Source organism: Macrosteles quadrilineatus, unplaced genomic scaffold, assembly GCF_028750875.1.
Source record: "Macrosteles quadrilineatus isolate MER2022 unplaced genomic scaffold, UCM_ALF_1.0 Scaffold_6__1_contigs__length_79288215, whole genome shotgun sequence".
Lineage (NCBI taxonomy): Eukaryota > Metazoa > Arthropoda > Insecta > Hemiptera > Cicadellidae > Macrosteles > Macrosteles quadrilineatus.
Genome location: NW_026542599.1, coordinates 56,043,407 through 56,115,495, shown reverse-complemented (window position 1 = coordinate 56,115,495; position 72,089 = coordinate 56,043,407). Strand labels below are relative to the sequence as shown.

Genomic DNA, 72,089 nt, shown 5'->3' with positions numbered 1-72,089 from the left:
ATTTCAAAAAACTAGATACAGTAGTCACCACTCTATGCGACATATTCTAACCAGAAAATTGTAACCGTATGATTCTATAAGCATTGGTAGGATTGCAAAGTACTACACAAACATTATTTCAACAGTTACAATTTCCGCTGACTTTAAAATAGTCAACTTAAATATTATACTAATGGACACACAACTAAATGGAACAACTAATGGAAATACTCACGATGTACATATAACAGTTCGATACATATAAGCATTGAGTATACACGTCAGTAGATAGTGTATACCCAATGATATATGCAACGGTTCTTGCAATTTATTGCTTATTGTTTTTTAGAGTTGTTTTCGGACTTACTCACACTCGTATTAAGGTTGTCCACGTTTGTCATTGATGATGTAGCCATGTTACACCCATTATCACGAATATGTTTAAAAGTTTTCCGTCTGTTTTTGAATAGCGATACATTTTTTCACATACTTAAGAACCACCTGATTTCGTGCATTACATGTTCGTCTCAATTTTATTTGCTTTAGTAGGCATTCTTTTGGTTGATGAGGACTTCAATCGGCCCTTTCAATGATTGCTCATGAAATACAGTACTTTGTCCATTAATTTTTATTGTTTGGTAAAATGGATTAAATTATCACAATTTCCGCTGACTTTAAAAGAGTCAACTAAACTATTATACTAATGGACACACAACTAAATGGAACAACTAATGGAAATTCTCACGATGTACATTCGTTCGATATAAGCATTGAGTATACACGTCAGTTGTATACCCAATGATATAAGCAACGGTTCTTGCAATTTATTGCTTATTGTTTTTTAGAGTTGTTTTCGGACTTACTCTGTTTTCGGACTTACTCACACTCGTATAAGGTTTTCCACGTTTGTCATTGATAATGTAGCCATGTTGCTTTGAAATGGCGACCATACAAATGTATGCATTTTAAGCCAAGTATGAATGGAGATGAGTGTGGGATGAGTGGAGCGATCTTGTTGTCCTGTTTGTGACTAAGGCCGACATAATCCTTTGACACAGCTGTTAATTAATAGTGCATACAGTCAATTAATAGCAGCAGAGGTCAAGTTTGGTATCAAATTAAAGGTTTTATTCATAAAAATACATTGCCGCAAACCCAAACTCAAACGATGATGATGATAATAACGTTAATGATGTTGCTAAAACGTATCGTTTGAAATTTAACAGCTGAAAATAAGTGAAATAGAAAAGGTTTTGGTTAAATCCATGAAATTGTAATTGGACACTAGTAAATACTAGTGCACTTGTTGCTACCTCCCCCATTCGGTTTCATGTATTCCTCTCAATCAGTTCAAACCTAGGAGGATTAAACATTAATGTTACCTAATTAATGTTAAATCCTCCTAGATTCAAACCTGAAACACCCAGATCGAAACTCGCCTGTCGTTATTTTACCATCGCCTTTTTTTAAATATATTTTTCAAAAAAGAAAGATTATATTGATTTACTTTGGATTTTAAAAATGTTAACGTTTTATTTTGTTAAAGATTTATGGTGATACGTAGATATTGTGGTGTAGTAAAGTATATTATATTGTAGTTAAGTGTTAAATTTTGAAATTTTAGGGTGAATCGAGATGAATCTTTTTTTATAACATGGGTCTCTTCTATTTTAACATACATACCAAGTTTCATAAACATCGGTTGGAAAAGTGCAAAGATAAATATTTGTATGTAAAAAATACAAAATGGTGGATATCTGGTTAACGAAACGATTTTGGAAAAAATGTTATCCTTGATTTTCTGTTTATTTTGACCCAAGGAATTACTAGGTAAAGTATCTCCTCGCTTATTTTTATAACACCCTGTTTATGATGTATTCTTTTAAGTGAAAAATGTAAGCTGGTAATACAGAAAGATGTTTTATAAATAATATGAATGTACTGGTGATCTGTATATTCATCTTTTTCTTGTTCTTAGAACTGTAAATTAAAAGTCCAATCAGCAGTCGCATCGTCCGATGTAGTTCTTTCCATGCGTTGCGAAATGCTAAATTTGCCGTCCTCTTCAACCCAAGTTATCTATTGAACCACTAATTGTAAAAAAATCAAAAAAATATATTTTACGCAACACACTTTTGGCTACAAATTTGCCACAGACAAATCCTCTCTAACCCAAAAACAAACAAAAAATCTCGCATGCTAACTTTTTCATGTTAGAAATCACGATTTCAAAACTATTTCACCATACATATCAATTTGTATTAATTAGATCGGTAAATAGTTTAAAGTTTCAACAAAATAGTCATCGAGTAGGACTAACCAAGAAGCTCTGTGCCAATTTTCAAAATTTTAGCACAACTTTAAGTACACCAAAACGCGAAATTATTGAAGTCATGCGTCGAGAGGACTATCGTTGTTTTTAACAGATTATACTTTTGACCTTCCGGCACTGTTGACTCAGCGAAACTGAACTTATATTTTATCTTATTTCGTTATATTAAAACTGCTGTTGCATTAGGTCAAATTCCCAATAAGTCAATTGCTTTAACATATACCACGTTTTTAGCTCGGACTGTACTATTTGACTTACTGGGATTTTTGATCTACAGACACTGCAAACATTGTAGTTTTTGACCTAGTGGCACAGGTATAAATTATTTGACCTTCCGGGACTGTTGACTTTCTGCAACACGTCCATGGAAACATGTCCACGACACAGGAAATGGTGAAAGAATTAGTGGCTAGCAGTGCAGAGTGTCTGGGAATGGATTCATATCTGCAATACTAAGACTGCTTTTAGAGTAAACTAATGATTTTCCCCGAGCGGTCTCCAACAAATATTCTTCACATTTTAAGTAATTCAATCAGCTGATTTATTTATAAGGATTCTTCTAAACAAACTGGAAGTGTGGAGAATCTTCTTTTGTAAAGTAGCTCATGAGTAATATTTATAAAATTTATATATTACTATTCCATATTATTCTATAGACTATAGCATTTCAGTATTGCAAATACATTATTCTAACTGCTACAAACTGTTTCCAGTTCCCACACTCCACGCTGCTCACCTTTTCTACATAGCATTTTAGGATTGCAGATACCTTAATATAATCGTCATAAACGGTTCCCACACTCCGGACTGCTCACCTAGACTACTTCCTTCACCACTTCCTACGTCGCGGACCTGTTTCCCTCCCTTACCATAGCATTTGAGGATTGAAGATACCTTAATCTAATCGTCATAAACAGTTCCCACACTCCGGACTGCTCGCCTTTACTATTTCCTTCACCACTTCCTAGTCGCTGACCTGTTTCCCTCCCTTTCCATAGCATTTAATGATTGCAGATTCCGCAATCTAATCGTCATAAACAGATCTCACACTCCACACTGCTACCCTTGACTACAATGTACCGTATAATCTTTGCTTAATAGTAACAACTGATGTTTTTCCTTTTTTACTGTATTTTGTAATTGCTAGTACTGTGGATAGACTACTTACAAGTCTTTTGTTTACTTTTTCCTTGTTATTTAATTCAGCCAAGATGGTTACTAAGCAACCCATAAGACTAATGTTAAAAAAATGTGACTTTCAGTTTCATTTTTCTACGTAGTTAGATTTTTGTTGGCAGTTCTAACTGCAGTAAACTCGTTTTTAGGCCAGTAATAAACTATTTACAACATTTGAAGAAAATCGTCGGAGCCGTTTTTGAGATCTTGGTGCAAGCATACATGCATACATACATACAAGCAAACATTGTTCATTAGGATAGGATATTGGTAAGAAACCTTGTACCATTCTCTTATTTTAGTTTTATTTTAGCTGTAGTTGTACTGACGTTTTCCAGTAATATAACTGCATTTTCAAAATGCCATTTTGTGGAAATAAAAGTTCTTGATTCTTGATTGCGGTTATAGACGAATCTAAACAGTCAATCAGTTTTGCTGGAAGGACAGAAAATTTTTGGAGTTTAAAGGAGAAATATTGAAAACAGGAGGAGGAGACAATTAATAGGAAATATTATACATATTAGATGAGTAGAGGAGATGCCTGGTCTCACAGTAAGTAAATCCAGGTACACAATCATACTTCGGGAGATGAATCATTTTTGCCAGATATATTAAGCAACTTAAAAAAAACCATGAAGAATATACACATCATGTTGTCACAGTGGTAACAATCTGTCATCAAGGTAATCTTTAGTAAACCTACCTAAAGTCAGATCAAATAAATACGCGCAAGAAATGTTTAATGGTAACGTAACAGCTTTAATAATTCGGGAAACATTTGTGGAAAACACAAAAAAATAAGGCCGGGTCCAAAAAATGCTAAAATATTTTTACAAGAAGCGCTTATTCAGGAAACTTATAGATCTGTGAATTTACGAAACCGTTATGACATAGCAATCCCCAGACCAAATTTAACTCATTTTAAAAAGTTTTACTTGTACTTAGCCCCGAAATTTTTTAATAGTTTGCCTACAAGACTTAAAAAATGTGAAAACAAAAACAAGCTTATTGGTGATTTATGGAATTATCTTTTAGAAATAGAAAATATTGATTATTTCTTTTACTCTGTTGTGTAGGACCTAATAGAATAAATAGTTTTAATAATATGTAGATAGAAATATTTATAAATCTTGGAAATGTTTACAATAGTGTTTATGTTTAAAAAATCAGATAATGTGCAGAAGTTTTCATGTTTTTTTTTGTGTGTTTATAAATAAATAGAATAATATTTGACCGTGTGCCGCCCACCATTACTCTTTGAGTTTATTGTATCAAAGTAGATTGTGCAAATCCACCAAATCAGGTTGATTAACCTTGGTGGTTATTGTTTCGTGTACTGTAATATTTCTGAATTGTACAGTTCTATGTAATATTGAAACAATAAAGATTTTTCTAATAATTATTATTTCAAAGCACTGTTAAATATCGTGAGTCAAAGGTAATAGAGTAGGCCTAAACAAACAAACAATAAATCTTCATAAATAAAATTAGAGTTTAGTCTGTACATTGCTCAGAATTATATATTTTTGATTATTTTTACATTTTATACATTAGAGAAGCCGAAACAACTCAAACAAGCCTTATCTCAATTGCTGTCTATCTCTCCAGCACTATACAATGCCCGAACGGAAATACCATTGATATCATAAAAGCTCACCCAACTATGTGAGCGTGAGCCTCCCAACGGCGTACTGGTACTTTTCTGTACTATTCACTCTCAGTATATTATGTATATTCAGTACTGTACTATTCAAATTGTCTAGGTCTAGTAAGGACCGTTTCCCGACTGTACGCAGGATATGAGCATGTACCCAGACAGCACACTTTCTCCTCAGGACTTCCCACGGATATTGCGACAGGATATGCAAGATATCCCATAGTGGTCCTATGGTCAACCTGGGATATCCCAAGATATCCACAGGAATGCGTAATGTCCCCGCCCGGGGATGTCCTACGGATAAGCTCACAGCATATCCGTGGGACATCCGAGGTCCTCCCAGGGTAGTCCTCAGGACATTCTCAGGACATATGGGACTACTATGGGGAGCGAGCTGGCGTAGTGGTTAGAGCGCGGGACTTCAGTCCCTGAGGTCCCGGGTTCGATCCCCGCCAAGTCACCAATGGATTTTATCTAAGTGATAATGCCGCAACCCCTAGGTCTAGCCTGAAGTAATGTGAAAAACAATCCCAGGCTCGTGCCTAGCGTCCTTAGGACAAAAAAAAAAAAAAAAAAAACTATGGGATGTCCCTGGGATAAAGTGTGGTCTGGGCCTGAACATAAAAAAACACAAAATAATATAGATTTAGTATGAAAAGCTTAATTATAAGTTTAGTAAATTGATTAAATAGTTAATAAACACAAATTTTGAAGAAAAAAACGAGAAAAAAGTTTTTGGCCCAGACGGGTCTCGAACCTGGTTAATAATCTTCGCCTTATGAGCCTCTTACCTTTCCTCCTGAGCTATCTGCGCTCGATGATTATGGGTGTTTTCAAGTGGTGAAAGAGTAGCCGACAGTTGCAATGGTCGCAATACTTGTATTTTTGATACTACAGTATATAATATGATTCTGTTAATCTGTTTAGGCCTCAAGTAGTTGAATTGTTTTTCTGGTAGTTGGAGAGGATACTGGTATTTGAATATAGATTATTTAATTACCATTAGATTAGCACTGTTATAATTGATTTTTTATATGATTAAAATTAGTTTTTGATTGTTTTATTAATTTAAAGTTAGAATTAAATTCACATTTCACACAACTATGATAGAACTCTAGTTTTCATGAACTCAGTGGTAGTAATATGTCAGTAAAGTTAAGTCAACCCTTGCTAGCCACAGTATTAACAAGACATATTTTCAATCTGGGAAACCTTAAACTTTTAAAACAAATTATAAAACCTCAACATCTTAATGCGTGGGAATCTTATTTTTAGAAAAAAAAAAACAGACAAGGTAATTATACCACAATATTATAGTCAATATAGTCTTAACATACGTATTTATAAATTTAAATAATTTTATCGTTGACATATATATAAATGACTGGCGGGTCATTTTCTGTCAAACATGGTAAAACTATGCAGTAGTCTAGGTGGTAGAAAGAAAAAAAAATGTTGTTACACAAAATGTAATACTGTACTATGCAGCAAAATGCGCTTAACCGGTATTACAACTTTTGCAACACTTGCTGCAATGAACATAATATATGGATCCATATCAAATGGGGCCTAACATCAGGGATGGATTTGTACAACTACTGTAGGTATGTACTTTCATGTCCAAGAATTGGTAAACGTTTCTGGTTAACGTTCTAATCTAACGTAATCTCTTATATTTCTAAAACACTTTTGAATGAAACTTAATGTTTCATGCATATTTGTTAGGCTTATTATGGGTTAAACCAATCAAATAATCAAATCTATAATTTATTCGAGTATTTATAATAGAGCGTTAATGGAGTTGTGAAACTTGTAGCATTAATAAAATCGTACTATTTTAGCTTGTAGCATATGTTCCCTATTTCCGATTTTGCCAGCTCTATACTTCCTTGCACTTTCTTAATTTTATTTTTATTTTTATTTAAATTTGCTAGTTATTTTTCATAGTGTTAACGTTATCCGCTGTGGCTTCCTGGTAAAATTATTTTTCTCCTCCTTTTGTAAATGCAACTTGTCTATGTAACAATGTTTCGACTATAGAATATGGATGGACTGATGTACTCGTTCCTAACGCACAGGCTTTGCCTATGTGGGGATCTTCCATTATTTTTAAAAATTATTGTAATTTCTGTAACCATTTAATTTTTATGGATTAAATGATATTTGATTTGATTTTATTTTGATTTGTAATACAAGGAGGCAAGCTTTGATAAATTGAAGACTGTTCTGAGCAAACGGATTCACTAATTATTATTAAATAAACTACTTAGCCATGAGAAATACCACTAAATATCAATGGATATATTTTGATAAACACATTAGCTATGTAAATGAATTTAATAGAGTTTTCCATTTTACCATACCATACCCTTTGCCAAAAATGGCTGCTCTGAGTTCTCAATGTGGTTTCTTTAAAAGATATTGTAAAACACATTTTGGTGACTGTTCCATATAGGTAATACGCTATTACCATATGCGAAAAATCTCTCATGGTCTCATGGCAAAAATAATCCGATCTTGATGAAATTTGTACAAACGTGTCGTGAAAACCTACAACGAATGAGTCCGCGAACCAACACATTTGGAATACGTGAATGTGAACGGGAGTTTATGGAGGTAATAAGAATAAGAGATAAAGATTTTTACATGAGCATAATGAGTGAATTTCCAAACAAAATGTAAAATGTTAACCAAATGTAAATAGCTTATGGCATGCAGGATAAGGAATTTTGTATATATTAGCGAATTTCCCTATAGGGAAGTAGCTATTACCTTAGGTCTCATGGTAAGACCTAGGCCCGGGACCGATCTACTTTTTCATTTTGATTACCCCAGAGGCCAAAAACACCATTATTATACTGTATTATAGTGTACCTATTACTGTATTACTATATACCTATAGACTGGGACGGGTGGCAACTACGCACTATCCGCAGTACTATCCTGATAATTAGACCAATTCGTATATACCAAGGAAAAAAGTGGTTCGGATTCCACTATAAATCTGTAGGTCCCTTAGTCGCCATTAGCTGTTTAGGCTATTAATTAACAGCTGTGTCTAAGGAATATGTCGACCTTAGTCACTAACAAGACTACAAGATCGCGCCACTCATCATACACTCATCTCCGATCTCCATTCATACTTGGCTTAAAATACCTTCGTTGTATGGTCGCCATTTCAAAGAAAAGTATAAAGAAAGTATATGTAAAAGTGGTTTATTCAAAGTTTCAATATTATATTTAATAAGCTTCGATGGAATGCATCCCATCCGGCAGCTTAATTGCCTCTTTATAGTTCTCACAACATCGCAGAGTTCTCGCTGACGTGTCTCAGGGAGAAAACCTTATCTGTGGCGTAAATGGCGTCACGACCTCGGCTGGCCCGTCCGTCTTAATTGTACTCGCAAGTTGCGCGCCAACTGAGGCAAAGTAGTTATTGAAATTTTTGCTGACAATTTTTATTGTGTCAGGTCACAGAAAACAGCTGTAGCAGAGTCACCGTGCGCGCAGAAACCCTCAACTGGGACATTTTCCTTTCTACTTGGGCGGCCCGCGACCTCATTCACAATGTTCCAGAACTTTCTTGAGTCACCGTTAGCTTAATCAATTTTAGTGTTATATAACCTGTATTTAGCTTTCTTTATCAATTATATTAATATGTTCCGGTATCTAGTAAACCTTGTCCGCAATGCGTGCTGAAAGGATGATGTCGGAGCTGCTTACTTAACTTATCTCGATAGCGTACCGGTATTGACTTTAGGAGCCCATTTTTAGTTATCCATGGTTTTAGTTTAGAGGCTTTGGCTGATTTATTTTCAATAATTGTATATTTATCTAAAATTTGCCCTAAAATCTTATTAAACATTTCTGAAACTTCGTCCACGTCTACCGAATTTAATTCCTATTGTTCCAATTGGATGAATTTAGTTCCACGCCAATGCTTTGCCAATTGATTGTCTTTGAAGTACAATTTTTTATTTCTATATTTTTCGACCTGGTGCTTTGCAATTCCAGATAGGTTTTTAAATGATCTGTTATTTCTGTCTCCAACACAGCCGAGGAAGCTGTGAAAGATGGTGGCAAAGTTATGAAAAAATGGTCAATGCATGTCTTACTAGCAGGACGTGTTACTTTATCAATGCAAGCAATGAATCCTAAGTCGGACAGGATATCGAGGTACCGCTCTTCTTGTGAGTTAAAATTAGTTTGAATGATATCGCAATTCAAATCCCCTGCGTAGACATTTATCTGAGAACTTATTGTGTTAAGTTCTAAAAATTATTTCAAGTTGTCGTTAAAAATCTGTAAAGATGTATTCGGACTACGGTATACACAAAGCAGGTTACATGTAGCTCCGGCCCAGTCGAAGGTCAAGGACAAGCTCGTAGCCACGCCAGCGAGCAGCAGCTGATTGCAGGACACTGATAACGAACGAGTCATCGATGTAGACAACGATACCGTCACTTTGATTCAGATTGTTATAGCTTCTGAAAGTATTATAACCATGCATAAGATCACCCTGATGATTCAACCATGCTTCCGTTAGAATAATACAATTAAATCTACATTTAATACCTTGTAATAAAACTAGAAATTCGTCAAAGTTTTTACCATAACTTCTTATGTTTTGGTGTAATATTTTAAAATCATATATAGCATTACAGTTGTTTGGTTTAAATTATAAGAGTTGAAACAATCAACGTTAGTAATTACATTGCAATGTATGAAGGGGTTGGTTGCTTCGTCCATCAAAGCTAATTTATTTACTAAATTTAATGGGTTATTGCCGTCCGACTAGCTTAAATTGTGTATTTAGTGTCAAAACATCAGCGTTAAGAGGAATTTAAACAATCTGTGTTTAGAGCGACATATAAGAGAGTGTGCCATGAGACATTAATCATCAATTATAACATAGTAAAAAATGAGAATCGAAAAAGTATTCTATGAGCTAGATTATTAGCTAAAATTTAAAAATTCATTGTTGTTTATTGTCTAACTTAGCTTAGGCACTAAACAAACTTTGGTAAACGCAATCACATGATTATTACAATAAGTGTAAAAGTTAATAGGTAAACGGTTCAAATAAGACATTACGGCAATAACAGCCTGTTTATGAATATGTACAAATGTTTCATACAACAGTTGATCTTTAGATTTTTAAATAAAATAATCGAAATAGATTAACACTTTTAATTAATTTACATTTCCTAACAGGAACTCATATAGCCTATTCTAAGTCATTTGACAAACACTTTTTATTTTTCTTTAAACCGTATATCATTCAATTAGTCACTTAAACGAGATTATTGAAGTCATAATAGCTGTAAATGATTAAATTAGGAAGTTTTCCAGTTACTCTCAGTTACCAATGACAAAGGGACAGGATGAATGGTCTAAGATGAACTGACACAATTAAAAATAGTAGATCAATTTGTAATTAATCCTACTACATCGTTGAGCAAATGCAATGTGTTTTATTAGACAACTAGTTATAATTTTACCATAGAAGATTGTGTTTTTCTACTGCAATTTTTACGGTAAGAGATAGAAACGGTAAGAGATAGAAAGAAAACTTAAATACGTAAAATGTTTGTTTAAAAAGGACATTTCACATTATATTTAACTACCTGGCCCGACAGACGTCGTCCTGTCCTAATGTGGTTTTATGTCAAATGCTCGTTCATTTTCAAGATGAGCTCGTTCGCTGCGCTCACTTGCCTTCAGTTACATTTTTTTATCAGAATTTATTTTTCATCACTCCTTAACGAAAGTAACTATTTTCGATAACAGCTGATATCAATGAAAGTAGTCGTTTCCCAAGCTCTAATTTAGGGCGAGGGAAAATCGATCAGCTGATTTTCCCTCGCTTAAATTTACTTTCCCTCGCTCTCAATTAGTTCTCCATTTATTCACTACGCGCGCCAGTGTTTTGTTACGGTTTAATTTAATGATTTTAATCAGCTGTATGTATTTTTAAAAGTTGTGTTATTCTTTTATTTTGATGTTTAAACAAAATTTATTGAGAAATATACGTAGGTTTCTTTTTAGAAGATTTTATTTTATTTTGATGTTCAATCAAATTAATTGAGAAATCAAATTGTTTTAATATACTGAGGTCTGCTATTCTGTGTTTGTGTATTTTTGCGTCGTGATGAAAAGTATCGTTCATAACTCGTACCGAAAGTTATTATCCGGCACTTGCTCCATTATTCCCGTCCTGAAAATAGCTCTCATTTACTCGGCTTCGCCTCGCACGTGAAATTAGGGTTCCCTGTGTGTAGCCTCACACAAAAACTTGGGCGCGCGACGGAAAATGCCACTTTCGGTCCTAGTAATGAAATATACTATTACAATCTGGTCAAACAAATATGAGAACAATAAGTAAAACATTTATCAAAACAATGTCACGAAGCAAGCACCTGTTCATCAACAAGTCTTGCCAAAAATTGGATCAATCATAAATATTTACAGAAATCTGTAGCTTAGGTCCAGCACATGCATAACACTTTTTAATCTGGTAATGCACTGACTATTGTCCAGCAGATTAACAGCAAGACTGTTCGGATGATATTCTAATTTTTCTTGATACTTTTTGCTAAGGTCTGTAATTTCTTCTTTCACTGATTTAATTTTGAATTCATTCCTAATTGTAGTGTTGGATACGAACCAAGGTGCGCCAATTCTTCTCAGCGTCTTAGCCTGAAATCGTTCAAGAATTTCGATGTTGGATTTGCTCGAGGTCCCCCAAAGTTGAATTCCGTATGTCCAAATTGGTTTGATCATAATTTTATACAGTAAAATTTTCTTAGCCAATGATAATTTTGAATTCGTACCTAGTTAGTAGCCAATTGAGTTTACAAATTTTTAATTCCATTTGCTGTCTCTTGCACCAGATATGAGATTTCCAATTTAATTTTTTGTCAAGAGTTAGACCTAAACATTTTACACTGTCTGCCTCCGTTAAGGCTACATATTATTAATGGTTACCTTCCATAAGATTAACATGTAAACTGCAAAGGGCCTTAGGACGCTACCCTTAAGGGTTTTTGAAACGGAAACAGGCTATTATGTTATTCTAGTACCTAAGGAATATCCCTGTAAATTTTCATGCCAATTGGTCCAGTAGTTTTCTAGTTATAAACGCTGTAACTAACACAACTTTCTTTTATATATTTCTAGTTGGCCCGACAGACGTCGTCCTGTCCTAATGTGGTTTTATGTCAAATGTTCGTTCATTTTCAAGATGAGCATGTTCGCATGGCTCAATCACGTCTTGGTTGAAGTTCGTTCGCTACGCTCACTCACCTTTTGGTTGCAAATTAGCTGTTGTCATAAATTGAAAAAAAAAATAATAGTGCTGCACCCTGTTGGTAAACCTATTAATTTCTTAATGCTATTGAACATCATAGAATTAAATTCTTTAGTTGAACCAGCTGTTAAGAATCTTCCATTTAAATATGAGTACTCATAAGGTTAACATGGGAAACTCCAGAGCCACTGGGGCGGAGCCCTTTTGACGGATCTACACCAAACTTCACACAAACCATCCTTGAATAATGCTTAATAATAACTGAAAGTTTCATTACAATCTGTCGATCGGTTTCGGAGTCCACAAAGGACAAACAAACATACATACATACAAACAAACATACATTGGATATTATATATATAGAAGATTTGTTATAGGCCTAGCTTGCTATTTAACAGTTTTGAGTTTTCAGCTTTCTTTTATTCTTCAAATTCGAGATTTTTTTTATAATTAGAAAATAACATGGAAAATGCCCTTACTACAAGTTATCTTAAAGAGTAACTCATGAATAAGATTGGAAAGAAATTTGGCGCTGTTCCGTTCAGTAGTTAGAGTATTACGGTAGTTAACTTCATAGTCCTTTTGTAAAACGTTTTGATCCACCCTGTAAATACGGTTAAAGATAATTAAATTTGTTTGCACAAAAATGATCGGGGTGATTAGACCTTTAAATTGATGTATCACACAACCCATGTTTATATTTGAAAATTTCTCAAAAAGCACCCCTACCCCCCAAATTGGGCCCTTTTGGGGCATTTTTCAAAATTAAAAATTATTTTATTGGATTTTGCATGTCCAAATTAGGGGGAAATGAGAACAAACAAGTGTTAAACGCCTTACCTTTGCACACAAGAGATATGGAAAGTTTTCAAATGAACACCTGTATATTTCAAATAAATTTATGATTGAAAACACTTTAGATGGATACCATATTCATCCTCAAGCTAAGTTTGGCCTAGGTAGCAAGTTTTAACTAGGTACCTTCTTACACGAAAAAAAAACAGTATAACGAATCATAATACAAGTGTAACAAATGTCAAATTATTGTAAAGCCTTCAAACGGCAGAACACATATTATATACACAAGATAGTTGATATAGCATTGACAAATTTGAAGGAGACTGCAAGCGTCGTGAATAGAAGTCGTTCGGAGTTAAAAAAAGAACGACTCTCATTATACTCAACTGATCTGTTCAGCAAGAGCTGTTCACCTTCAATTTGAATCTCCCGCTCTTTTTCGATCTGTTTTGCTTGTCGACATTTTGCGTGTCGATAAAGTGGGAAAATTTACACAACCGTCCCACATAACAGACATCCCACATAACCGACATCCCACTTTACAGACATCCCATATTACCGACACTGTCGACATTTTGAGTTGTCGACAAAGTGGGACTATTTCAGTGTCGATCTTTTGGGATGTCGATAAACTGGGACCCCACGACAGCCAACACTGCACGAAACAAGCGAAGGGCTGGAGTTGGTCGGTGGAATGGAATGGCGGATCTAGATTACTGTATGTTTCTTAGTAGCCCTGTGCCCTGTGTCAATGTCGAATGTTTGTTTTCGTTTTGATTTTTTTTACCGGTGATTCCTGTGATGTTTTTTGGTTAGTAAGTAACTTGGTGTAACCTTTTCACCAAGGCATGGTGGCCATGTTAATAATCTTGTTTTGTACCACATAGACAGTTTTTAATCACGGCTACCTTTAATTCCAGGCCGGAGGCCGCGGCCTTCGAAGTGGCATCGTTGCAAGAATAGTGTTGTAAAAGGTGTTTGTTTGGAGAACGCTAAACTAATGTTATTTATGTATTTTTTTTAAGAATACGAAAGCTTGGTTACGGAGCTATGGAAATGTTGACTCCACATTGAATGTACAGAAATAGATTTTCAATTTATATTGTTTTGGTTTTCGATTCTATATTATGTTTTATTTCCATGTTAACTTATGGGACGTCTGGCGCTAAACAATACTACGGTACTTGCAACGTTGCCAATTCTCAGGCCGCGGCCTGCCTGGAGTTAAAGATGGCCGCGGTTTTAGTGGTGCAAAAATGTTTTTTTTTAAGTATTACTTTATAAATAATTTTGGATATTGAAGAATAATATCACCAGTTACCATATTTTAGGTGGCTATACATGATATCCATTGGTATTGCTGCAAAAATAATAAGTTATCTAGATTTGATGGAGAGGGATAATTGGAGGGATTATTAGAACACGGACTAGGGATAACTAGGGACTTTTTGACGTTGGCCCAGGGATATTTTTTTCTTGCGGATGGAAACACTGATGTGAACTTGTGCTCTCCCTGAGGTGACGACTGACGACATTGTCAGAATCAGATTGTCATTGTCAATGTCAATTTTTGTTCTTTTGTTGACTAATGAATGGTAACTTATTCTGATTTTGCTTTAGGAAAACTAAACTTTAACTTTAATAATCATTACTTACAATCAACAACAGAAGTATTTTAATTGTTCACAAATGATATATCAAACTGTTCTTCAGTTAGGTGGACTGGATAATGTTTAACATGGTTTAACTTTGTCTTTACCTACTCATGTACTCAGGTAGGTAACCTATAAACTTACCGGACCTTAAGTGTATCTTCAAAAAGAACATTTTCAAGGTAAACTTTACAGATTTATTAAGTTCTGTAATCTTAGTAATACTTTGTCTAAGTCAACATGCCACTTCCAGCTGCTCTTGCAGCTAAACTAGCTAAGCGTGGCTTAGTCACTCCAAATACTCCACAAGAGAAATCTGATGAAAACTCTAAAACTGATCAGAATTCAAAATCTGTGTTGAAATCAGATAACACCAGATTGGAAGAGGAAGAAGAGGTGATTGCTGAAAACTATGATGACCAGGTAGAAAACCAAGAGCCCAATAAAATGGCTCACAAAATCCTTACAAATTTCAGCGATGACAGTAATGATTCGTTTTTGGATAGTTCGGCCAGGAAGTTTAAAGGATATATATATTGCCCAAATAAAAACAACATATTCCATGACTGCACAAAGTTTTGTGAAGATAGTTGGGAAAAGCGAGAACCAAATCCTAAATATATGAGGAGAAGAAAAAAGATGTTAGCTAAATATCCACTACCGAGCCATTGGAAGGAGGTCTATGATGCAGGAATTGGACATTATTATTACTGGGAAGTTGATAGTGATTCAGTTTCATGGCTGCCGCCATCCCATCCTAAAGCTGTAATCACAGAACCAGCTGCAATTTGTCGCCAGCAGAGAGATTTGGTATCTGACTCGGAAGACAATGACTCCGATGAGAAAAGTGATAAAAGCGAATCAACTGATGAAGAAAGTGATGATGAGGCTGAACGTAAGAGAGAGGTAAAAAGGAGGAAGCTGGAAGAATTGGAAAAATCAAGAGCTAAAGGGAGAAATAAACTGAAAGTAAACAACATCGACCCAATGGACCCAGCTGCTTACTCAGATTGTCCGAGGGGAGGATGGTCTGACGGTCTTAACAAAGGGAATGAAGCTAAAACTGGTGTTGACACAACCGCTGCAGGATCACTTTACCAGATGCGCCCTTATCCAAGCCCAGGCTCAGTGTTGCGAGCCAATAAGTCGTCAAATCCAGAAACTCCGCTAAAGTCTGATAAACCAGCTGTAAACAAACCAGAAAAACCTAAGAAACCGTAATCTTCTAAGAGCCTCCTTTTGAGCTAACAGAGTTTGTATTTGCATCTAATTTAGTTGGTATTAAAAAAAGGAAGATTATTTAGCCTGCCTTGCACTCTAACTTCTAGGCCTAATTTGAGAAATTTAAGTACCTTTCTGTTACTAAATTCTAGGCCTATTTAGGCTTAAGTAAGTAAGAGGCCAACACATTTTAAACTCTATGTACTGTACAGCACATATTTTGAGCCTTAATCGTAAATTGTTTAAACTATTGCCAATTCAGTTTGATTTGTCTGTTTATTTAACCTTTTTGTACACATTTTTGTCTCAATATTTTACTCATTGTTATGCTATTATTTTAACTATGGGTTATCCCAAAACATTTTAATAATTCTTAAACTGTCAGTTGTATTAAAGTACCAAAAATGATAAGTCAAATGCACATTAAATACACCCTTAAAAATATTTGCTTAAAAGTTGTTCAAAAACTATATAAAGAATTTATACAGTTTCCAGTTCAATTTAAAGAAGAAAGTAGTAGTGAAAGAATCTGCAAGTTTTTTTCCGTTTTTCATATATAGCCTATTTAAAACTGAAAATAAAGCACATATTTACCATTCAACTTTTATTAATTTTTTACATTGTCTCTCCTATTTAGTTTTAGCCTACAAGATTTAAAGCATCTGGCAATGATTACAATGATGGCTCATTGTTTCCTTATTAGGCCTACAGTGTTCATTAAAGCCAAAGAATCTTTTTAAGATTTATTGATTTTAGATTTCCTTGATCGTTGCAAATGTTTATTTCAGAAGTAACTTAGGCCCACCTTATGAATATCAACATTATTCTGCCAATAATTTTTTGGTCTACAGATAGGCTACTTTTTCAAAAATTTTTTAATTTTGTTTGAACAAAACTGAATCAATTATTTTGGATTTGTTTCAGAAATAAAAGTTCTACTGAAAGACACTAGTGCTAGGAATTTCAAAAGTTCAGTGCAAATGAGGTACCTACATACAGGGTGATTGATATAAGTGTGCCAGCTGTTTTATTCGAAAACTATTTGGAGATATCAAAATACAGTGTTAGCAAAACGGGAGTGCCGATGAAGACCTTTGGGGGTGCATGCGCGTGAAGGGAGTAGACCTGGGTCTCCATCGGCCCTCCCGTTTTGCTAACACTAAGTTAAATGGCAAGTGCCTTGGATTTTTTATTTTAAAAATTGTAGTCAAGTCGAAAAAAACATTTTTTGCCGTCATTGTTCCAATATGGCTGCCAACTTTGATTTTTCTTATGGAACATCCTGTATTTTATTATGTATTCTGGTAGAAAATGTAATTTTAAGACAATTTTATTCCTGTGTTTTTTTTTCATAAACCTAACCGTTTCAAAGATAATAATGGTTAAAGCTTTGAAATTTCGGTATGAGAAAGAGTTTCGATAAAAGGCCTAAGCAAGCATATCAGCTGTTTTATTCAAAAACTATTTGAAATTTTACAGCTTTAACCATTATTATCTTTGAAACGGTTATGAAAAAAACAAAAACACAAGAGTAAAATTGTCTTAAAATTACATTTTCTACCAGAATACATCATAAAATACAGGGTGTTCCATAAGAAAAATCAAAGTTGGCGACCATATTGGAAAAATGGCGACTAAAATATTTTTTTAACTTGACTACAATTTTTAAAATAAAAATCCAAGGCACTTACCATTTAACTTTTTTTTATATCTCTTATAGTTTTCGAATAAACCAGCTGGCACACTTATATCAATCACCCTGTAAATTTATTGAAATTCCTAGTTTTACTGACTAACGTTAATTTGTTAAAGGAATTTGTCATAATTAATTTAAACACTGATTACAGAGAGCCATTAATTTGAATGTTTACCTTTTGGAAAAAGTATATTTGTTATAGCCTACCAACAATGTTAAAGATTAAAAAGGGCGTGGGGATGAAGCTGATTATGTCTTTCTCTAGTTAATTTTACCATAGATAAAACATGTTTTATCTATGGTTTCACTAATAAAATAGTTGATGATTCCTACATGTTTTTAGCAGATTAGTTCAGAAATTTGAGGAAAGTTATGGCTTCATCAACTGATCGATCGTTTAAAGTGGTAAGTTTCATACTTAAATGCACTATTATTTTAAATTTTGTGTGTATATTATTGCTGTTATGGGTGATGAATAGAATTGAAGCTGTATCGAAATAAATCAATTTGTCAAATACTGTGTCTCATACAATTTTGAAAAAAATGCAAAGCAAGATAATCAAGTCATGGTCATATTCTGACCATATCGATATAACTTAGAGTATTTTAACATTCATTTCCTGAAAATCTAATCTAATAATCTTTTTACAAATGTGTACTGTATGGCCTACATCAGAATCCTTATAAAATGTCAGTTAGGAAATGAAATTATATTGTGGTCCAAACAATGAATTTGTTTAACAGGAGTGTAGGGGTCCTGGCTACTGGTCGTAAATTCTGGGACCATATTTATATAATCTAACCTAACCAAACTTCTATAAGTGGATTAGGGCCAGAGGTGGCCAGTTCTCCGTTTCCCGTTTAACAGAGGAGCAATAAATTTGCCTCAGAAAAGCAATTATCAGTGTGGGCAGGGAACAGGGAGGTTGTAGTCCTTACCATCATATCTAATTGCTTTAAATTGATCTTAGGGAGTGTATTGATACTAGACCACGATTCATTCACCATTGGTGTATCATATCATATGCTAACCAAGGTCTAGGTTAAATAGTAACAAGACCAAAGTTTGAATTATTTCCTTAGAAAACATTGACCACTTACATCTGTCAAATAACAATGGAAACTGACAAAATTTTCTGTTAAAAGACCATCAAATCATACAAATTGTACTAATATATTCAATACCTTAAGAGAATAAATAAAGTCAATCCTACTTTTTAAAGGACATCTTGGAATAATTCATGAAGAGTTTGATATCTTCTAAATTCAAACAAGAAAGATTGATAATCATGTCCTGACTTGCTAGTTTGTGCGACATGTAGAAGTGTAGCCCTGTTAGCAATCAGTTAAATTTCAGGGTATGGGAAATATACTGTGTTACAGTTACAGTATAACTCCCATTATTCGTCTAAACTTAAGGAGAATACAATAAATAAAATTAGTTCATACAATGTAGATCATTTCAGTTTGCGGTAATCTGTAACCTATTTCAATCTGAGCAAATTGGGTCCATCATGCGAGAAGTCTATTGTACTGTCCTATTGAACATTGGCTGGAGTGTCATTTGCCTAGGGCCAATTCCTTTCTTAAAAATCCTGTTTTCCCAAATTCCAATCATTCAGAGTTTTGGTTTTGATAATCTGGATGGGGTCCTGTTAATTGAGCCGTGCAATTAAGTTCTACTGCACTTTACCTGTTGTTGGTAGGAGACAACTAAGGCTATATTAAAGCACTTTTTCCGTGGAGATAAAACAAAACTGATGGAAGAAGCAGGTCAGCTGGTTGCAGAAGTTGCAAGCCTGGCTGTAGTGGAGGCAACACTACGAGCGGGAAAACAAGCCAAGACCGAAGGATCCACAGTGATACAGGCCGAACATGTTGAAAAAGTTCTTCCCCAGCTGGTGAGGAAATATTTTGTGTATACAATCATCCACTTTTTGATACTAGTAGACATCCCATAAGGATAAGCTGTAGTCATTTTTTTTTCAAAAAGAAAATTGACAACATTGAACAAAGAACACCCAGAGTGTGCTACAGTATAAAATTCTCTTTTATCTCTTAGGGCGGATCCGTTTATTTGGCATTAGCCAAGCACTAAATATTTTACTAGTGACGAGCTACTTGTGTTGGTATTTTCACATTCAGAACATTCATAAAAAATTACAAGCCCTGACTTTTGCCAAAAGTAATCTTTAACACATTTCGCTGAAATAGATATTTCCTGCAGACGTGATTAACATAATTTTATCAACCTCTTCAGTGGTTTATGGACTTCGATTTACCTTTATGAAGGAGGGATCTTTTTAGCAAATTTACCTATAGGGAAGTAGTTATTAGCGTAGGTCTCATAGTAAGACCTAGGCCCGGGACCGATTTACTTTTTTATTTTGATGTCCCCAGAGGCCAAAAACACCATTCGTTCAAATTTTTATATATGTATATACTTATATACGTGTCCGTGAGCGTGATAACTTTAGTAATTTTTCTCCGATTTTGATTAAATTTGGCTTGAAGGTGTTAGGCGGGATAAACTTGAATGAATTCGTGAACCAGCATGATCGGACCATGGGAACGGGGTTTTACAGAGAGTCTTATGAGGGAAAAATTAGTTTTTATCATTTTTAATCCTCAAAACACAAAATTTCACAATTTCTCTCTAGACAATGTTGAAGAGCTTTAAAAAATTAATGATTTAGTATATCAAAGTGTTTTTGTACAGTTATTGGTAACGGAGAAAATTAAAAAAAAAAAATACCCCGCCGCAGCAAACCTGCAGACTTAGCGAATTTCCATTTGCCTGATTGGATTTAAACTAAAATGTCTCCTTAAAAATATCACACTTATTCCCTATTTAAACAGAATTAGTTTAGTGAGTACTTAGGTTTGCTGCAACAGGGAGGGTAAAAATTTTTTTTAATGTAAAATGTTAAAAAGTACTGTGGTTTAGTACAAAATGTATTTTCCAAATTTGATCAAAATATGTTCATAAACAAGCAAACTACAACAGTTGACTTATTCTCCATAAGAATAACATGGGAATTTAAAATTACAATTTTTTTGAATTTTCTCCGTAACAAATAGGCGCATTATAACGCTTCAATATACTACATTATTTGTTTTTTTAAGCTCTACAAAATGGTTTAAAAAGAAATTGTGAAATTTTGTGTTTTTATGGTCAAAAATGGGAAAAACCTATTTTTACCCCATAAAACCCCCCATAAACACCCGTTCCCATAGTCCGATCATGCTGGTTCGCGAACTCATTCAAGTTTATCCCGCCTTACACCTTTAAACCAAATTTTATGAAAATCGGACAAAAATTACTCAAGTTATCGTGCGGATGGACACGTATATATATATATATATATATATATATATCTATATATAGATATATAAAAATTTGAACGAATGGTGTTTTTGGCCTCTGGGGACATCAAAATGAAAAAGTAAATCGGTCCCGGGCTTAGGTCTTACCATGAGACCTACGGTAATAGCTACTTCCCTATAGGGAAATTCGCTAATAATTTAAAATTCCCACGTTATAGGCTACTTATGCAGAATATTGTAAAATGTAGTATCCTTGTTTATGGATATATTTTATCAAACTTGGTAAATTAATTTATTTTATAGTACTCAGCTATTAATATTTTACAAAAAAAAAAAAAAAAAAAAAACACACGTTATTTCCTCCACGTAGTTTCCCTGTAGCAGCAAACCAAGGTACTCTTTAACCTAATGTTAATCAAAAATCAATTCAGGCAGATGGAAATTCGCTTCGAGGTTTGCTGCGGCGGATGTATTGTTATTTTAGATTTCATAGTACTGGAGGTATTTTACTTTATTTACCACTTGAATTGTCTTTGGTGGCTATGGCTAGTACAAATACTATAAATTTATAGTGGAAATTATTAGCACTTGCCTATATGATAACACTATATAAGACCGCCATTGTGTATAATTAATAATAACCATAGAAATAACCCTGAGTTTGAATTTAAATAATTTGTATGCCTTTGCAGTTGGCTTGTAATGCAAACAATTTGACTACTTTCAGTGGGTAAATAAGCAATTTACATAGCTGTAAACAACTTTAAACTTTATGTTTCAGATTACAGACCTTTAAATGGATTTCTTCATTAATTGGGTCCTAATTTCATCCAAACAAAGTTGTTGTCTCAATCCAGTTATGTAAATATTATTTGAATAAAGCTTTTATATAAAAAAAAATCATATTAGCTTTATTTATCTGATTTCCCATTCAATAATGTTTATCAGTAGTAGTAACAGTAAGTTAGGACTTTTACACATTGTAAAGCCATAAATAGCCTAATAAATGTTGTTCCATAAGAAAGTGTGAATCTGTAACAACCATGAAATTAAATTGTTTCCAGATACCAAGGTAATAATCTCATCTGATTGCAATTTAATTTGGTTAAAGAAAATAAAAACTACTTCAGCTTGAAATGATTATGTTAGTTGATTATATTAAAGTGTTTTGCTTCAGCTTGAAATAAACAAAAATATCTCTATAGCCATTTACTTAACACTTTTTCAACAGAGATTTATAAATCTGTCTTAACCCTTTTGAGGGTGGTATTAAAATGCATCTTTGTTGTGGAGACCTTACAGTAAATCTCTGGTAGGTCCACAACCAAGAGAAGATGAAAAGACCAATCCCTTATACAAAATATAAAAATGCTACTGGCTTTGGTACAGATTCAGAAATATGGTATTTAACTCTTCTTCCCTGCACATTGAGAGGGGTAGATGTGAAGATAAGGTAGTTTACAATAAAATTATTAAGTCACAACCTAAAATCAAATCAGTCAGGTGATTGTATAGCAGCTATTATTAGCTAAAAGTACACCACGTTAAATTCTAAAAATTGTTTTCTCGTCCTTTATCTCTTTATGGAAGGGATGCTATACTTGAAAAAATATGTGTATTCTAATTAATTGTTGTCCCACTTGTTTGTTAATAAAATTGTTTATTATATTTTTAAATTTGAACATATGTATGTATACATTGTGTTTAAAGAAAGCTAAAAGTTATTTTACTAGATGCACGCTCATTCTTAAATGAAGATAGTGAATAAGGCGAGGGCTATTATGATTATTTTTTACAATCCTGGTGAGATGTATCATCTAATACATTAGTACAGGCTAACCAGACCGACTGTCATTGACCAATTGTTTTATTGTGCTGTGTAGAAGTTTGTAAAAAGGAAGATGTTGAAAAATAAATGCACTTTTGGGATAAAGAAAACCAGTAAGCCCACTTTTTATCTGGACTGCATTTCAAACTATTTATAGTAGATGGTTAACAAATTTCTTGATCAGCATTGTATGTGTTATTGAATTACCTTAAAGTACAAAGATACGTCAAATAACACATATTGTTTACTCACCAATGGTAAATACATATAAAAGATGGTAAGTGGTGATCGATTGGGCACTTCCACCATCATTAGACCCAATAGGTGAATGACAATATGAATGTAAAAATAGAAAAGCTAACTAATGAACAAGTGATATTTGACTCCAGTTGTACCTATAGAAACCTCTTGGCCGGTACTTCCGGTAGCAAATAGTATAGAAGGGACGCCATTAAGATTCTTGTCATTCGCTATTGGGTCTGATGATGATTGGAGTGTCCAAATTAAATCAATCAAAACTTACCATCTTTTATCTGTATTTACCGTCTTATGATTAAACAGTAAGCCTATTGTATAAGTGAACATATATGATTAAAAATGCTATTTGACATGTTTTTGTACTTTCAGGTAATAGATGGTTTATATATTTTATCTGTATTCCTTCAATATTTTTGTAAAAGTTATCTTGCCTGTGGGAACGCTTGTAGGTGGCTATGACTGGTTCATAAATATGATAGTCCAGTCAATGAATGATCCAAAAGTGGGTGTAGAGTGCGTGAGCAGGTAACTAAGCGATTCCTTCAGAAACTTGTTCAGGGGGCTTATGGTGTTAACATACCAAAAGTCCTGACTCATAGGTGGTGAGTCAGGGGGGTGGAGGAAAGAAAGGGGGGGGGGGGTAAACGTACGCATTTTGGCTTTTTTGATTATATCTCAAAAACTATCAACTTTTTGTATACTGTACTAAATTATAAAATTGAAGAAGATTAAATTTCCTACAAGAAAATTATATAATATGTTTATTTTGGTTAAACAGATTACGAGTTATTACTTATTTAATTAATATCTTATTAAAATACTCCTTCCATAAGAAATACATGTAAATTAGTATGCGAAATGGGGCAAATCCTATCCGCCCAAAGGAAATATAACCGATATTCTGGAAATGTTGACAAAATTTCCAGTAATTTGACGTTTTAATCATAATAATTGTTCCAAAATTAAGGCAAGGGCGAGGTAAAAAAATTTTCGTGTTTCGTTGTTTTTTATTAAGAATTATGAAAAAACCCTCAAATCATCCCGTTTTTAAACGCTTACCCTCGCTTTAATTTTTGACAAAATTGTATGATTAAAGTGTCAAATTGCTGGAAATTTTACCAAGATTTCCAGAATATCGGTTATATTTCCTTAGGGCGGATAGGATTCACCCCATTTCACATACTAATTTACATGTATTTCTTATGGAAGGAGTATTTTAATAAGATATTAATTAAATAAGTAATAACTCGTAATCTGTTTAACCAAAATAAACATATTATATAATTTTCTTGTAGGAAATTTAATCTTCTTCAATTTTATAATTTAGTAGGTATAGTATACAAAAAGTTGATAGTTTTCGAGATATATTCGAAAAACCCAAAATGTGTACCTTTAACCCCCCCCTTTCCCCCCTCCACCAACCTGGCTCAACACCTAGGAGTCAGGACTTTTGGTATGTTAACACCATAAGCCCCCTGAACAAGTTTCTGAAGGAATCGCTTAGTTACCTGCTCACGCACTCTACACCTCATTCCTTGACTGGACTAATGCCTACTTCTGTGTATCCAAAAGTCAGTACTATACCTACCTACATACAGGGAAATTCACCAACATAAGTTAAAAACAAGCAAATCACTTCGCAATTTGTATAATTAAAAAAATAATGAGTCGAACGGTAATGTATAAATACATTAGAAAAATATTACAGTATATACAGTGAGGTTGATATTACAAGTCAAAACACATCCATATCGTCCACATCTATATCTAGATAGTCGTCGTCATCGTCTTCGTAAGTGATGATTGTTCGACCATGATTCTCCCTCCTTGCTATTTCAGTCTCATCTTCGCTGCTTGCGAGCGCACGTGATGGTGGTGTGTCTTGGTCGGTCGCTGGCGAAGGCGGAGGATTGGTTACGTTCAGTTCTACCTCCCCCTCTTCCAGATTATTGCTCTCGGCAACCTCAGCAGGTGATTGTTTCGCCCCCGAACTTTCCACACCAACCATGGTGTTCAAATTTAAAAGTTTTTCTGGAACAATTAAAACTTTTGTTAAAAAATTGTAAGAAAACTCAGAGGTTTTAATATTTTCCACCCAATGAAAGCAAATAGGCTAAGTTATACCTTGGCAATTATAGTTTTAGTTAAAAATAATGATATAGAAAGTGATTTCATGGGATACTAATTTAAATATGTATTAACTAGATCCATCTATAGGATTTTGTTTAACAAATATACATGACATCACAGATATGGGTTAAAACTGCATATATTACATTTACAAAATTTAATTGTTAATTTATGGACTCAGTAGTAGATATGTCAATATCCTTGATGACAAATATCATCAAGGGAAAAATCAACCACAGTTGCTAAGGTGAGGAATTAAATCTATTTGTTTATTTAAAATTGGAATTGACGTTAATTTTTTTAAGTAGTTTGGCAAGTCATAGTTTTTAACCGTTTTAAACATAGAGCTTTAGGCACGATTTCACCGAATTCTCGCTAACGATGGTTTAGTTAAACTTCGGTTAAAACTAACCGATGATTTAAACCACAGTTAAGGAAATCTGATTTCACCAACATAAACGAGTCAAAACTAACGCTGGTTTTATAAACGAGAGTTTAGAGTAAAATCCAGGTGGCGGTGGCAGTGAGCTGTCATAATACCGGGCTGTTACGGGAGCAAGTAAACATAACCTAGAAAATAAATCAGTGTTTATGAGGTAGTGAAAACAAAACTGGAGACAGCAAGCTTACAGGAATACAATAGATTCTGAGCAAAATAACAACAGAAAGCAAGAATAAACACCAAAACAATTAACATAATTAAATAAAGGCAAAGCAATGTTGATCAAACATATTCGAGGAACAAATTGGTTGAGTTTTGCGGTCGAGTCAAGACTCAAAATCCAACTTTTTACAGGGATGTTAAATATTCTGTTCACTAACCAGTTTGGTACCTTTGAAGTAATGAAAAAAACTGGAGTCAAAAGAATTACAAGAACGAGACACAATAAAGATAACACCAAAATAATTATTTTCTATAAAATACTAGCACAATAATGACAATTTAGGTTTAGATTTTGTATTACTTACGTCTGACCGAACGCAAAACAATTGTTTGGACGTTGGGTTAGGGTTGCCCAAAGCCGGGAGAAGGAAAGGGGAGCCTATTCTTTCGAACAATGAAATAATAAATTTGATCTACAGGGTGGCCGAAAAGTCCCTCAACACAAAATTGCAGTACGTATTAAAATGTAACAAACACGACTGATCAGCAAATATTCGTTCGTAAGGAGTAAGATCGGTGAGAGAAGTGAAGAAGTGGGGAAGAGAATAAAGCCTTACTCTCCCTTCCCAACCACTGCCACATCCCTAGGACGCGGCGACACCCAGTAGAGAGTAAGGGCGGCCTTTGCTTGAGTTACCCCAGAAATGCTGAAACGAATGAGCCAACGAACTCTGAGTCGAGTGAAGGTTTGCCGAGACAATGGACGTATACATGCCGATGTTTTGGTCTAAAAATGTTGTTCACTTGGTGTACTCCACAGAAAATTTATGATTAAATAGATTTCTATGGATGTTATCAACACCAATCGAATTTACTTTTAGTGTAATGTAAAGGGACTTGTCGGCCACTCTGTACTATTTGTCTTAAAGTTAAAGATATCATCAAATTAATATTTTATTTATTTATGTGTTGTGTGTTAAGTGTCATACATGTAAACCAACAACGAAGCTATACAAGCGGATTTTTAATGTGCATTCCTGGACTGTATGCTTGACAATGGCAGCTCGCCGAAACATGTAGCTTCTACGAAAGTTACAATTTGGAACTGATGACAGGTAATGCCAGAGCCATCTTGATTGTTTTCTTTTTCTTTTGACGATTGTCATGAACTTTGTACTTAGTTTTAACGACAATAAAGCATTTCATTTCAATATAACCAATATTAGTCATTATTACAGTTCTGGGGCTACTACAATGAATTTTAAGAAAGTATGTGTCGGATTGCTGAAAATGTTCATGTTATAGAGTGATATAGTTAAATCAATCTTTATTACCATATAAAAACAAATACGTATAATTAGTGCGTATTCATAATAAAATAGGAGGCGATGCATTCTGTAAAAGACATGTAAAAACTAAATAACCTTAAATAGGCTTATTAAGGATTTGATTTACAGAGAGTTATCACAGATAATTGTAGAAAATATGAATGAGTTATCCTGGTTAAGTAGGAACCCATTAGCAGAGAACTATTCATAAGCACCGTTCAGTTAAACTAAACCTGAGAAAAGAGTTCAGGGGCTTAACTCCAATATTCTGATCCAACAAATCACTTATAATTAGAAAGTATATTCTTTAGAAAATTATTTTCAATCATTTCTCATCATTCTATTATTAAAAGCAAAGTCCCTAGTCTGACTAAATGGGTAAGCCGCATTTTCACATTTTTTGTTTAAGCCGCCAGACTAAATTTCCTAGGTAATCTACCTGAATTTTATTCCTTTCCAGGAAACTCCCTTATCTAGATTTTGTGTGATAAGATTTACCTCTAATCAAGGTCTCTTTGAGATCTTGTAGTTTCGCCTTCTTTTTCCTCCTATAAGCTCTTTTCCTAAGATTTTTTACAACAGTGAGGTCATCTGCAAATATTTTCTTCATATCTTTAGATTGTATGGTGTCATCTCGTTTGAGCATCAGCAGATACACTCCACCTGATGTGCGTCTCCTTTCTTCGTTCTGTGGACATCAAATCAAGCTTTATTGTCACAAAAACGTTTAAGTACCATAGCTACTGTAAGAAAGGGGATTAACCCCGTACCCACGGTGCTCATCTAAGCAGACACTCTGTTCACATTACACTTAGTCGACCAGTTGGTGTGAACAGAGTTGAACAGTAGCATGCGCATCGATTTACAAATTCCTTTCCCAGCTGATGTGAGCTAGGCGATGACCGGTAGGGCTGACTTCCAAGAAACATCGTTAACCTATAAGCCACACACCCTATCGGTAATCAGCCAATGAGAAGGGCTAATGAAGAAGATGGAGGGGTGACGAGTCTTGGAGCTGGAGGACCTGGAGAGGACAATCGAGGAGATCACCACGGGCCACCGGAGAAAGAAGATCAAGAGTTTGGGAGTGCGTGTATCGGTGCGTGTGCTTCTGGGACAATTAACAGTATGTAAAAAGAATAAAATATATAACTAAAGTTTTGTCAAACATACAAGTCATGTAATTTGTCAGTAACTAATTCTTTTAAATTTTCAATTGATTTTCTTTTCTTGTAAATTTAACATTGTAAATTAATTTATCTTATTATTGTTGTTTTTTGTCTTTTCAAAGTTTTCTTTTGTTGTTGTTACACTTTGTAACTTTTGTTGTTTTTCTAAATTTAAATTGTTGTTCATTACACGTTGAGTAACACCCTTAAGCAGTATTATGTCTCATTAACCTAACACCTCTTGACTAAGCTAAGCGAGTGAATCATTTTAGGAAACTTAAACTTAAAGTGAGGCATGGGACTCGCATGGTGGAGGCAGCCGCACGGCGAAGGCTGTCTTTGCATTTTAACTAAACAGTAACGATCATACATTTATTTTAATAAATTATCTTGAAACAAATTATATGACTTGTGAATTATTTTAGTTTATTTATAGTCAATTATAGTCACTTAAGTTAATACAGGGAGCGGCAGAAATATCTGACGGTTTTCAAGCGAGTACCGTCCGGCAGCCAAGTGGAGGAGGGTGGTGGGGAGCGGCTCATTCTCAAGGCCAAGTGAGACAATTTTAGTCGCCATAGAGCAGTGGACCGGTATACATCGCGCGTTTGTCGTTGAGGCGTATTTTAAAAATGGCGATTTTGTTGTTGATAGCAACGTAAGTTTCGTAGGCATTTTAATGTGGCTCGTGGGGAACCTATCCCATCCCGAAACGCCATCAAATTGTGGGTGGATACCTTTAGATCCACAGGATCAACTGCAAAACGTAGGCCTACAGGCCGTCCAAGGTCAGTGAGGACGCCGGAGAACGTGGAGCGAGTGCGACAAACTGTGCTAACGAGCCCGCATCGCCCGGCGCGTGGACAAGCTGCTGCTCATGGCATGTCTGAGCGCTCTATTCGACAAATTTTGCTGACGTTTTTGGACGATTGCTATTTTATATGGGTGAAAGTGAAGGTCTGAGTGCAAAATTCGTCGAGTAGAGCGGTCAGACATGCCATGAGCAGCAGCTTGTCCACGCGCCGGGCGATGCGGGCTCGTTAGCACAGTTTGTCGCACTCGCTCCACGTTCTCCGGCGTCCTCACTGACCTTGGACGGCCTGTAGGCCTACGTTTTGCAGTTGATCCTGTGGATCTAAAGGTATCCGATTGTGTTTCGGGATGGGATAGGTTCCCCACGAGCCACATTAAAATGCCTACGAAACTTACGTTGCGTATCAACAACAAAATTGCCATTTTTAAAATACGCCTCAACTACAAACGAGCGATGTATACCGGTCCACTGCTCTATGGCGACTAAAATTGTCTCACTTGGCCTTGAGAATGAGCCGCTCCCCACCACCCTCCTCCACTTGGCTGCCAGACGGTACTCGCTTGAAAACCGTCAGATATTTCTGCCGCTCCCTGTATCAGACTCACGAATCGTAAAATGTATAGGGTGTTAGTTTAAGATAAAACTTAAAGATTATGAACAAAACAATATAGGCCACTAACTCAAATAAAAACACATATCTTAGCTAGGCTCATAACTCTTATAAAACCACCAAATGTAACAATAGCTTATGTAGGTTTGTCACATTACTAAAACTTAAAAGATAATTTATGGATTTAGATTTTGAAATTGTTAACATTGACATATATAGCTTAAACAAAACTGAGGCTTTACAACTAGCTTGTCAATATAAAATACAACTCCCACCCATCCCTGAAACCGAAACCCTAGCCAATCTAAGAACAAAATTAGCTTTCACTAAAGATGTTTTCAAGACTGCATTTAGACATCCTAGTTTTGCTGAGGCATTAACAGACTTGTTCTTTAACAACATACTAGAAGACAAAACAAAAGAACAGTTTAGAGATTTGCTAAAATTCAAGAAAATACTTCAAGAACCAACATATGACACTATAAACACTTCTGACGACCAAACACAACCTGAACCTGAACATTCACAAAACCTTTATGAAAACAGGTCAATAATAGAACACGAACAATTGTTACATAGCTTTAATTCGTTAAACTTAAATCAAGAAACCCATCAAAATCACAACCAACCAGAAACCCCTAACACATCAACACAAATCGTATCTCAACCTAAATCATATATAACCAACAAAAACATGGCTGATGAGTCAAAAGAGAAACTTCCCCTAATAAAAGCAGGCACATACTCAGGTCTTCCTTCAGAAGATGTACATGAATTTATTCAAAAATTCAATATTGCATCAAGGTGCAACCATTGGTCCGAAAAAACTAAAATTGAACTTTTCCCCACACACTTAACGTCTACCCCGTATAAATGGTTTGCACTCTACAAACATGAAAACAATGAAACTAGTTGGGCAAACCTAGAGTCTGAATTTATTAAAGCATTCAGCCCAGTTGCATTAATTGATGACTTACAGACGGTCCTTGAAAATCGAACACAAGGAGAAAATGAATCTCCAATGCAATTCCTATACGAAATCATTCACTTTTCCCACAGAATAGATCCCAATATGAATGATGAAAAAATAATAAAATTCGTAATTCAGGGAATAAAACCGGAGATTTGTAATGACCTAGTTAGAATGGAAAACAACTCACTTAAACAGCTAAACGAAAATCTGCTAAAAATTGAATCTCAAAGAGCTATTAGGAATAAAAATCAGAGAAAATACCAAACCTCAGCTGAACGCGTTACCCTAATAAAACCTCAAACAAAGTCGGTAACATATGAAAATGACGAATTAGACAACTTAAAATCTGAACTTAGGGACATAAAAGATACATTGTTAAGCCTCAAGGTCAAACCTGATGAAACAAACTACCCTAGGGACAATACACACAAAGAAACTTATCATCGTTCAAGATCCACACAAAACATCTCAAAACATCAAAACATCTTTTGTCTAGACTATGGAATAAGAGAATGTCCGATAAGCCATGCAAATTTAATCCAAAAACAATTCAAGGTTTTCCATTCATAATTTCAGCTGGGCATTGGGCACCCTGAAAAATGATCTGTCCCTTTAGTTCCAAGCTCACCTTAACTATAAGGTTTACTTTATCTTGAAAACCAAACAAGTGGTATCTATATGTTTTAGATTTAACCATTGACTATTGGATACTGAAGTAGACATCCCATCTACATGAACCAGCTGTCGCCAATTTTCTATTAAAAATAACCTAGTTATGTGAGCCAGTCACAGAATAACAGTAGTGTCAAAAATTCTTTTTTCTACCTTATTTTTTTACTGACATAGTTGATGGGTCCTAACAGTTGCTTACAATAGTTCGTTCCATCAATTTGACTTGGTAAACAAGTTTGTGTATAGACTGAAATTAGTAATATATATTATCACAATCTTGCGGTGGCTCACATCAACTATGAGGATTTTGATCCTAAATCTGGCGACAACTTTAACATGGGTACGGAATGTCTAGTTGTATCAATAGCCAAAAATTTAACCCTTCATCGATGGTACCACGGAGCTTTCCTCCAGGCACATTTTTTTATGGATAAATATGTGATTTCACCATAAGGCAGCTTTAGAAGTAACAGTACCTCACTAGCATCTTTCTAGAAAATGACAAAACATTTTTGATCTCACACTTCCCCCGTAAAACCCCTATTAATCAGTTGAGGCCTGAAGAGTCAAGTAGCATGGTGCCCGGCTCCGTGAGTCACCAATGGTGTTGTTATTTTTATTTGCTATATATTAAAAAAAATATGTAATTGTTGATTTTATGTACACTTTTATAGAATCTTATAAATTATTTATTTATAAACAATTTACAATAGCTAAATAAACCCAAAACAGCTATAATGAAAAATATTAATATAAAGTGATGAACGAAAAAAATACAAAATGTGCTTATAAATAGGCAATATAAAACCAGTGATGATAATAGTAGAGTGAATACAAGTTAATAAAAATGGACAATGTTGTTGAAAATTTTACTTATTTTGTTGTGCACATACATGGTTTTAATACGTTTTTGTAATAATATATATAATTTTATAAATAATTGTTGATTTCATGTACACTTTTATTGATTATGGTTTTGATACGTTTTTGTAATAATATTTGTATGAAAAAAATGGTTTGTCGATGTTTCAAAACCCGGAAAAAAACTCTGTGTGGCCTCGATTGTGTTGTTTTTGTTAGCTGTATATTTTATAAGTAGGCTTATGTTCAGTAAGTGTTTTAATAAATTTCATGAACAGTTTTATTGATTATGTAAGGTTTTGGTTTTAATATGTTTTTATACTGATTGTCCATCCAATGTTTCAACACCCGAAAAAAAAACTCAGTGTTTCACCGATCAGGTTTTAAAATCAAAGACACCGACGAAGGGTTAACTAAACAACCTTAGCTGCAGAAAGTGCCGCTGCTTAAAGGGTTAAACTATATATAATCTAAACAATCAGTTTACAAAATTTTCCTAACTGATCTATTTTTACGTTTTGAAGTATATTCAAGTATATTTTCAAACCAAAATATACAAAATAAATAAATATATACATACCATTAAATATATGCCACCGTTATCTTCAATTTCTTTGGTTATATTATAGAGTTCGATAGCTTTTTCTTTTCCAAGCACCAAAACAATATTTACTGCAAAATAGATTACACAACTTCAGCGTTTAATGACCAATAAATAAGTGCATTTTTTAAAATTGTATTTATTTAGAAATAGTTACAAAATTGTACCTGTTGAACAGTTAACATAGGTCCAAACCAGAAATGTCAAATAATGAACATTTAAAAAAAGTATCAGACAATAACAAAGCTGTGTTGAGCTAACAATATCATTATACAATTTTTACAAACTAACTGTCAATGTTGCAATTAATTGAATAATGAAAGAGAAATTGGATTTGGATAGTGAAATATTAAAATTTAATTTTTATAGTGTAAAATATGTTTCTTGTGCCAGATTGGACTCTTTCTTTCTAAGTTATGCCCGTTATTCTCACAAAAATCAAACTTGACCTCAAAACAGTAATTTTACTTTGTATTGTAAAACACAAGAAATTGCCTTCATTACTTAGCTATTTGTCTCACACTTGCCCTAATATTCTTTCTAGGGTAATTCCATACCAATCAACTAATTTTACCAATTTAATTGAACCTCGACATTTCAGATTTGGCTGACAGGTTTGTCAGGTGTTCTACCCACCAACAACTAGTTTAAATGTGAAATTTAACATTTTTCTGACCTTTGATTTTTCAATTTAACAGGTTTAAAAATCTCAAAAAATTACGGTTTTACGATTGTTTCAAAATTATGTAACTTAAAAACCATTCCACCTAGAGAGCTCAAACATGCACCATTTTGTTAATTTTGAAATCCCTTTTATAGCTTCACATACAACATGAATGCTACAGAAATCTCAAAACTGAGAAAAAATCCTATAAAATTATTTTATCCTCAAAATATGAATGTACCTTTGAACTTTGTTGTAATAACTATATGTGTTACGAGGGCCATTCAATATACTTATTGAATTTACTTATACAAGACATTGTTATTATTGCTCAAAAACGGTATATTGAATCAGTACAAAACTTTGGTTACTTTTTAACATAGTCCCAAGCAACTTTTTTACACTTGTCCCATTTTTCTGATATAAAAATAAAATTCTTAAGGTTGATCTTGAAGCTACTTTTGCACTTGTCTTTTATCTCTTCATTGGATTGATTTAATATCCCTCGTAGACCATCTTTCAGGGGTCCAAACAGATGGAAGGCTGATGGGGCGAGGTCGGCTCTGTAGCGGGGATGTGGAAGGATCTCTCTTCCCAGTTTCTGAAGTTCTTCTTTTGTCAGCTTTCAGTATGCTGTATGTAGACTAGGGGTGTGCGATGCAGCATATTTTTTTCGATTCGATGCATCAATGCGATTCAAAGAATTTTGATTCGAATCGATGCGATTCGATGCTGCACGGCATGATTTTCTTTAAAAATTAAATACAACATGTGTTTCTGTAATGGATCCTTTACCTTAAAAAAAGTTGAAGTAAAAATGTACTAAAATAAAACTATGAACAAGAGGATAGTTGCTGACCTAACCTCACTAATGGACACTGCTAATTTTATGGTTGGCCTAAGGAAATTCACCCTTCACTAACAATTAGAATAAGCCTATATATCAATAAAGCAATCGTTAAGTTTATTATTATTGACATGTATTAAATAAAATAGAGTTTATTTTATGATGTAGTAAATGTGAAAATTGTAACTTAATTTTAACATTTATATTTGTTGGCTTTCTTTACTTCTGGATCATTCTTAAATCAGGATGAACAAAAAAAGTTGATAACCAGTGTTTACTGTCTATTTGATACATTATTGCATGCTATGAATAAATAGATGTGAAATTAAAAATAAAGATTGAAATTAATAGAAGTGTGTGTAAACTAAAAAGTTCAAAGAGATCAGTGAGGCCTACCAAAAAGATTATTGTTATTAATTAGAACTTAAATAATATATAATGTCATTTTCTCACTATTTATATCTTCAACATGAGTTAAACTATGAAAATAAATAAGTCACTAAGTCTAGCTGAAAACACATTAATAAACTACAATATCTTTTAAATACAGAATAATAAAATAAACCACATTTTAAAAACATTTTATTTCCTAACTTTTTGCCTTGAACATGGGTGAGGAGGCCAACATTTTTTTACTGATTATCAACAAAAATTATAAATTATGATTTCACGAAAACCGCTGATGAGTGAGCTGTGAAGAGCAGACAGTAATAGAATGACATCACTACCACAACAACTCAACTCTACTGCGAGCGTTTAGTGTAAAGTGAAGCACCCCCTCCCCCTCTCCTGTCTAACGGGACAAGGGGTAGGAAAAGAGAAAGTTTATCAGAATGGCAGACTTGCCCTTTGTAAAGTCTGGTTGACATGCCCTCCCTCACCCTCAGTCGCTTGCATAATTCTACTAAACAAAAGTTTCTGAGTGTTAATTTAAAAATAAATGTTTGAATTCAATGACTAAAGCATAGATCTGATGGAACTTTACTCTAATTTATAAATGGGCTTATCAGAATTTATCAGCCATTTGTCAGTTTTTTCCTTTACTTTTATATGTAAAGATATCTTTTAATTTAGCCTACAAGAAAAGAAAGAATATGTTTTGTTTGGGACTTAAATCTCCTTAATAAAAGAGAAAAGACTGCACGTTTGATACAATTAATTTCAATAAGTTAATGTGCAACTATGCGACAATTTTTTCTAAAAAAATCACAGCCTACAGTGTAAAAGAATCGTGTGCACTGTGCAGCAAAATATGTTTCTTCAGGTGCTTTTAACAAACATTCCATAGTTTTAAATAATAACAAAAGTGTTTATGTTCATGATGATACCAAGAGCAAGGCTGGGCAGAGTGGATTCACTGTGAACCAGCCGGGTAGACGTAACTACAACCATAGATAAAACATGCTCCCTTGTGTCACAGAAAACATTTTACTATAACCCAGAATGCCAACTGCATGGTAAAAAGCATTAAGTGTTTTGAGAGAGCTTTGCCTGTCAATCGTAGGCAGCGCCACCAGCGTTGCTATGCTGAGTGCATGGCAACGCTGGTGGCGCTGCCTACGATTGACAGGCAAAGCTCTCTCAAAACACTTAATGCTTTTTACCATGCGGTTGGCATTCTGGGTTATAGTAATATGTTTTCTGTGCTTGTGTTGGTTAGTCTATGCTACAACTTAAACTTCCTTCCGTGCGTGAAGGGGTGGCAACGATCGATTGGAACAATCAATGTTTTGACCCAAAAATATTCATATTGATATATAATCGGAAAAATTGATGTTTTATTAAAATATTATGTAAAGCCATATGTCAAGATTTAGTTAACTGACATAATTGAACGTCAAATCTAGGTCTTTGTAAGACAATAGAAATCACACCGCTTTAAACTTGTAACCTAATTTACTCTTTATATACTCTTTATAAACAAACACATCCTACCTATCGGTTCTCGATATTTATCAATGTATCTCTAAACCCTTCCCACAATAAAACACGTCATCAAAGCAATCGTCATTTGCTCCATTGAAACACGAACGTCGATTGGCTGACATGACAGTGCAGCGTGGCCTCTCGACGGGACCGCGCCGAACTTGGACAACGACACACGCGGACAACGTTAAAGTTGGACAGATTAAGTTTCCAGGGTTGTCGTTTGCGTGCAACATGGTGCAACGTTACCCTTGGACACTTTTGAATGTGTCCAGATTCGTCGTGTCGTGCAACGCCACCCCTGGACAACTTAAGAACTTGTCCAGGTTCGTCGTTTGCATGCAACGTTAAACTTGGACACATTTGAATGTGTCCAGTTTCGTCGTGTCGTGCAGCGCCACACCTGGACAACTTAAAAACCTGTCCAGGTTCGTCGTTTGCATGCAACGTTAAACTTGGACACATTTGAATGTGTCCATATTCGTCGTGTCGTGCAGCGCCACCCCTGGACAACTTAAAAACCTGTCCAGGTTCGTCGTTTGCGTGCAACGTTAAGCTTGGACACATTTGAATGTGTCCAGTCTCGTCGTGTCGTGCAACGACGAATATGGACATTTGTCTCAAGTCTCTTGTTTTGGGACCTGACTGTACATTCTACCTGTCAAAGTCCATTGTTTGGGATTTTGACCAAGGCCCCACTAGAAAAACACGCCATGCTGAAGGTTCATGACGTCACACTAGTGGATAGATTCACTGCAATATCCAATATGTAAGATAAGTTTCTCTCAGTTAGTTACTGTTTTTTGGCTAGGATTGAAAGTTTATATTTGGAATCTCTGATATTTCTCATAATTAATTTTACTTATTTAAGGTGTTCATTTTTGTGTTTGAATGCAAGCAAGACACTTCTCTCGCTACAATAGAAAGCCTAGTGGTAAATAATTATTAATTCTTCCAAATACATTTATGAGCTATTTAAATGTATGATCAATTGGCCAGAAGTCAAACAGCATCTTAAAGTTTTAGTCTCAAATGCAACAGCTGTTATGATCTGGAACTAAGTTTATATTTTCCACTACAATTTACTTACAAATTCTAATAACCAAAAAGCTTTTAGTATTTTGTTAGCCATTTCGTGACTGACACTTTTGTATGCTGAGGTGGCCACTTGGCAATGGTAGGTTTAAACTACTAGGTGGCGTTTGCAGAAGCATCCACAAAATTGAGCGGAATCATCAAGGGTTCATAATAATATTGTTTTTGTCATACTACATAAACACAGTCGTTTTTAATGCATGCGTTGCGGGTCACTCTTTAGGGAGTAAGAATCATTTTTAGCCTCTATGGAGTAAAAATCAGCTGTTGTCAACTCAGTTGTAAATTTCTATTGTAAACAATTGTATACATCGAAAATATGTATCGATTAATGCTTCGTAACCATTTTAACCTACAGTCTACAGTCTCTTCCCATAGCATTTTAGCATTGCAGATACATTAATCAATTCCCACACTCAACACTGCTCACCTTTATTACTTTCTTCACCACCCCCTACGTCCGTGCTATATCCGTCCTTTGCAACGAGAGAGAATAATTATTATGTTCCATAGATATACTGGATGAAAAGAAACAACGAATAAATAAACACTATTTCAATAGATCAGCAGCCTGATCATTTTCAAATTACTTTTCGTATAAATTTATACGATATAATGAAATAAATTACGTTATACATTTGAAAATTCCAATATTAAGCGTATTCATAAGAATAACGTAGAAACGTTAAAGGCAGGCAGGGCAGAGCCCTATAGGAGAGTACTCTTATGGAGAATAAGTGAACTGTTGTTGTTTGCTTGTTTATAAACAAAATTTGATCAAATTTGGAAAATGTATTTATTTATACTATACTGTCAACATTGAACTATACAAACACCTCACAGACTTCCCTGTAGCAGCATACATAAAAACTCGTTAAACTAATGTTATAGTAATAGGGAATAAATATTTCATTTTTAAGGAGATATTTTATTGACAACTCAGTCAGACTAAAGTAAAGTAGCTTTTAGCATAGATAAAACATACTCCCTTAGGCCTTTTAGTTATAGTTATAGTTCCGTAACGGTTTTGCAAAGTATTACCCGTAGTGGATTCACTAACGATCTCAAATACACGCCTGATATGTTGTCATTGTGTATCACCGCTATTTTGCTGCTTTGTTCAAATAATCCTCAAACTAATGAGTTTTATTATTTCAACCTATGTAGGTACGATATGTGATCGTAGGATACGATACACTGCACATTGTGAAACAGGTTTAGTCGAGCAGGATCCATTTACACATACCGTAATTAAATAATCCATAACAATTTGACTGCTCTATTGCAGTTGTTTCGCCACGAAAACGTTAAAATATAAGGCATCTGTTTGCTTCATTTTGTTAGTTTATCCATGTTAGAGGTTGACGACTGATACGTTCAATCATTGAAAAACCAAGGACAAACTCCCAGACAAAAACACTCCACATATTTCGTTTCTATAAACCATTAACAAATTTTGATTTCAGCCGCAGCTCCATATTGCAAATGTATGTTTTGAAGATTCAAATGTGCCAAAAACAATGGACAGCTAATTACTATTGAAGGGTACTAAAAATCACTTAAATATGGCAGTTTTAAAATGAGCCTTAATTAACTTTTATACGACAACTAGCTGTACCCGTGGGCTTTGCCCCGTTTAACTTCTTAATTTTCAAGATAAGCTCGTTCGCATAGTTCAATCACGTCCTGGTTGAAGTTCGTTCGCTACGCTCACTCACTTTTAGGTTGGAGCTCGTTCGCTGCGCTCACTTTCCTTCGGGTTAGCTTGTTCGCTACGCTAACTCGCCTCCAGGTTGAAGTTCGTTCGCTACGCTCACCCACCTTTTGGTTGCAAATTAGCTGTCATAAATTAAAAAAATAATAGTGCTGCACCCTGTTGGTAATTCTTGTAACTTTAATGCTATTGCACATCATAGAACAGAACCAACTTGTTTAATTGAAACAGCTGTTAAGATTAATTAATTCCATTTAAATATGAGTACTCATAAGGTTAACATGGGAAACCCCAGAGCCACTGGGGCGGAGCCCGAGAGTCCGACCAGAATAAAAACTACTTAGTTTTCCTATTTAATGCCTAAAGAATCAGTGTACCAAATTTCAGCCTCCTAGGTAAATGGGAAGTGGGAGAATTAGTGATGAGTGAGTGAGTGAGTCAGTCAGTCAGTCAGTCAGTCACGGTCAGTCAATGAGGGCTTTGCCTTTTATATATATAGATTATCAATACGTATATTGAACAAAAGCTGTAGATTTGAACCATCCATTTGGGACACGGTGTATCCAGGTCCCATAGGTTTTATTTTTTTATTAATATCCAGCAAACATTTACAACGACCAAATAAACCTGCAATTAAATTTCCGAATTTATAATGTCCAATGTGTTTCGCGGACTATGAGTCACTACAACACAGTGTATTAGTAACAGTGTGTTAGAAAGAAGCCTTGTAACAATAAGGCGTATCACGGCATTTCTGTTTTAGGAAGCTCATTCAGAGTTTACCAACCGAGCGAGACTGAGAATTTGATGAGCCTGGTGTACAGTCTGTTCAAAAACTAAGAGTGTCCAGGTTCGTCGTTTGCGTGCAACGTTACCCTTGGACACTTTTGAATGTGTCCAGTTTCGTCGTGTGGTGCAACACCACCCCTGGACAACTTAAAAACTTGTCCAGGTTCGTCGTTTGCATGCAACGTTAAACTTGGACACTTTTGAATGTGTCCAGTTTCGTCGTGTGGTGCAACGCCACCCCTGGACAACTTAAAAACTTGTCCAGGTTCGTCGTTTGCATGCAACGTTAAACTTGGACACATTTGAATGTGTCCACTTTCGTCGTGTCGTGCAACGCCACCCCTGGACAACTTAAAAACTTGTCCAGGTTCGTCGTTTGCATGCAAAGTTAAACTTGGACACATTTGAATGTGTCCATATTCGTCGTGTCGTGCAACGCCACCCCTGGACAACTTATAAATGTGTCCAGGTTCGTCGTTTGCGTGCAACGTTAAGCTTGGACACATTTGAATGTGTCCATTTTCGTCGTTGTCTGCTTTTATCGTTGTCTGATTGAGGCGGTGTCTGCTTTTAACGTAGTCCACGTTTAACGTTGTCCAACTTCGACATCGTCCCCCTCTCGACCAATGAGAACTCTTGTTACATACTTTGATTTATCTTAGATAGTCAACATTCACCATTCATTATAATATTTCAAAATCGACATGGACTATGCGTATGATGTTTATCAATCAATAATTATGTTATAGTAGCACTTAAAACTTCACTTAAACTTTTAAACTAGGTAGATAGTACAGATATAATAATATGGATCTACTTTTTCGTGCAATAGGCAAGTACAAGCCTAACCCTCTGATTTCGACGATGTGTAGTTGAATCTTGAATCTAATTTTTCTAATGATGCGTAATGCAGGGATGAAACTGAACATTTAGACAAGTTTAGGTTATTTATTTTGTTCTAAAAATAAAAATAATACATTTAAAGGTCTGACTTATTGATACAGACATTTTTTAGTATAATTTTGTGTTGAGCACACTCGCGCACCGGTTGTCTGAGACTGAATTCTGACATCTTGAAATGTAGATTGTATTGTGTTGTGCAATATCATCTGCCTGCAGAGAGAACAGCTGAAGCTAAGCAAGGACACTTAACACATTGGGTGCGGCGGTATCCATATGGATACCTGGAGTCCATCACGTAGAGGCGGCGGTATCCATATGGATACTTGGGTCCTCCTGAACTTCAATATTTTCCTGTGGCTCAGCCGTTTGATATTTCGAACTAATACTTTGTAGCCACCTGCGTTGACACAGTTGAATGACCGTGGTGACCTTGGTTTCTATTTTTGTCGCGTTATCAGTAGGGGGGGCGGGATGGGGGTGGGCGAGCGCGCCACGTGCGTTTGTTTACGACCCTTTGCAGAATGTTTCCACGTTAGCGTGTAGTGGGTGACTTGCTTTTTGTTGTGTTGTAGGTTGGTAGTAAAATTTCGCCATAAAATCCCCGTCTGGCAAACTTAAAAATCAACTTTTTGTCCCGTCTTTCTCCCTCCAATTGTTAATACGATGGGACCGGCTACGTTCCAAGCAGTGCTGCTATATGTGAGTGTTTAGCGAACTACGTCGACTCTTGTTATAAAACAGGACATCACCGCACGTTATTTGCTATTCGTCATACCGAAATATGAGAGCCAATCACCTGGCAATCGGGTTTGTTCGACGCTGCGGGCTGCGCCGCACTGGGGCTACGCCTGCTGTTTGATGGCCCGCAGCGAACGTGTTAAGCTGTTTTGAACTAAATAGTGTTCTAAGTTGGCTACTAAAGTTGTTAGCGTGATTACAAAACTAATAGCTATCAAATATTTAAATGTAAAAATAAAATATCTATCCATCCCTGCCGGGTGGCGGAATCGGGCGAAATCGATGTTTGTCAATCGATTCTTGATACCGATATTCCTAGTATCGGCAATGTCCGATTATCGGTGGTATCGATATTCGACACATCCCTATCTAGAACTCATTTTGGAGTCCTAAATTAGTTTTAAATGTGCATCGGGATGTAATCGTAGCATCGTGACTTAATCACTGCATCAGTCTTTTTCGATGCATCGAGGCCAAATCGATGCATCGTGATTTCGATGCATGCTGCATCGAATTGAAATTTTGATGCATTTTCGATGCATCGCACACCCCTAATGTAGACAGGTGTTGTCATGAAGCATAATCACGCCTTTAGTCAAGAGCCCACAGCATTTTGTTTGAATTGCAGGTCTTATTCCAGACTGGGACGATGGTGTCGTCCTGTAATCCAGCTACTAGGAGGTCACGAATTGTGAAAATTTACAGGCATGCACTGTGGATGCGATACTCCCTGGTGTGGATTAACGTCCGCACTAGTGAATACTACAACTATCCGCATCTCTATCCTGATAGTTAGACCAATTCGTTAATTACAAGGAAAAATTTTGTTCGGATTCCACTATAAACTGTAGGTAACAGCTGTGGATAAGAAGAAGCATGTCGGCCTTAGTCACTAACAAGACTACAAGATCGCGCCACTCATCCTACAGTCATCCTTCACTCATATTTGGGTTAAAATAATCACCTAGTGGCGCCCCATCTCAAAGTAATTGATAATTCATTTTCATTAATTATCAATTCATTCAGTGCGTTACCATTCTTTTGAAAAAAAACCTTCTCCTTCAGTCGAATATAGATTTTTCAACTGTTGACTGATTTGAAGCCAGGGTTCTTTGTGAGCGTCCATGTGTTGCCTGTGCACCCATCTCGCACAGGTTTTCTTGTCCTGCAGCTTGTTATGAATAATGTTATGGATAGTTCCAACAATCGAGTTCATTTTTTCAGTTTCAGTTCAATGGTGTTACGGCTATCGTCCCGAATTAACACGTCAATCCAAGATTTGAGAGAGGAAGTCCCAGCTTCGATCGGTTGCCAATGCGTTGTTTGTCAGAAACTTTTGTACGGCCACTGTTAAAAATATTAAAGACAGACAAGACAAAAATTAATAGGACTTGACAAAAGATGTATATTTATATAGATACTGTTTAGAAATCATAATAAATAATAAAACATATGTTAGTTCAACTGTAAGAAAGAAGGCAGGCATAGATTAGGCATAGATTATTACATTCTCTCCCCCCCCCAAGAACTAACCATTCAAAAATTAGTTTCTTTTTCCTTTTCATTAGTTTTTTCTTTGGAGCAATAGTAATTTTTGGCCGAGGCTTACAAAGGCTAACTTTGGCACTCACCAGTTCTTTAGTGATTTTCACTTTGAGCATACGTTTCCTTCTTTGATGTTTGATTTCTTTGAATATTTCAGAATATTTCTTATTCCTCTGGTTATCACTGCTGGACTTGTTGTGGTACTGTGAGATGTCAAAGCTCTCGTCACTGACCAGGTTAATTTAATTGTCCACTAGTGACATTCTCCTCACAGTGTCGTCTCTGGAGATTACCACAGGTGAGAAGTTGGGTATGTCCTTCACGCTGTCTCCTAGCGGCTCCGCCACCGGCTTCTCAAGACACAATTGTGGCATTGCAGGTTCCTCTAAGCAACTACAGTTGTGTTCAAACAAGGCCATCAGGCATGGGAACACACAGCCACACTGAGCACACTTGTTTGTTTGCTTGTCATTGTTATTCTTGTGCTCTTTCCAGTTAACATATTTCTTCTTGTGTCTGTAAAAATGGGGTATTGTCAAACTGTATGTCACATCCGTTACAAATTATCAACTCTGAGTCGTTCTCCGTTTTCTTCACATTCCATAGAGGTTTGGCTTTAATTTGTTTTTCTTTTGTTTTCACTTTCTTCCTTTTGTCAGTTATCGCAAAGATCTTGTTCTTGATTTTGACACTAGATTCTAGCATGGCTGCCTTCAAGACTTCAAGTATTTTGGAATCTTCTATCGGCTCATCGTCAACTAGACCTATCTCATTTTCTTTATCACGCTCTTCTGTTTTCTCTCCAACCACTCTGACTGTCTGGACACTGGTGAGAATGTCAGAATGTTTCTCAGAGTCTTGAATCATATTCTTAGCCTCCAGGGGTTGGCATTCCTTCTCTAACACTTTTTCTTTTATTGGATCCCTGTTTAAATGTGCTGTTTTGATTTTCATATCTTCGTTTCCTCCTTTCCTTTGTTTTGTTTCCTTTGTTTGAGTCCTTTCCTCTTGGGAGATGTTTTCTGCACCATATTTGTCAATCTCAAATGAGTCCTCTGCTGTTTTGTACAATTTATCATATTTAAAACATGTCAGAGTAAAGTTATCATTGATACGTCCGGTATTTTTTGAGGCACTGTCAGTATGCAGAAGGCGATGGTGGGATAGTTTGCACCCATTGATTCCACAAGGTTTCTTTAAATTGCAAAATTTGATGTGGTGACGACGGAAGCAAAAGAAACACAGTTTTTTCTCAATTATTATCTTCCACCGCTACGCGACTTCTGCTTTTCTGAAAAGCTTACATTTATCGGTTTCATGACTCTCCGAGCAAAAAATGCAAACGTTTTCGTTGGGTGAATTAGTCAAAACTGGTTTAGGGTCACTTCTCTTCCGCGCTGTCTCCTCAGGTGGACGAAAATAAATACTCATAATGGAACACTGGTTTTCAAGCCAGTTACAGAATACTTTCAGGTCAGTAGGTTTTTCTAAATGCATGCTATTTACATGTTCAGCCCACCTGTACTTCAGAGTATAGGGGAGCTTACTTAAAAGTTCATTCAACAAGAGAGGATTTATTAAGTACATTTCCAAATCCAACGACTATGAGGTAGAGGTCAGGTTTAAAAGAGTTGTTGAAAACTCAATAAGGCTGACAGCGTCATCCTCCTTTACTGGTTGGAGCATGCGCGCCTTCTTCAACATTGACTCGACTATAAACTCTGAACGTCCAAAACGCATTTGTAAAGTTTTCATTACTGTACTCAAATTTTTACCTGATATAAATAGAGGTTTTACCATTTTAAAGGCATCTCCCTCCAGACAATTTCTTATTCTGTCAAGGTTTTCATCGTCATTAAAAAGGTACCTTGTCAGGGTCTTCATTATCTTCCAAATGACGACTGCCCAAGACTGAGGCGGACTGACTACTTCCCAAGACCGAAGCAGACTCAAGTTCGGTCCTTACTCTCAGCAGACGCTTCTGTCGTTCTAATTCTCTTGCTTCAGCTTGACGTAGTCGTTCCATTTCCCTCTCCTCTGTTTGCCTCTGTCGTTCTAGTTCCCTTGCTTTAAATTCTCTTTGGCGTTGCATTTCTTTTTCTTCCTGCATTTTTTCTAGTTTGTTCATTTCTTCTAGTAGCAGTTTAAGTAACCGGCGCTTGCTGGAAGTTGAAGATGTGGTTTTTGTCTTAGTAGGGGGTTTTGGAGGTTGACTATCTCTTTCTATGAGTTCATCATTCTTGTCATTTACATTTTCTGGGGAAGATCTATTTGGAGGGTGTTTCTCTCTCCCTGACTTTCGGATTGACATATTTCTTGACATGATTTATAAGTCGGGTTTCGGCACCAATGTAAAAAATATTAAAGACAAACAAGACAAAAATTAATAGGACTTGACAAAAGATGTATATTTATATAGATACTTTTTACAAATCATAATAATTAATAAAACATACGTTAGTTCAACTGTAAGAAAGAAGGCAGGCATAGATTAGGCATAGATTATTACATCCACTTTAAAACTGTTATACCTTTTAGTAAATGTTTGAACGATTCAAACAATTGCTTCAACACACTTTTTTTATTCTTTTGTCTACCTATCTTTCTCACCTTCCATGACTAAAAATGTTATCACGGCACGTTGTTCTGCCACAGTGCAATTCTCAAGCGGATTTTCCATCATTAACTGATTAAATGTGAGGTTATGTTTGCAAAATCCTTATATATAATACGTGAAGGCAATTTCTACGAAACATTACTTCTCCATTAATAATGGACGGATTTGTACAAACAATGTGTCAAAATGAAGTATTGTTTGTGTAGATGCCCCTTTCACCAATTCCTGTAATAAAAGTCCTCGGGCTTTGCCCCAGAGGCCATCAAAATCCCAATGTATTCGGATTTTCCATCGTTAACTGATTAAATGTGAGGTTATGTTTGCAAAATCCTTATATATAATACGTGAATGCAATTTCTACGAAACATTACTTCTCCATTAATAATAGACGGATTTGTACAAACAATGTGTCAAAATTAAGTATTGTTTGTGTAGATGACCCTTTCACCAATTCCTGTAATCAAAGTCCTCGGGCTTTGCCCCAGAGGCCATCAAAATCCCAATGTATTCAGATTTTCCATCCTTAACTGATTAAATGTGAGGTTATGTTTGCAAAATCCTTATATATAATACGTGAAGGCAATTTCTACGAAACATTACTTCTCCATTAATAATGGACGGATTTGTACAAACAATGTGTCAAAATGAAGTATTGTTTGTGTAGATGCCCCTTTCACCAATTCCTGTAATAAAAGTCCTCGGGCTTAGCCCCACAGGCCATCAAAATCCCAATGTGTTTCTAATGGATAAAAGATTTTGTTTACTTAAACGGACAAATAATTTGTATTAATTACAGGTGTTCATAGTAAACACATGATACACACAAGAGCATTCGTTTTCAGTTTTGATAACTGGAGTGGAGTGATTGATTACATTATCTATGAGTTGACTCTTTTAAGTCATCAGAAATTATGACTGTTATTCGTTTTGAAATAACGTCCATAATACTTTGCAATTGCTCGAATTCGAGCAACTAGTATGCACTAGTATGTTTGAATAGCTGATCAACTGTCATTGCAAGGTTGCCAACTTTACGTCCTGAAAGTTTTGTACTGATTCAATAAACCGTTTATGAGCAATTTGTCTCATTACTTATTGAATGACCCTCGTATCTAGTCTAACTGACACAGGGCCGGATCTACAAAATATGGGCCCCCCTGCAAAAGTCCTCCAAGGGCCCCTACAGCTGCGTACGGGGCTCCGGGGGGTTTGGGGGGTGTGGAGCATCCCCCAAGAGAAGAGGGGGGGTCCGGGGGTCCTCCCCCGGAAAAATTTCACATTTTTATAGCCGTTTGGTGACTTTCTAAAGCAATTTTTAACGCCTAAAACTGTGTCCAATAATAGTCCCATTTCACCTGTTGTTTGTCACGAGCAAGTAGACATAAGTAGAGTAGAGTAAAGTACATTTTTTAATAGTTTTTACCAATTTATTTAATAGATCAGATTTATTATCCTAATAGAACTAGGCCTATATTAAAATATGAATAGATATTGCAAAACATCCTCTATTGTGGTTTCTACTTCATAATTTAACTTGCACTTTTTAAACCTAGTTTTAATTTTTAGTTTAATCTAATTTCTAGAAAATCCTTTTCTACTCTTGCATGACTTTTGAGATTGGGTTATAAACTAAATCAGGTTTTGGCGGGCCTAGCTAGCAGCTTTAACTCAACTCTCTGTTCAAAACTTACAACCTCACCACTGGCATACTTCGTAAAAATGTTTTTCACCTAATTCGTTGTTCATTAATTCGCACTTAACTACACTTATAACGAAAAGAGACAGAGGTACAGGTACATTTACAACTGTGTGTATTAATTAATTATTTAGTTTAACAACTATAGAATACCGGCGGCATGGCACGATAAACATAACCTCACAAAACTACAGTAGTATTCACTATTTTGACTGATCTCTAAATAATTGCGTTGACAGATTGAGATCGCTCGCTGAACCCAGCGCTTGTCGTGGCAATTGTTTAAACTACTGTTTGGACGGAGTCCCAAACGCCTTCGATTCGAATTAGGTCATAATAAGATATAAGATAATATCATTTATAAGATATTTTTAGATAACGCTACAAAGATTAGTACAAGTCCCTCCTGTACCACGACAGACTTATTACTTATTGTTCAGCTCCCAGATGTGAGAGTGAGTGCTAGTGCTAGTTGACACTTCGTCGTCCACGTCGCTCGGTCCGATCGGACTGTAGTGGATCTGTGAAGCTCGCCCATATAGCTCAGTGAGCTCACCATGCAGCTGACGTGCTGACTGGACTGAGCTGACTGAGTATGGACTGACTGAAAGTGGCGAGATTGAACTGTCTAGCTAGGGCGAGGTCCCGAGTTGTCGACGAGTAAAATCACAAGTCTAAATTTACTTAATAATTCTAACTTTAGCTTTGATGTTGACAATATTTATTTGTCTGTCAAAACTAAACTTGCCGTCCTATTCGATTATGTTTATATGCATTAAAATAATTTTAATTTTTACGACCTCTTTGGGCCCCCTAAGTGCTTGGGCCCCCCCGCATTGCGGGGTTTCGCGGTTCCTAGATCCGGCCCTGAACTGACATCATGCATGTAAAATTTCAGGATGGGATCTCAATGGGTTTTTGTTTAAAAAATGGGCAAGGTTCAAACTGGTTTTTGATTTGGCATGGGATGACCCCCTACTGAAGATCTTTTTGGTACATAAATAAGGATTCTTACAAATCAAGTTGGCTTTGCTTTCCCTCAACTTGGTTGCAATGTCTTCTGCTACATCTTCCACTGTATCTTCGGCAGTGACTGCAAGACTTGGTAACTTCCAACGTAACTTATCACCTCGCTTTCCCAGCCGCGACTTGATGTCACCATGCCGCCGCTTACTGCCAACTTTGTACTTTTTTTCTTCATCACTACAAAACATAACTGAAGTTAAGAAATTCAGTAACGAGAAGACTAACAACAAGAGTACCGGTAACCAAGTTGATAAGAATAAAAATGCATTACCATAAATTTTAGTTTATTTTTACAGAAGATAAATGATTATTAGAGGTATTATTCTACAAAGTTATTTTTTTATGTAAAAACAGCCACTTTAGTACTTCCAATAACAATTCTACTTTTACAGATACATAATTACAAAGCTGTAAAAATTATCGTGTATGTTTGAGTTTGATTTGATTCACAATGGGTCAATGATTTAAAGCATTTCCGCCCTCAGTGCTACAAATCATTATAACTTAGCCTAACTAGCCGATTACCTACGTAAATTGAACCACCTAAACGTAAAAATACAATTTACAGTTCCAGTTTTCATTATCTACAGTATCTGTATATGTTTTACTGTTCAATCCCGGAAAAAGAAATATAAAATAAAAATAAAAATTAAAAAATTCAGAAATATTGGCGAAGTTATTATTTAAAATTAGTATAATTCCAATATTAACAGTTCTTCTTGAAGCAAAGAAATATGTTTAGAAAAAGAAGTAAACTTTAGATTTTAACCTAAAAACATATTCATTAGGCTACATTGTTTTTACAATTTAATAAACAACTCATAAAATAGAACCACCATGGGAAAACATAATCAAATCAAATATACTAGGTAATACTACGGTAATAGCTTATTCCCCATGTGGGAAATTCGCTAAAACCCATCAAAATTGACGGTTACTGTTGAAATAATACTGTATTTCACATACATACTCATACGTAGGCTGAAACGACTTGTCTCCAAGGATTTTCTTGTTACAGTCTACTTGTCATTGTTCCATAGCCATCATCTATGGTCTTGAGCTGTGGGGCCATGCCTCAACCTGCACTAAAATCCTAGTCCTACAGAAGAAAGCTCTCCGAATAACGGACTCCGCCAGTGATGAAGAGCACTGCAAGCCCATATTCAAGAAATTGGGCATATTTACAATCTTCAACCACTATATTTTAGTCAGTCTTCTTCACATTCATCAATATTTACCAATGTACCAATACGAGCAGACCAGCATAGTTATAATACCATAAGGAAAAAACACATTGACCTACCATTTTGTAGACTTACTAAAAAGAAAGACTGCTACCCTGTCCTGGCTATGAAATTTTTCAGCCTACTCCCGGCTGCCGTCAAAGAACTAGAACCAAGGACGTTTGAAAATAAAATTGGGACTTGGCTTAAAAACAACCCCTTCTACACACTTAATGAATATCTAGAAGCCGACTACTCCTCAATAAAATGAAGTGACCTGCCGCCAAATTTAAATCAAGATCTAAGAATTTAATTTCTAAAGTTTTTTTGCTGTAAATATATGTTTTGTTTTGTAATAGTATTGACGCCATCTATCCAGTTATACTGGTCAACGATGAAGAGAAAAGTATGAAGTAGGCCTAAGTATGAAGTATTTGACTTCGTCTATTGCCATATGCTTAGCGACAATAAAACTCTTGAGGTTTCAAGCAAAATCATTTAACTATCAGTCGAGGATGGATAACTCTGTTTTTGAACAATTTGGGTTGTTCGTGATTCAGCAGCATTGCTTTAGGTACGTCCGATCTAAATAATCAATAACTCATATGAAATCTGGTATTTCACTGAAGGTTCTTGGATCAAAACAAACGGGATGAGATAACATATGGGAGTTGAGTAAATATATCTAAAATTAAATTCCATAGGGGAAGGTGTTAGTTGTACCTTGGACCTCTATATGTACCTCGGACCTATGCTCATTCTCAGTTTTCCAGTAGCATTATTAGTGAAGGAATTAGATTACCTGCTTCCCGCCGATCAAGTACGTGGTCTGTTACTAGTGAGGCTATTTTTCAATATAATTAGTGAAGTTCTGTTTTAAATATCTTATAAACTATCTTTATGAATTATTTATGTGTTATTATTTGTCTGCAATCATAATTTTGTGTGTGATCGCCGTGGAAACAGGTTTATATTTTAACTAATTTGACATAACCTTGTTTTGAGGTTATAAGCACATTTTGACATTTTTCTTACTTTTGGACTTATTACTTCTGCTATCTGACGTACCACTACCAACCTAGTGGAAGAAAATCATGATGACTCGCAGTCGTGGTATCCGTAAGGATGAAAATCCCGTTGTTCCCCCAGACGAGATGGAACAATATCCTTGTGGTAAATGTAAAGATCCTGTCTGCAATGAAATGGCGATGGGTTGTGATGGTTTTTGTCAGTTATGGTACCATCCCGAGTGTGTCTATATTGACAATGAATTATATGCTGTGATTAATGACATTGCCGAAAAGGTAAAGTGGTTCTGTGCTGATTGTGAAGCAAAACTTGACATTCTCTTTCGAAAGTCAGTAAAAATTGACGATGGCTGTGATTGGCCTAGCGTAGTAAATATAGTTTTAACTGAGTTGGAAAGCCAGAGTAAGAACAACGTTGCACTGTGTGGTAGGATGGACGACTTGTCCTCCAACTATCAAAAACTAAGTTCAGAACTTATGGAAGTTAAAGCAAGTCATGCGGCTTTAAGTAATATGATTAGCAAGGATCGGGGTCTCAAAGTTATGGACAGTCAAATGCCGGTACATACACCCAACATTTCCTCCGACTATCCTCCTCTGATAAATAACCAAAGTAGTGATCAGTGTACAACCAACCCATCACTTCGTACTCTGTGTCAGCAACCAACTACAACCAGTGCTACAACTACATCTTCTGCTCTTCTTGATCAAAACAAAAACAACAATAGCCTAACCTATTCTAGAGTTATTCGGAACAGTAAACTTAACAGAAACAGTGAAGAAAATGCTAACGTTGTTGTTAACAATAGCGATAATGACAACAACTTTGAGGTGTATGTGTCAAAAAGAAGACGGTCTGCCACGAATCGGGTAAATCGGTTACCGGTTAGAAACAGCTCTAACAACCAAACCCGAAATGAAACATTGGCTCCTAGACCAATCTTTGGGAAAAAGACTGGGGGTGATTCGAAGATTAAAGCTGCAGGTAAGAGATCATGGGTGTTTATTTCTCGGTTAGACACTAGTGTGACCAAGGAAGATATTGAATCCTACTTGAAAGACTCAAAAGTTGAAGACTTTCTGTGCTACGAACTTGAAACTAAATATGACACTTACAAATCCTACAAAATTGGTGTTAATGACTCTGCAGTAGATCAAATCATGGATCCAGAATTTTGGGATGAAGGAATATTAGTTAAGGAATACATCCCACTACGTAAGCAAAATCGTGGACATTTTTTAGGCAATCGCAGGGGTTAGAGCTCTCTAACTCTAGCCTCTCAAACATAGATAGGCCTACAGGATTTTTGTTCCTCAACATTCAGGGTTTGAGAAATAAATGTAATATTTTAGAAGACTATATATCAGACAAAAAAATTGTTCCTGTGGATATCTCATTCATCTGTGTGACTGAACACTGGTTGTGTCAGGATGAACTTGTTAACTCACAACCGGATGGTTTTTATTGTGCGGCTCACTACTGTAGAACTAGTCACATCAGGGGCGGTGTTGGGATCTTCATTGCCAATAGTCTTGAAGCAAGAGTACTGGATGTCAGCTCATTTTCATCGGAGTTACATTTCGAAGTTGCGGCTGCTTTTGTGGACAAGCTCAAAATCATTGTGGTTTGCATCTACCATTCTCCAGCATCTGATCATGTGAAATTCCTCAGCTCATTAGAGACTCTACTGACCTACCTATCCAAATGGGAGAACTACACAATCATAGCCGGCGGTGACCTCAACGCAGATTTCGATGTTACTTCTACCAGGGCTACTGCCGGTGAGTTTCTCAATCTTCTTCGACAGTTTAACTGCTACTGTTTGAACTCTAATCCCACTAGAGGTAATAATTGCCTTGATAATGTTTTTGTTAATTGTAGTCGTGAAAAGGTAGTGTGTAATGTTAAGGATTTTCCTTTTTCGGATCATGCTGCTTTGGTCGTTGGTCTACAGACAATAGATCGATCCAACAGATTAGAAGAACAACCTATTTCTTCTGTCAGACAGTCATCTTTTAAATTAGTGATGCCCAAACAAAGCATTTGTAATCTGATTGAAAAATTGAATCTTGTCAACTGGTGTATGCTCTCACCTCAATATTTTTGCAATTCATCAACAATGTTTACATGTTTCTTTTCAATTTTAGTTAGTATATTTCAGTATTTTCAATGTTTAAAACCTTGTAGGCCTACTCCTAGGTTTAGATCTGCTAACACAAAATGTGTTTGGTACACACAAGAACTAGCTGCTATTAAGGAACAGCTCCTTTCTCTTGACTTTCTATTTAAAAGCACTAGCAGCCCTAATGTCAAAGGTCAGTTATTGGGTCTGAAAAAAGTATATAGAAATAAGATTTTGGATGCTAAAGTATCTTACAATAGTAAATTAATAGACTCCAGTAAAAACAAATGCAAGACAGCTTGGGCTATAGTTAAGAAAACCTGTAACTTATCATCGAGTGAAAATAAACCGTTGTGTTGAAGTTGTCGAACAAACAAAAAGAGATATTGTACCACCTTTAGCTACAGCAGTAGAACTTGTTAAAAATGTGAGTTCAGGGCTTAGGCCTAATGGTAAATTGTTTGAGTGGAAACCTGTCACAAATAAAGATGTCCTAAAGGCAGTAGAGCATCTCAGTAACTCGAGCAGTAATGATTATTATAACATGTCAAATAATTTTTTAAAGCAAATAATTCCAAGTATTGTTACCCCTTTTGTAGTTTGCATCAATAGTATTTTACTAGATGGTCACTTTCCAGATGAACTTAAAATTTCTAGGGTTTGTCCTGTTTATAAGAAGGGGCCTAAAGATAAGCCAGAAAGCTATCGTCCTGTGTCTCTTGTGCCTGTGCTGTCAAAAATTATAGAAATAATAGTTTACAATCAGGTCATCTTGTTTTTAGAGGAAAATGAAATTTTGTACAGTTCTCAGTTTGGCTTTAGAAGGGGCAGGGCTACCCAGGATGCCATGGACGATCTCATTTCCCAAATCTTGCAGGCTTTTGAGGCGAGGTCCTATGCTCAAGTTACCTTCTGTGACTTGAGTAAAGCCTTCGATTGTGTTGATCACTCAGACCTTCTTTCAAAATTGCACTTCTATGGCATCCAGGGGGTTGCCTTGCAACTTTTCGAATCTTATCTAAAGGATAGGAGACAAGTTGTGTATATTGATGGTGTTCAGTCTCAAGAGGTTTATTTGAAATATGGTGTTCCCCAAGGATCAGTTTTGGGCCCTCTGTTATTTTTAATTAGTATTAATGATTTACCTCATAATGTGCAATGTAGAACCCTTCTTTACGCTGATGACACGACATTTGTTAACACTTCCAGTAACTTGCTGCATTTAAGTAATTTGGTAAATAACTCTATAGAAGAAGCTTCATCTTGGTTTAGAGCTAATGGCTATCTCTTAAATAAAAATAAAACTGAAAATATAGTATTCTCTTTGAGGCCTTATGACCATGAATCTTTAGCTATAGAAACAGCTGTCAGTACCAAGTTTTTAGGTGTATGTGTTGACCAACAGCTTACTTGGAATACTCATATTGATTGTGTTACTACTAGACTTTCTAGAGTTGTTTTCTTGTTGGGGCGTTTGAAATACTGTGTAACTCCAGAATATATCCGGATGGCTTATTTTGCTTTTTTTCAATCAATAATTAAGTACTGCTTGCTTGTCTGGGGCAATTGTTCAAGAATTGAAGAAGTATTAATATTACAAAAAAAAGCTGTTAGAATTATTGATGGTTCAGCTGATCTTGAACATTGTAGGCCTATTTTTATTAAATTAAAGATTTTTACTGTTATTAACCTTTATATTTTAGAACTTGTTATTTATTCTTTAAAAAAACTACCAGTCATGGTCCTGAATGAAGATGTACATCCCTACAATACTCGTGGTAGACATCAAATAAGTTACCAGCACCTCCGTTTGAGCAAATCTTTAAATAGCCATGTTGTTATGTGTAAGAAAGCTTATAATAAGGTAGTTATTAATGTAAATAAGTATCCACAAAAAATATTTTTAAAAAAATTCAGTGACTGGCTCTTAAGAAATCCTTTTTACAGTATTGAAGAGTTCCTAGAACAACCTGTGATAAGTCTGTAACTTTGTATCCAAATCTGTTAATTATTTCTATATAGTCTATTTTTGTTTTCTTCAACTTTGTTAATTGTTCATTTGTTAAATTGTTTTTAGTCTATTGTGATTGTTAACCCTGTAGTTAAAAGGAATTTGTACAACATAGACTCATACCCAAGTTACCTCTGATTATTTAGACAATGAACATTGAAATTTTATGTTCTGCTCCACTGACAATGTCAATGCATGTAAATGTCCATGATAATAAATGATTTGATTTGATTTGATTCTGGCACTATCTGTTGAGTAAAGGGAGAACTTGTACCCTTAGTTTATGCTTTAGCCACCAGAGGTCTATCCTAATGTGTTCAAGTTGGAATTGAATGTGTCCTTTTGACAAGAAAAATAAAACAAGTTTTTACAAGGAAAAAGTAAGTTATATTAAACTTTTAGTTTTCTTTTATTATGTTCGATTTAATGATTGTTTATCTTAGCTGGCAATTTGATGATATAAATCAACAACTCAGCTACAGTTTCATATGATTCACACCATGTTAATCCTAATATAGAATAGTCTAGAACCAAGTTTTTACATAATGGCCAGGTATTATACCTTGGACCATAGTAGCTTAGGCTACTAAAAGCAGACTTTAATAATTCTGTCAAAAAGGTTTATTATAGGCATTTGTAATTTAATTTGCTAAAAACGAACAGGACAGAGCCCCCAAGACAGTTAAACGAATATTTTACGTAGACCTTAACTAGCTATAGGCCTAAGTGAACTTGAGTGAATTTCTTACAAAATATGATTAAAATATGTAGCCTATTGTAAGGGCCAGTTTTGTTATATTTTTAAAATAAAAACTAATTATTAATTTGATAACATTTAAATGTGTTTCTACATTTATTTCCTCTAGGGTAGAAGGGGGGAATTGGGTATTAGGGGTAATTGGGTATGAACTTTTTTGAATTTTTTTAATAAGTACATGCCTTTTATTAGAAAGAATCAAAAAATCTGTAGTGATAGCTAGTTATGTTTTATAAACCTCAAATTTATTTTAGGTAATTATCTTGAAATTGAAACGAGTTAAAAAATAGTTTGTTCACCCCTTACGTTTTTCAATTTTTAAAGTGCCTATCAAACTTGGCCCGAGTAACCTTGGAGACACTATAAAAATTTCAGTTACTGCAAAATATTTACTTTTATCTCATAAGAGCAAAGTATACATACTAATAGTAATTTACTGAAGTTTAGGAATTTTTAAATTGACTTTTAAGTGTATTTTTTAGGGGTTGAAAATGTTAGTACCCAATTGCCCCCTCATGGGAAAATGGGTACTATATTTTTTTTCCCCTGATAACAATACATCTGTTTTTTTTTAGTTAGAATATGCTTTTAGGGGGTAGTTAAGAATTGCTTTAGGTTGGTATGACTTCTGTGCATTGAATATTAAAGAAATTATGGCTTAGTACCCAATTCCCCCGTCACATCGGCTTAGAGGCAGAAGACCATAAGAGTTTTTCAAAGTTTTGTCTTCTTATAACTTTTTTTTGTAATAAGTTAGAATAATCTAACTTGTTTTATGTTTAAATATGTCTAAGAAGCTACAATTAATACAATTTTTACAACCCTAAGTTATAAGGATTTATTACAAAGAAATATCTTTGAAAAACTGTAAAGTTTTCAAAAATTAACTTTAACGCTCTATAAAATTGTCAAAAATAATGATAAGAGACTAAAACTTGTCTTAATATGCTTATTTGTGTTTTCTTAATAACACCCATTTTCCCAGAATTTTTAATAGGTCATTTTAATGTATAATAGGTATAGTACCCAATTCCCCCCTTTGGGGTAATTGGGTATGAAATATATATATATATTTTTTTAATAGAACAAAACTACTTGCAGGTCTGAAAATAAGTGAAAAGATGTCTATTGGAAGCCTTTAAATGAAGGCGTAAAAGTTGTAAAGTGATTCAATTTGTTTTAGCATACAAGAGGTCTATCCTAATGTGTTCAAGTTGGAATTGAATGTGTCCTTTTGACAAGAAAAATAAAACAAGTTTTTACAAGGAAAAAGTAAGTTATATTAAACTTTTAGTTTTCTTTTATTATGTTCGATTTAATGATTGTTTATCTTAGCTGGCAATTTGATGATATAAATCAACAACTCAGCTACAGTTTCATATGATTCACACCATGTTAATCCTAATATAGAATAGTCTAGAACCAAGTTTTTACATAATGGCCAGGTATTATACCTTGGACCATAGTAGCTTAGGCTACTAAAAGCAGACTTTAATAATTCTGTCAAAAAGGTTTATTATAGGCATTTGTAATTTAATTTGCTAAAAACGAACAGGACAGAGCCCCCAAGACAGTTAAACGAATATTTTACGTAGACCTTACCTAGCTATAGGCCTAAGTGAACTTGAGTGAATTTCTTACAAAATATGATTAAAATATGTAGCCTATTGTAAGGGCCAGTTTTGTTATATTTTTAAAATAAAAACTAATTATTAATTTGATAACATTTAAATGTGTTTCTACATTTATTTCCTCTACTTAAAAATCAGTGGTCCAAGGTAGAACATATGTAGGTCCGAGGTACAACATAGGTATTATACCTTGGTCCTAATGTCAAAATTTTTAAAAAATTGAATAACTTTTTTTGGGTGAAAATAAAGGGTTAAATAAAATATATGTGTATTGTCTTAAAGAACAATGATTATTTTTCACTAGGTAACATTTATTGGGTTTTAATGTGTCATATCAAAATAAAAAAATAAAAAGGTAAAATAGGTCCTAGGTACAACACCTTCCCCTATCTGAGAAATAATCAAATTTTTCTTGTTGATTGAGTAGTAAGTTAGGGTACAGTAGCCTATCTGATTCAAACAATCAACATCATGAATGAAAGACTTTATTTCTAGGATTATTTTAAGACCAAGAATAAAAAAAACTGGAATAAAAATGGAGTTACCTATTATTGGTTTCAGATATTTTTTTAAATAATAATTTTGAGGACTTGTAATTTAGCAGCGTGCTTCAGGTGCGTCCAATCTTAATAATCAATAGCTCAAATGAAAGCTATTATCATTGAAAGTTCTTAGACCAGAACCTTAAGGATAATGCAATTAGAACTGGTGAAATACACCTTTAATTGAAGTAAGAATCGGGAAAAAATCTAATTTATGTTTTTAGTCGAGTAACACAGTGGATAAAATGGACGATGATGCTTGATGGCATATCTGTGCGTGCATACCTTTGATTTAAGACCAAAGGGTAGAAGATCCAAAATAACTCAGAAAAGAAAAACCAAATTTAACTCTCATAAGAAATATACAGGGTTTCACTAACCATCTGACAATCTCTTCATCTGATAGCTGGTATTCCAGATGTTCTTCTTTGTATTTGCTGTTCTCCTGGTGTAGTTTGTAGTTGTAAGACTCTACACTACGTGATCTGTCATTCGCCTCAACATCACACTTGTGCAGGTTTTCCATCAGTGTTTCTTCCTGAAGAGCAATGCTCCAAACCTTATACTTGTTGGGTACTTCAGCTCTCTTCGCAGTAGGCGGAGGTAAGGGTTTAACTTTCTTTGGTTTAGAACCAGCGTCGCTGTCATCGTCTGAGTTATCAGAGTTATCACTGCTTTCATCGCTGCAAATTCTCTGCGGCTCCCTAGTCGCCCTACTGATGGAAAACTGATCTGGCTCGGCCAACATGTCTTCAGCTTCTGGAATCTGAACCGTTAACAATTATAGTATAGCCTACCAAAAAACATTATACTTAATAGGTAATCTAAGGCTATAATTGAATGGTAACAAGATAATATTTACACATTACCTGAAAGAGACATTTTATTATAATGGAATACTTTGTATTCTGTGCCTTTGACTGTTAAATGTGTGGTCTTCTCCTCTTCAGCAAGGTACACAAATTAGCCTCCTCACATGATTTGTCAGTAACTTAATATAAAATGTGTAACTTACTTTTCACGGACGACAAAAACCCCCATACCTCCCACTTCTACACACTTTCCCACAGACCTACAAGCAAACGGCCATAGTCTTATTAAATCAACACTACTAGATCAATGACAACAGGCCTGTACAAATTTTGGTAATTATATCCATCACAGACGACACGCTAAAATATTTTTTTCACTATTAATATGCTAAATAACATCCTAAATTCAAAAATGATTGTAATTTTCTCCTGTAAAAGCACCGTTTCCACAGAAAAGGGTAAAAACAATATTTTAGCGAAAATAGGTCATAAGGGTACTAAAATTAACCAGTAGAGTGGGCTGAACAAGAATGTGCACAAATTTTCAAGATCCGATGGATACGCCCGGACAAGTTTCGGAAAATCAAGTTGCACCAAAATTACCAAAACTAGGTTAAGGTTGGGTTAGGTTAGATTACGTTGGGTTCAATAAGGGGGGATGGGTTTAGGTTGGATTAGATTAGGTTAGGTTATAGGGTCAACCGGGGCTAATATGAACAAAAAAAGTAAACTTTTGACATTAACTCAAATTTTTGAGTTAATGTCAAAAGTTTACTTTTTTTGTTTTATCATTTGATAAATGACAGAAGAAAAGAAAAAATAGTAGTGTATACAGCTCTTTTAGCTGAATCTATTTATTTACTAACAAAAACCATAAATGTAACCATTAGGCTATTTAAAAAAAAATTAAAAACCACTGTTCACATTAGCCCCGCTAGCCCCGCTAAAAGGGGCTAATGTGAACAGCCCATGGGGCTAATGTGAACACTCTTAATAACTCTGTTATTTACAACACTAGGCATATAATATTTTATCTTAAATAGTTTTTGAGATATGAAGGTATCTTTGGAGAGCCGCGGGTCGCCCTACGGTAACCCCTTTTTTTTTAAAACCATTTATAAATATTATACAGGGCTAATAATAAGATATTTAAACAAGAAAAAAATTATCTGTCAACATACCTGAGTATTTATTAAAAATTTCTTCCACATACAAATTGTTTAAAGCACTTAAAAAAACAATAGCCTAATTTAAGACAATGCAAATAGTTCGTTTAGGCAAATGACAGTTTATTGCACTTTTAGGCCTATTAAGTTAGGTAAATATAAAAATGTGGGCTAGGCCTATTCAACACCTTAACTGTTGTCTTTGTAAAATTAAAACTGTTTTATCACTGTAAGGCCTTCAAAGAAGTTTATTGAGGAACTTACGCCTCAAAAACTTCGACAATTTTGTCGAAGACATACTTATGTCTATCACTGGTTCCACATACATTAGGGGCTGGAAGTTTCCCCAAAATGTCAGTGGTAGAAACAATAAATATATCATCTTCTTTTTTCCGGAATGATTTTTTTTCCTCATCACAGGATTTAAATCCCATCAATTCGATCTCCCCGTCAGCCAGTGTTTTTAACACTGTAGCGACATAGCGGAAGGTGGTACTGTTCACAATAGCCCCCATTCACTGTTCACATTAGCCCCCCAACTTTGAAAGCTTATAACTTTGGCTGTTATTAATATATTTTAACTTTGGGAAAAGAAAAATAATCCCCAATTCTTATTTAACAAAATTCAGGCTTAAGATTATTCCTACAACCAATGTAAAAATTGTTATAACAAAAGTTTTCACTTTGCGCGGAAAAGTTTTTGGGCGGAAAAAAAGTGTTTTAACAAAGTATTTTTTTAAGTACCTAAAAGTCAAATTTGAAGTTTTCTCATTATGGACACAAAAAATACAATAAATTTCCTTTCTAATTATATTTTTTTCATGATTAAAAATCCCAGATAAATGACTTTTTAAGTCATTGTTCATATTAGCCCCAATATTTTGGTGTGTTCATATTAGCCCCGGTTGACCCTATCAGGTTAGGTTAAGTTACGTTGGGTTAGGTTACTAATTATAAGTTACCCATTTTATTGATAAACTAACCTAACCCAACCTGACGTAATAACTAACTCGATTTTCCAAAGAATTTACAGCCGTATCTCTGTCCATCGGATCTTCTTGCACATTCTTGTTTAGTCTGCTCTATACCAGTTAATTTTGAGTACCCACATGACCTATTCCCGCCTACTCTTAAAAGGGATCCGCCTATTGGGACATGCAGCCAGAAGAGATGAAGTTTTCATCAGGCAAAAAGAGGCTATCAGGATAACTTCAGTAGTAGGGAATCAGCAGGAACATTGTAGACCTCTTTTCAAACAGTTGGAAGTGATGACTATCCCCTCCTGTCTGTAAATGTCAGCTTGGCTGTTGTGGAGCCAGAACCAGGACCAAATTAATCAATAATCCAATCAGTAACTTAGGCTTAAGCTAACTAAACGAACAATTTGATGAAAGCCTAATAGGCTAGGTCTCTAGTCTTTTTAAGGAGAAAGCTGAGAAATCTAGGGCTTAAAACAAATTTGAGTTTAAATCTAGGCCCTACCCTTTCTAGAGAAAATCATCAAACGTTGGATCAACTAATTTAAGTTGACAGGCCTGCAAGAATATTGGTTTTACATATGAATGACAAAGTAATTAATATGACATTGTAGGTCTAAGATTTAAAAATATATAACCTTAGAGAAAACATGCATGTTAAATTTGTTATCATGACCTTACAGTAGCCTGCTTGCCTGATATTTTGTCAATAATCCTAGGCTTAACCTAAGAACAAGGTATTTAACTTAGGTACCGTACCTCTCCCTCTTCCAGAGACGTTTCATCCATTATTGAATCCAATACGAATAAGGACCCCTTACTAAATAGCCTAACTAAAAAATTTTGAATAACACTGATATTTTCATACTATTTTATACCAGCTTTTAAATAATAACAGTAAATTTTATCTGCCAAAATTTTCTATCCGACGTCCAACTAACGCAATAGAAAAATTCTAGAACTAGGATAGGCTAGGCTTGACACCGTCGTGAAGTTAGCGGCTCTTTTCATCAGCGCTTTTTCGGTTTGTAATAGATGTGGGTTGGTACGCCTGTGGGCGCCACAAACGTGTTTTGCAGGGATGTCGGAAACGCAATTCAATGACAATACGGTGCGAAATCATGGTGGAAGGAAAAAACATAGGTGTGCTATTCCCACATATTCTGACGTCACTCGGATTGCAAACAAAATATCATCTGATTGTAACTGTCAAATTTAGTATGTATTTGTTTTTATTTGATTGTTATTGTTTATATAATAATAAAAACAATAACAACCAAATCAAAACAAATACATATACTGATTTGACAGTTATAATCAGATGATCTTTTGTTTGCAATCCGAGTGACGTCAGAATATGTGGGAATAGCACACCTATGTTTTTTCCTTCCACCATGGTGCGAAATGATGTTTTTTCATTTATATAATGTCAATTATTTCTTGATAAAACGTGTATACACGTTAAAACTAATTAATTGGCGTATTTTAAAAGGCATATTTGAGACCGTACTGTACATTATACGTAGCTATGGCTTATCATAACGCGATCAATTAAAACTCCGAACATAAAAAAGTGCATAATCTTTTTCCTAAGCCCATCACACCACCTTTAAGCTATTATAAAGGTAATATACAATGTCTAGAATACTCAGTATAAATATGATTGAGGCAGTCCCCTAAATTACGAAGTTATATGGCAAAATTTATATGGTTGATAGGAACTTGCATCAGGAAAAAGTGCACAATGTTGACCCTAAGCCCATCACATCAAATTTGAGGTATTCTAATGGTAATATACAATGTGTAGAATACTCAGTATAAATATGATTGAGGCAGTCCCCTAAATTACGAAGTTATATGGCAAAATGTATATGGTTGATAGGAACTTGCATCAGGAAAAAGTGCACAATGTTGACCCTAAGCCCATCACATCAAATTCGATGTATTCTAATGGTAATATACGATGTGTAGAATAATCAGTATGAGTATGATTGCGGCAGTCCAGTAAATTACGAAGTTATATGGCAAAATGTATATGGTTGATAGGAACTCGCATCAGGAAAAGTGCACAATCTTTTTCCTAAGCCCATCACATTAACTTTGAGGTTTTCTAATGGTATACAATGTGTAGAATACTCAGGGTAAATATGATTGCGGCAGTCCAGTAAATTACGAAGTTATATGGCAAAATGTATATGGTTGATAGGAACTCGCATCAGGAAAAGTGCACAATCTTTTTCCTCAGCCCATCACATTAACTTTGAGGTATTATAATAGTAATATACAATGTGTAGAATAATCAGTATGAGTATTATTGTGGCAGTCCAGTAAATTACGAAGTTATATGGCAAAATGTATATGGTTGATAGTAACTCGTATCAGGAAAAAGTGCACAATCTTTTTCCTAAGCCCATCACATTAACTTTGAGGTTTTCTAATGGTAATATACAATGTGTAGAATACTCAGTATAAATATGATTGAGGCAGTCCAGTAAATTACGAAGTTATATGGCAAAATGTATATGGTTGATAGGAACTCGCATCAGGAAAAGTGCACAATCTTTTTCCTGAGCCCATCACATCAACTTTGAGGTATTCTAATGGTAATATACAATGTGTAGAATACTCAGTATAACTATGATTGCGGCAGTCCAGTGAATTACGAAGTTATATGGCAAAATGTATATGGTTGATAGGAACTCGCATCAGGAAAAGTGCACAATCTTTTTCCTAAGCCCATCACATCAACTTTGAGGTATTCTAATGGTAATATACAATGTGTAGAACACTCAGTATAAATATGATTGAGGCAGTCCAGTAAATTACGAAGTTATATGGCAAAATGTATATGGTTGATAGGAACTCGCATCAGGAAAAGTGCACAATCTTTTTCCTCAGCCCATCACATTAACTTTGAGGTATTATAATAGTAATATACAATGTGTAGAATAATCAGTATGAGTATTATTGTGGCAGTCCAGTAAATTACGAAGTTATATGGCAAAATGTATACGGTTGATAGGAACTCGCATCAGGAAAAGTGCACAATCTTTTTCCTAAGCCCATCACATCAACTTTGAGGTATTCTAATGGTAATATACAATGTGTAGAATAATCAGTATGAGTATGATTGTGGCAGTCCAGTAAATTACGAAGTTATATGGCAAAATGTATATGGTTGATAGGAACTCGCATCAGGAAAAGTGCACAATCTTTTTCCTGAGCCCATCACATCAACTTTGAGGTATTCTAATGGTAATATACAATGTGTAGAATACTCAGGGTAAATATGATTGCGGCAGTCCAGTGAATTACGAAGCTATAAGGCAAAATCTATATGGTTTATAGGAATTTGCGGCAGGACAAGTTTCGGTTTGTAATAGATGTGGGTTGGTACGCCTGCGGACGCCACAAACGTGTTTTGCAGGGATATCGGAAACACAAATCAATTTCACAAATCAGGGTGCGAAATGATGTTTTTATATTCATATAATGTCAATTATACATTGATAAAACGTGTATACAAGTTAAAACTAATTAATTGACGTATTTTAAAAGGCATATTTGAGACCGTACTGTACATTATACGTAGCTTAGGCTTAACATAACGCGATCAATTAAAACTCCGAACATAAAAAGTGCATAATCTTTTTTCCCAAGCCCATCACATCAACTTTGAGCTATTCTAATGGTAATATACAATGTTTAGAATAATCAGTATGAGTATGATTGCGGCAGTCCAGTGAATTACGAAGCTATAAGGCAAAATCTATATGGTTGATAGGAATTTGCGTCAGGAAAAGTGCACAATCTTTTTCCTAAGCCAATCACATCAACTTTGAGGTATTCTAATGGTAATATACAATGTGTAGAATACTCAGTATAAATATGATTGCGGCAGTCCAGTGAATTACGAAGTTATATGGCAAAATGTATATGGTTGATAGGAACTCGCATCAGGAAAAGTGCACAATCTTTTTCCTGAGCCCATCACATCAACTTTGAGGTATTCTAATTCTAATATACAATGTATAGAATAATCAGTATAAGTATGATTGCGGCAGTCCAGTGAATAACGAAGCTATATATGGCAAAATCTATATGGTTGATAGGAATTTGCGTCAGGAAAAGTGCACAATCTTTTTCATAAGCCTATCACATCAATTTTGATGTATTCTAATGCTAATATACAATGTGTAGAACACTCAGTATAAATATGATTGAGGCAGTCCAGTAAATTACGAAGTTATATGGTAAAATGTATATGGTTGATAGGAACTCGCATCAGGAAAAGTGCACAATCTTTTTCCTAAGCCCATCACATCAACTTTGAGGTATTCTTATGGTAATATACAATGTGTAGAATAATCAGTATGAGTATGATTGTGGCAGTCCTGTAAATTACGAAGTTATATGGCAAAATGTATATGGTTGATAGGAACTCGCATCAGGAAAAGTGCACAATCTTTTTCCTGAGCCCATCACATCAACTTTGAGGTATTCTAATGGTAATATACAATGTGTAGAATACTCAGGGTAAATATGATTGCGGCAGTCCAGTGAATTACGAAGCTATAAGGCAAAATCTATATGGTTTATAGGATTTTGCGTCAGGACAAGTTTCGGTTTGTAATAGATGTGGGTTGGTACGCCTGCGGACGCCACAAACGTGTTTTGCAGGGATGTCGGAAACACAAATCAATGACAATAGGGTGCGAAATGATGTTTTTATATTCATATAATGTCAATTATACATTGATAAAACGTGTATACAAGTTAAAACTAATTAATTGACGTATTTTAAAAGGCATATTTGAGACCGTACTGTACATTATACGTAGCTTAGGCTTAACATAACGCGATCAATTAAAACTCCGAACATAAAAAGTGCATAATCTTTTTTCCCAAGCCCATCACATCAACTTTGAGCTATTCTAATGGTAATATACAATGTTTAGAATAATCAGTATGAGTATGATTGCGGCAGTCCAGTGAATTACGAAGTTATATGGCAAAATCTATATGGTTGATAGGAACTCGCATCAGGAAAGTGCACAATCTTTTTCCTAAGCCCATCACATCAACTTTGGGGTATTCTAATGCTAATATACAATGTGTAGAATACTCAGTATAAATATGATTGAGGCAGTCCAGTGAATTACGAAGTTATATGGCAAAATGTATATGGTTGATAGGAACTCGCATCAGGAAAAAGTGCACAATCTTTTTCCTAAGTCAATCACATCAACTTTGAGGTATTCTAATGGTAATATACAATGTGTAGAATAGTCAGTATAAATATGATTCAGGCAGTCCCCTTAATTACCAAGTTATATGGCAAAATGTATATGGTTGATAGGAACTCGCATCAGGAAAAAGTGCACAATCTTTTTCCTAAGTCCATCACATCAACTTTGAGGTATTCTAATGGTAATATACAATGTGTAGAATAATCTGTATAAGTATGATTGAGGCAGTCCTCTAAATTACCAAGTTATATGGCAAAATGTATATGGTTGATAGGAACTCGCATCAGGAAAAAGATTGTGCACTTTTCCTGATGCGAGTTCCTATCAACCATATACATTTTGCCATATAACTTCGTAATTCACTGGACTGCCGCAATCATATTTATACTGAGTATTCTACACATTGTATATTACCATTAGAATACCTCAAAGTTGATGTGATTGGCTTAGGAAAAAGATTGTGCACTTTTCCTGACGCAAATTCCTATCAACCATATAGATTTTGCCTTATAGCTTCGTAATTCACTGGACTGCCGCAATCATACTCATACTGATTATTCTATACATTGTATATTAGCATTAGAAGACATCAAAGTTGATGTGATGGGCTTAGGAAAAAGATTGTGCACTTTTCCTGATGCGAGTTCCTATCAACCATATACATTTCGCCATATAACTTCGTAATTCACTGGACTGCCGCAATCATACTCATACTGATTATTCTATACATTGTATATTAGCATTAGAATACATCAAAGTTGATGTGATGGGCTTAGGAAAAAGATTGTGCACTTTTCCTGATGCGAGTTCCTATCAACCATATACATTTTGCCATATAACTTCGTAATTTACTGGACTGTCTCAATCATATTTATACTGAGTGTTCTACACATTGTATATTACCATTAGAATACCTCAAAGTTGATGTGATGGGCTTAGGAAAAAGAGGTTGCACTTTTCCTGATGCGAGTTCCTATCAACCATATACATTTTGCCATATAACTTCGTAATTCACAGGACTGCCGCAATCATATATTTATACTGAGTATTCTACACATTGTATATTACCATTAGAATACCTCAAAGTTGATGTGATGGGCTCAGGAAAAAGATTGTGCACTTTTCCTGATGCGAGTTCCTATCAACCATATACATTTTGCCATATAACTTCGTAATTCACTGGACTGCCGCAATCATATTTATACTGAGTATTCTACACATTGTATATTACCATTAGTATACCTCAAAGTTGATGTGATGGGCTTAGGAAAAAGATTGTGCACTTTTCCTGACGCAAATTCCTATCAACCATATAGATTTTGCCTTATAGCTTCGTAATTCACTGGACTGCCGCAATCATACTCATACTGATTATTTTATACATTGTATATTAGCATTAGAATACATCAAAGTTGATGTGATGGGCTTAGGAAAAAGATTGTGCACTTTTCCTGATGCGAGTTCCTATCAACCATATACATTTCGCCATAAAACTTCGTAATTCACTGGACTGCCGCAATCATACTCATACTGATTATTCTATACATTGTATATTAGCATTAGAATACATCAAAGTTGATGTGATGGGCTTAGGAAAAAGATTGTGCACTTTTCCTGATGCGAGTTCCTATCAACCATATACATTTCGCCATAAAACTTCGTAATTCACTGGACTGCCGCAATCATACTCATACTGATTATTCTATACATTGTATATTAGCATTAGAATACATCAAAGTTGATGTGATGGGCTTAGGAAAAAGATTGTGCACTTTTCCTGATGCGAGTTCCTATCAACCATATACATTTTGCCATATAACTTCGTAATTTACTGGACTGTCTCAATCATATTTATACTGAGTGTTCTACACATTGTATATTACCATTAGAATACCTCAAAGTTGATGTGATGGGCTTAGGAAAAAGATTGTGCACTTTTCCTGATGCGAGTTCCTATCAACCATATACATTTTGCCATATAACTTTGTAATTCACTGGTTTGCCGCAATCATATTTATACTGAGTATTCTACACATTGTATATTACCATTAGAATACCTCAAAGTTGATGTGATGGGCTCAGGAAAAAGATTGTGCACTTTTTCTGATGCGAGTTCCTATCAACCATATACATTTTGCCATATAACTTCGTAATTTACTGGACTGCCTCAATCATATTTATACTGAGTATTCTACACATTCCACATTACCATTAGAATACCTCAAAGTTGATGTGATGGGCTTAGGAAAAAGATTGTGCACTTTTTCCTGATACGAGTTACTATCAACCATTTACATTTTGCCTTATAGCTTCGTAATTCACTGGACTGCCTCAATCATATTTATACTGAGTATTCTACACATTGTATATTACCTTTAGAATAGCTCAAAGTTGATGTGATGGGCTTGGGAAAAAAGATTATGCACTTTTTATGTTCGGAGTTTTAATTGATCGCGTTATGTTAAGCCATAGCTACGTATAATGTACACTACGGTCTCAAATATGCCTTTTAAAATACGTCAATTAATTAGTTTTAACTTGTATACACGTTTTATCAATGTATAATGACATTATATAAATATAAAAACATCATTTCGCACCGTATTGTCATTGAATTGTGTTTCCGACATCCCTGCAAAACACGTTTGTGGCGTCCGCAGGCGTACCAACCCACATCTATTACAAACCGAAAAAGCGCCGATGAAAAGAGCCGCTAACTTCACGACGGCGGCTTGACTTGATCCTCGATCAGTTGACAAAATTTCTGTAAACTAAACTGTATCCATTCCCGAACCGAACCGAATCCCGACACGATCGCCCGATCTCAGCTCGGCCGCTCAGCAATCAGCATGGAATATGGAATCTCATCTCAGAAATCAGAATACAGAACAGAATGAGATGATATGAAATAAATAAATACCCCCCGCCGCAACAAACCTGCAGACTAAGCGAATTTCAACTTCTCTGATTACATTTTTACAATTCAAAGGCCGCGGTTGAGTTAAAGATGTTAAAGATGGTAGTCGTCACATGTCAGTATATGTATGTTTGACAAAACCATGCTATACGCTGAATTTTTATTTCAGGATTAGTGTTGCCTCCAGTATTATTTTGAAGCTTCTGATTGGCTGAGGGAACATGGCAACGGCCTCGGTGACATCCGTTTCAATCGCGGATTACTCCTCTCATAATGCGCATGCGCGAGTAAACCGTTCCGTGAAACTGTGACACATATAAGATATCAGATTTATCTGCTACAACGGGTACAATGAATTGAATATAGCACACACAGGACAGGTTGTTACTTTTACCAACTAGTCTGCGCTTTGTGTTTACTTTAGTCTACTTTCTGGCTCTTGCTCATCTGTTGGTTTATTATTTTAGGATCTCATGGATCTCATGTGCAAATCACTTCACAATTAATTACTGGGGCTTCACAGACGGTGTTTATGATAATATACCGTCGTATACACGATACTCATATAACTAATAATGTCGTTTTTATGCATAAAACAATGATAATACGTTGTTATTGCACTTATTAGAAGGTAATAAAAAAGGGTAGAAAAAGTAGGCACGAGTTGCCCAATGAATTAATTTTACCTTTTCTTATATATGCACCCTTTTGACTTCCCTCCTCTAAAATCTCAATATCGGTAATTATAATATTGACTTACTATCCTAAATTGCTGCCTTTTGGTTTGAAAGAATCTTTACTGCATTTTAGATCACCACACCATGTTCTGAGTCGGCTATATCACAATTAAAAATTATGGATCTAGGTCTCAATAAAAACTTGAAAGTAAAATACTTTAAAGCTAAACATAATTTGTAAATTAAACTTGAATTTTAATAGATTAATAGGCGTATACTAAACTAGCCTAGACCTATCTCAAAATATCTAAACTATAATGTTATGTAAGTTAAGTTATGCCAGTTAAATATTTACAAATTATTGATACTTATTTTATATTTCGTGCTGAAACTAAGCACTTGATCGCTTCCCACTGTATGCTCGGGTCAGGCCGTCATAAAGTAAATTAAACTCTTGTTTTTCAAATGTAGTGATTATGGTATAAAGCTTTTGGAATAATAAAAGGAATGTGAGAAGTTAGGTTCCTTTTGTAAATTTGTAACACAGAGATGAAGTTGGTCTGACCTAATGGACGGTTTCAGTCTAGCTGTTAATGTTAATTTCAGAAAATACATATACGTATATATGTTTACCATTTGACTGCGACTGCATCTAAGTTAACTTCTTATGTATCCAAATGGCCGCAAGTGGAATTGGATTGGATTATTCAATTATCTTACCTGTGTCATCATCTTAATGTACTAAATATGGGTTGGTCAGGTTAAAAGTAGAAATAAAAATGTATTGACATTTTACAACCAAGGATAAGAATAATTTAAATTCCACATTACGGTATCCTAGTTTATAGGAAACTTAACTATTAAACATGGAGTTCCTCAAGGCTCCATTCTGGGGCCTTTATTATTTTTGTGTTATGTCCAAGGAATGCCTTCAATTTTAAAAAATATTTTAGGAACAGAAAGTCAGTTAGTACTTTATGCTGATGATGCAAACTTGATAACCACTGTTAAATCTTACCTTGACCTTGAAAAAGCATGTCAAGATCAATTAAAAATTATTGAAAAATTTTTTATACAAAATAATTTATTTCTTAACGGCAATAAAACTAATCAAATGACTTTTTCTACAAAACAAAATAAAAATGCTCGAGAAATAGATATTTTAATGGGGGAACTAAAATAGAATCAATTAAAATTACCAGATTTTTAGGAGTTGAAGTTGACAATAATCTTAGTTGGGACCAACATACACTAAAATTGGCTAACAAAATTGCAACGGGTATATATGTTCTTAGAAAAATGTCTTTGTTATGTAGTCTTGACACTTTAAAAACTATTTATTTCGCACATATCCACTCTCACATATATCTTATGGTGTAGTTGTTTATGGTGGTACGAGTAAAAGGCAACTTAGATACAATCTTGATATTTCAGAAGGAAGCTTTGAGAATTATATTAAATCTAGAAGACGAAGTATCAGTGAAAAATAAATTTTCTGAGCTTAATATTTTGACAGTTTATGACCAATATATCCTTGAATGTATAATGTGTGTTAGAAATAAATATAATGAATTAGATCTGCGCAGTAGTATACATTCTCATAATACTAGACATAAGAACAATTTAAACTTAACCCAACATAGGCTTAGTTTTTTTAATAAAAAAGCGACTCATTTTGGCTCTAAATGTTTAAATCATTTAGTACCTGAAAATTTAAAAAGCAAAATTAATAACAACAAATTTAAGCATCTGGTTAAAAATTATTTGTTAAAAAAAAGCTGTTATTCAAAGGAAGAATTTTTCGATTCTAGTTAATTATTTGAGATGTTCAGAGGTATATATGTAAATGTATATACTTCATGTAATTTAACTTAGCATATACCAATTTTTAAGTATTGTTATTTTTTCAGTAAGTTAAATCTAGTAAGTTGATTAATGGATTATTTCAATTAATTTTTAAATAGCTTTGAGAGACATTTGATTTAGTTTATAATTATTTTACTTTACTGTGACACTATTTATGTATGTATATACAAGATAAATAAAGAAATTTGACTATGACTAGGATCTAAGGTAAACCCTATTAGTTGAGTGAGTTTGTTAGTGAGTTGGCGTTGGCGTTGGCTTTGTTTGAGAACAAAGTGAGGTTAACCGGTTGCAGTATCCGTTCCTTCCATCGTAATCGAACGCGTGTCACCACTTGTCACAGCTCCCATAGACCCATGGAGCAGTTTCTTTGCGCATGCGCATTGGAGAGGAGTAATCCGCGATTGAAACGGATGTCCTCGGTGGTGTAGTGGATAGAGTGCTGGGCTGATGAACCGAAGGTCCCGGGTTCGAATCCCATCCGTAGCACAATTTTTTTGTATTGGATTTTTTAAATTATCAACAAGTTTGGTTGGTTTGGTTAGGTTATGACGG

At 35.0% G+C, this 72,089-nt stretch overlaps 3 protein-coding genes across 5 annotated transcripts; 2 read left to right on the top strand and 1 right to left on the bottom strand.

Annotated features, from left to right (window-relative positions):
• The first annotated feature begins 14,795 nt into the window (after nucleotides 1–14,795).
• Nucleotides 14,796–22,034, top strand: LOC128997181 (centromere protein X-like). Of its 3 annotated transcripts, none has more exons than XM_054422777.1 (4): nucleotides 14,796–15,026; nucleotides 18,167–18,225; nucleotides 19,527–19,721; nucleotides 21,929–22,034. In XM_054422777.1, the coding sequence occupies exons 2-4, from the start codon at nucleotides 18,193–18,195 to the stop codon at nucleotides 21,941–21,943; spliced, it is 243 nt and encodes an 80-aa protein (XP_054278752.1). In that variant the 5' UTR covers nucleotides 14,796–15,026; nucleotides 18,167–18,192; the 3' UTR covers nucleotides 21,944–22,034. The 3 variants fall into 3 exon arrangements, with proteins under 3 accessions (XP_054278752.1, XP_054278751.1, XP_054278753.1); XM_054422776.1 differs by having other exon boundaries at nucleotides 18,164–18,225; XM_054422778.1 differs by lacking the exon at nucleotides 14,796–15,026 and adding an exon at nucleotides 17,074–17,109.
• On the top strand, nucleotides 15,020–16,739 carry LOC128997180 (polyglutamine-binding protein 1-like). Its single transcript, XM_054422774.1, has one exon. It carries the CDS (start codon nucleotides 15,144–15,146, stop codon nucleotides 16,122–16,124), a length of 981 nt encoding a protein of 326 aa, XP_054278749.1. The 5' UTR covers nucleotides 15,020–15,143; the 3' UTR covers nucleotides 16,125–16,739.
• Nucleotides 22,035–24,865: 2,831 nt separating the features above from the next.
• On the bottom strand, nucleotides 24,866–61,801 carry LOC128996997 (phosphorylated adapter RNA export protein-like). Its single transcript, XM_054422568.1, has 6 exons — nucleotides 61,585–61,801; nucleotides 58,251–58,636; nucleotides 48,545–48,732; nucleotides 32,975–33,066; nucleotides 27,794–27,983; nucleotides 24,866–25,264 (listed from the first exon to the last, which is right to left on the bottom strand). Exons 1-6 carry the CDS (start codon nucleotides 61,612–61,614, stop codon nucleotides 24,969–24,971), a joined length of 1,182 nt encoding a protein of 393 aa, XP_054278543.1. The 5' UTR covers nucleotides 61,615–61,801; the 3' UTR covers nucleotides 24,866–24,968.
• Between the last annotated feature and the right edge of the window lie 10,288 nt (nucleotides 61,802–72,089).

What these genes read in the sequence shown, in the direction of transcription:
- LOC128997180 (XM_054422774.1), top strand. Translation starts at nt 15,144, where the DNA reads ATGCCACTTCCAGCTGCTCTTGCAGCTAAACTAGCTAAGCGTGGCTTA.
- LOC128997181 (XM_054422777.1), top strand. Translation starts at nt 18,193, where the DNA reads ATGGCTTCATCAACTGATCGATCGTTTAAAGTG. An exon ending in CTGATCGATCGTTTAAAGTG is followed by an intron (nt 18,226 to 19,526) that starts GTAAGTTTCATA and finishes TGTTGTTGGTAG; the next exon opens with GAGACAACTAAGGCTATATT.
- LOC128996997 (XM_054422568.1), bottom strand. Translation starts at nt 61,614, where the DNA reads ATGGATGAAACGTCTCTGGAAGAGGGAGAG. An exon ending in GATGAAGAGATTGTCAGATG is followed by an intron (nt 48,733 to 58,250) that starts GTTAGTGAAACC and finishes TATGTTTTGTAG; the next exon opens with TGATGAAGAAAAAAAGTACA. An exon ending in AAGCAAAGCCAACTTGATTT is followed by an intron (nt 33,067 to 48,544) that starts GTAAGAATCCTT and finishes TCTATTTTGCAG; the next exon opens with TAAATATTGTTTTGGTGCTT.